The 55,506-nt window shown below is 42.8% G+C and overlaps 3 protein-coding genes across 3 annotated transcripts in view; 2 read left to right on the top strand and 1 right to left on the bottom strand.

The window, feature by feature from the left end:
- Nucleotides 1-3,236: 3,236 nt before the first annotated feature.
- On the bottom strand, nucleotides 3,237-17,364 carry ELOC (elongin C). The gene is made up of 4 exons (XM_049781853.1): nucleotides 17,298-17,364; nucleotides 6,200-6,253; nucleotides 4,107-4,250; nucleotides 3,237-3,667 (listed from the first exon to the last, which is right to left on the bottom strand). The coding sequence occupies exons 2-4, from the start codon at nucleotides 6,201-6,203 to the stop codon at nucleotides 3,477-3,479; spliced, it is 339 nt and encodes a 112-aa protein (XP_049637810.1). The 5' UTR covers nucleotides 6,204-6,253; nucleotides 17,298-17,364; the 3' UTR covers nucleotides 3,237-3,476.
- A 6,740-nt stretch (nucleotides 17,365-24,104) lies between these two features.
- On the top strand, nucleotides 24,105-37,820 carry TMEM70 (transmembrane protein 70). Its single transcript, XM_049781842.1, has 3 exons — nucleotides 24,105-24,330; nucleotides 27,467-27,572; nucleotides 37,304-37,820. The coding sequence occupies exons 1-3, from the start codon at nucleotides 24,130-24,132 to the stop codon at nucleotides 37,756-37,758; spliced, it is 762 nt and encodes a 253-aa protein (XP_049637799.1). The 5' UTR covers nucleotides 24,105-24,129; the 3' UTR covers nucleotides 37,759-37,820.
- Nucleotides 37,821-48,288: 10,468 nt separating this feature from the next.
- LY96 (lymphocyte antigen 96) overlaps nucleotides 48,289-55,506 on the top strand; it is a 27,360-nt gene continuing 20,142 nt past the window's right edge. The window contains exon 1 of the mRNA XM_049781850.1: nucleotides 48,289-48,400. Within this exon, the coding sequence (XP_049637807.1) occupies nucleotides 48,289-48,400 (112 nt within the window). The remainder of the gene's footprint in view (nucleotides 48,401-55,506) is intronic.

The following is a 55,506-nucleotide window of genomic DNA, read 5'->3' as shown; positions in this document are numbered from 1 at the left end:
TAGCACTTCATACGATCCATTGAGCCAGAGTCATCTCTGAGCACAGAGCCAACAATAAGCCTAGAGCAATGTAGGGTAAGGACCCCCAACAAAAATCATAAAAATTATAAAATGGGGGCCGGAGAGATAGCATGGAGGTAAGGCGTTTGCCTTTCATGCAGAAGGTCATTGGTTCAAATCCCGGCGTCCCATATGGTCCCCCGTGCCTGCCAGGAGCAATTTCTGAGCATGGAGCCAGGAGTAACCCCTGAGCACTGCTGGGTGTGACCCAAAAACCACAAAAAAAAAAAATAAATAAAAAAAATTATAAAATGATCTCTTTTTTTTTTTTTTGGTTTTTGGGTCATACCTGGAAGCACTCAGGGGCCACTCCTGGCTCCATGCTCAGAAATCACTTCTGGCGGGCTCGGGGGACCATATGGGATGCCGGGATTTGAACCAATGACCTTCTGCATAAAAGGCAGAGACGCCTTACCTCCATGCTCTCTCCCCGGCCCCATAAAATAATCTCTTAACCAAACAATCCCTATTATTCAACTATATGACAAAATATCCTCGAACTACATGGATCCTCAGCAAAAGGCTAAAAAGATCAAACACGAAGTGTTCCAATCTTTAATCATTTGAGCCTTTATTAACACATGCAGTTCCATTTTCAAGATATACAGGTTTTCCTCATCTTCTAGTCCAATGGTTTAAACCTGTAGTTACTTCTCAATCTAACACAAAGCAACCCTATTAGTTGGCCAAGGTTATATTATTTCTAGATATCACCTTTACAGTTAAGTTGGTAGTTTAGGGTTATAATAATTGGCATGTGGTCAGGTAGCAGGATAGTTTTTAACTTTACAGTCTTTTTATACTAAAATATGTACCTGTCTTATAAAGTTACTAAAATAAACCCATTAACATGAAAGACATTAGGCCTTTATAAGAGCAAAAATCTAATTTTATAAACCTTGGTGTAGGGGGCAGGAGAAATAGTACAGCGTGTAGGGTATTTGTCTTGGATACAGAAGACCTGGGTTCAATCCTCAGCATCCCATATAATCCCCAGGCATTGTCAAGAGTGATTCCTGGGCCCGGAGAGATAGCACAGCAGTGTTTGCCTTGCAAGCAGCCAATCCAGGACCAAAGGTGACTGGTTCGAATCCCGGTGTCCCATATGCCCCCCCCCCCCCCCCCCCCGTGCCTGCCAGGAGCTATTTCTGAGCAGAGAGCCAGGAGTAACCCCTGAGCACTGCCGGGTGTGGCCCAAAAACCAAAAAAAAAAAAAAAAAAAAAAAAAAAAGAGTGATTCCTGAGCTCAGGGCCAGAAGTAAACCCTGAACATTGCTGGGTGTGACCCCCAAAATAAGAAAAAAAAATCTTTTGTGTAATTTTTGAAATTTCTATAACCTTGCTCTGAAACTGTTTCATAAGCAGTAGAGAAATGCACAGGATTGCCCCAGACTCAGGCAGACTTGCAGTGACTAGGTTCTTTATGGTTGCAGTTTCTAGGAAAACTGGTCCATATTAAACGCACATGAAAGAATTAAGCTGAAAGCTTAATTTATAGGCCCTATAAAGATAACACAGCTATCACTTCCGAGATAAAGACAATAATAATAAACCCAAGTCTAGTGCTTCTTTTCCCATCACTTCTAAGCAACGACATTGACAGTTTGTTTTTGTTTTTGTTTTTTTGCCACACCCTATTGACAATCAGGGGTTACTTCTGGCTATGTGCTCAAAAATTGCTCCTGGCTTGAGGGGACCATATAGGACAGCAGGGGAATCAAACTGCAGTTTGTCCTAGGCTAGCGCTTGCAAGGCAGATGCCTTACCTCTAGTGCCACCACTCCGGCCCTGATGTTGGCATAGTTTTTAATATTTTTTGGTATGTTTAATAGGAAAATTTAATGATCTCCTTTTAAGTTTGAGTTGATACTACCTGTGGGTATTAGACCCATCAATGATAGTTATATTTACTGGGATATTTTAATTAACAGGAGAAAATCTACATACCAAAGTATACTGCAAGTTGCATTGCATATCCCAAAAAATGTTTCCCATACATAACTCAAATGGAAGGAGGAAGGCAGAATAGTTCGTGGAGTCTGACTTAAAATCTAAAATCTAATCATTGAAAACATGTACATACAAAAATGTAAACGCCAAGAAGGGACAACGTAAAAATAATAAATACTTCAAAAAGAAGCTTTATAGTAGATAAAAATACATACTGTCAACTGACCAAAATGCACAAAGCGCACTGAATCTGTCATGTAGCTGACCTATAATGCAGTTACTAACTCTAAAAGCTGACTAGTAATCTTCAAAAATTGTTTCTATATAAAGCTCTTAAATCATTGCTATAAGTAAAAGGTCAATAAACATTTAAACAATATTGCAGTTTATCAAAAGACACAAGAAATTTCAACTCATATGTCTTTGACAGCTTTAAAAAAATCAATGTCTTGGCTAAATTATAAACATGTCTATAATGCAATATTTGCATACCTCTAATAATGCTATAACCATGTCTATAAGAACACTAGTTAAAAAAAAAAACATGAAAATACAGAGCCCATTATTTACTTGTAGAACATGTTCCTTTATGCCTAAAATTTAACATTTACTTTATCACCGCTAATTTTAAAAATCACATCCAAAGGATAAGGCAAAAACCACCTACTAATTGGCATATTTATTTATTTATTTATTTATTAAACTATAATCATGTTTGTAATCACGGTGTTTAAATAAAGATAAAAAAAAAAAAAAAAAAAAAAAAAAAGAATATTGTCTAGAGAAAAATAAGAAATGAATAAATATCAAAATTAATAGAAAACACTGGTGAAAGGAAGAATATATGGAAATAGGAAATAATAACCAATAATAATCCATATGATAAAAAGAAAGAATATAAAAAGAAAGTAATATGTGTATTCTTTTAGTTACTATTTATTTCTCTTAATACACAGTTGTGTATTTGTGATATAAATATATACATATAAAGTGAATATGGTAATAATTAATGGATTATACATAAAGCTTTTTATTACTTGTATATTGTGTTATGCTATATGAATTATTAAAATAACTAATGAGAAACAAAAAAAAAAAAAAAAAAAAAAAAAAGAAAATACAGAGCCCATTATTTACTTGTAGAACATGTTCCTTTATGCCTAAAATTTAACATTTACTTTATCACCGCTAATTTTAAAAATCACATCCAAAGGATAAGGCAAAAACCACCTACTAATTGGCATATTTATTTATTATCAGTTTGTAAAATTGTCCTTAACTGATTGATGTAGCAAACAAATGTCAGCTCTGACTGCTATGCAAAAGAACAAAAGATAATCTGCTATGCAACGAACGGTAAAGTTCAGATTGCACACAGGCAACATGCTATATATGAAAAGTTACTAACTGAACTACGGTTATTAAATACTGGAAAAAAGTTAACAGTTTATTATAATTTATTTTATTTAACAATCTAGGAAATTCGCAGCCATCAGCAGTTCCAGTGCAATTTCAGGTGCAATTGGGAATTCAGGAATCTCGGTTGAGCTGTTAGTGTAGCGGACCTTGTAGGTAAAATACATGCATACTTTGGATAGAACATGTGAAGGGATCTCTCTAAAATTGACTTCATTGGTTTCATTTTCAGCAAATTGACCTGTGTAAAAAAAAGGAGTACGTTATGGGCAGAACTGTGTTCTTGAAACAATCCTATCAATATCATTATATTTGGGCTAAATCTTTGTATCATTGGCTTTAGTAAAGGATATTTAGACAACCACATAGTAAACCACGTAGAAACTACTTTCACACCATTAGAACAGAACAAAGAAAATGAAACAGATGTCAGCAAAGCTGTGCAGACATAAATTACTGGTAGGAAATGCAAAATGGTCCAGCCCCCTCTGCAAAGCCTGGCCCAACATCCCCTCCATAAATTAAACACAGAACTCAACTCCCACATTCCAGCAATTCCAATCCTCGAATTTACTTGAGGCAAAGAAGTGCAAACACAATCATCGAATAGAATAGTGTGCCCTGTTTCTGTCAAGGTTTTGAGTCATTTAATTAAACATAAATAAAACAAATTCACCTACCCGGGCCACTCAACATGGCTTTTATTGTTCCCGATGTTAATGCATGTTCTCTTTTTACAATAAACTCGTGGCCATCAGAGGATATTAATTTGACGTACATAGCATCAGGGCCTTCACAGCCACCATAGGTTTTCTCTTCTCCATCTAGAGCAGAAGTTAATGTTGAATCAAACTTTTGGGTTATCAAGATCAATACTTGGGGAATTCAGGTAAGAAATATTCACCAGGGGCCGGTGAGGTGGCGCTATAGGTAAGGTTTCTGCTTTGCCAGTGCTAGCCAAGGAAGGACCGCGGTTGGATCCTCCTGCGTCCCATATGGTCCCCCCAAGCCAGGGGCAATTTCTGAGCACTTAGCCAGGAGTAACCCCCTGAGCATCAAATGGGTGTGGCCCTCCCCCCAAAAAAAAAAACACAAAAAGAAATATTCACCAATATTTTAACAGAGCCTGGGGCAGGAGCTATTATAGTACAGTGGGTAGGGGTTTGCCTAGCACAGGGCTGAGTTGGGTTTGATATCCAGCACCATTTATGGTCCACAAGCCCACTGAGTGCTCCCTGAACATAGAGCCAAGAATAAGTCAAGAGTACCACTGAATAGGGCCCACAAAATAAAAAGATTTTAAAACTCTTTGTTTTATTTTTAATATGTTTCAGTGCTGAGATAAGAGCGGTAACACAGTAGGTAGGGCATCTGCTTTGCATCTGCCTGACCCAAGTTCAATCCCAGTATCCCTCATGGTTCCTCAAACTTCCAGAAATAGCCCCTGAGCATCATGGAGTGTGCACACCCAGCGACACTCAGGGGTCTGTGCTCTGTGCTCTGGCTCTGTACTCAGAAATTGCCCCTGGCAGGCTCGAGGGACCAGACCATATGGGATGCCGAGATTCTAAGTGGTGTCTGTCCTGTGATAGCTGTGTGCAAAGTAAACACCCTACCGTTGTGCTATTGCTCCGTTTCCCCCCACCCCCAGTGTCTGAATAAATTTTACTTATCAAAGATGCTACTTGAGATTAAAAACATCTTATCGGGACTGGAGAGATGGCACAGTGGTGTTTGCCTTGCAAGGAGCCGATCCAGGACCTAAGGTGGTTGGTTCGATGGTCCCCCGTGCCTGCCAGGAGCTATTTCTGAGCGGACAGCCAAGAGTAACCCCTGAGCGCCGCTGGGTGTGGCCCAAAAACCAAAAACCAAAACCAAAACACATCTTATGTATCAAACTTTTATCCCTTTTCCCCCTCCGGTTTTCCGGCTGTAACATGCTTAGGGCTATTTACTTCTGGCCCTGTGCTTAAGAGATCACTGTGGTGGGGCTCTGGGGAACATATAACATAAGGGTACACAGTGTACCAGGGATTGAACCCGCGTCATTTGCGTGCAAGGCAAGTGCCTTATCTGTTGTACTGTTGCTCTATACTATCTGCTGTACTATCCCTCTAGTCCTAATCAGCTGTTTTAACCAATTCTGGTAAACGAAAATAATCATAAATAATTTAAGCGCATACTTGTAGTCTATTTTGCAAACTAAGCCATTTCACCACTGCTCAGAAACTCTCAGACTGCTTCTTTCTTCCGTAGATAATACCAGATGAACACCTAATACTCACGAGACCTCACAGATTCTTTTTTGGAACAGTGAAGTCAGAGATCTACCTTTCAGAAAGATACAGTGAATGTCAGCTGTTAATAACGACCTCAGACTACTCTGACCATTATCCTGCTTACATTCACTGATGTCGAAGGTCCAACTTGAAGAAAACCGAACATCGGGCCAGAGAGATAGCACAATGGGTAGGGTGTTTGTCCCGCATGCAGCTGACCTGGGCTCGATCTCCAGAATCCCAGATGGTCCAAGTGATTCCTGAGCACAGAGCCAGGAATAACCCCTAAGCGCTGTCGGATGTGGCCCCCAAACAACCCCCTCCCAAGAAAACCAAGCATCTACCATAATGCTTGAATACTAGAAAACAGAAAATCACTTCATGAAGTTATGAGATTGTTCAAAGGGCACACTCTGGTTCCAGGAACTGAATGCCCCCAAGATCCAAGCCCACCCTAAGCAAGTCAAATAAAACATTACTTTTATATTACTTACCCATTATGTTCTTAGGAAATTCTACTTCACTTCCAGAGGAAATTCAGTAGTAGCCTGAAATATAACAATGTTGTATTATTTAATATATCCTTGTAATGATGTTTCAGGTCTGTTAGGCAAGTCTCTCAGTCACAATAAAACAGTATCAAGTTTCAGAATAGAATAAAGATGACCTCCAAGACAGGCAAGTTTAAATACAAATTTTTTTTCCCTTTATTTATTTTGGTAAACAATCAGACTATTTTACTCACTATTTTAAAATAGTAGTTCCACAGGAAAGTTATTATTTATGACTCCTACAGACCTAGAGTAGCAGCCAAAAATTTAAAGCTAGGTCTAGGGGCCGGAGAGAATGCATGGAGGTAAGGCATTTGCCTTGCATGCAGAAAGTCAGTGGTTCGAATCCCAGCATCCCCTATGGTTCCCCGAGCCTGCCAGGAGCGATTTCTGAGCATAGAGCCAGGAGTAACCCCTGAGCGCTGCTGGGTGTGACCCCCCCAAAAAAACAAAAAACAAAATTAAAGCTAGGTCTAACTAAAGATTAGGCCTGCCTTACTTAATTTTTATTAATTTTGTAGAACAAAGGATCCAGTCTCACACACTCAAGGAATATCGTGTCATGAGTCACTCTCCTGGCTCAGTGTGACATGATCAGCGCTTGCTTTCCCAACAGTTGACATTGGCATGGCAAAACGGCTCCAGTTGAAATTTCTTTTCCTTTATGCCTGAGAGTTACTAATTGCAATGTAAAGTTACAGTGTGCTGTCATTTTATGGTAAAAGGTGTTTAAAAATGTAGTCAATATTTTCTTCTGTTATGAGGGTTTGTAGTAATTTTTTACTAAAAGAAAAACTGCTAGACTGGTTAGAACAACAAGAACCAAGTGCTCTTTTCTATTTAGAAAACCTCCGAAGCAAAACATCTAGGGTGCTTACTTCACCAGCAGTAGCTAAGCAACCATGCAAAGGCCAGTCTCAGAAACCTTCTGGGGAGCAACACTTGACTCTACAGATTTCTTAATATAGTACATCACTCTCACCATGATACAAAAGGGGAGAAGAACTCAAAGTAAATGGAAGATGAGGTAAAGAATAAATCCCAGGGGCTGGAGTGACAGCACAGTGGGTAGAGTGTTTAACTTGCATATGGCTGACCCCAGTTCAATCCCAGACATCCTGTATGGCCCCCAAATCTGCCAGGAGTAATTCTGAGTGCAAAGCCTGGAGTAACCCAAGTGCTGCTGGGCCTAGCCCAGAAAACAATCCAAACCCAACCCAACCCATCCCACCCATCCAACCAAAAAGAAATCCTAGTGCATAGGTTGAAGTTACAAATATTTCAATTATGATTACACATAGATATAATCCACAAACTATCTACACAAATCTGAGTTTGGAATTACATACAAAAACCTCAGCTGAAACATCTAAGAAAACATTGGGGGCATGAAATGTTTGGGTAATACAGTCCTCTGTACCCAGGAATCACTCCTGGAGGTGCTTGGGAGACCATCTGGGGGTACCAGGATCAAACCAAGGTTAGCTGTATGCAAGGCAAGTGCCCTACCCACTCAAACATTTAAACTTCCATTCCATGTAACCCTGGTTCCAAAAATATGAATTAGGAAGGTCTAAGCAGGCCCAGAAACTAGATTTAGGCAAAAGCTATAGCATAATCAAAGGTCTGGATGTACTTCTGGCTCTTTAGAAGTGTGGTACACTTAAGCAATACTCTTTGTTTTTTTTTTTTTTTTTGGGCCACACCCGGTGATGCTCAGAGGTTACTCCTGGCTATGCGCTCAGAAGTCGCTCCTGGCTTGGGGGACCATATGGGACGCCGGGGGATCGAACCGCGGTCCGTCCTAGGCTAGCGCAGGCAAGGCAGGCACCTTACCTCTAGCGCCACCGCCCGGCCCCACACTTAAGCAATACTCTTAGCCACTAAAAAGATTTCTGCAGAAAGCCTGTTTAGATTTTCTGGTTTTTTGAATGATCTGACATATACTATAGTACCATAGGCAGATTTCTGAACTACTCTGTTCAGGCTGTTTATACCTCGCCAATATTCACAGATCTTAACCCTGGCTCTATGTTGGGATCTCTCTTGGCAGGCACAGGTGACCCACATGATGTTCCAAGGAACAAACATGGGTCAGACTCACGTTCTACAACCTGTACGATCTCCCCAACTCCATTTTCACTGTTTTAGGGGTATGGGAATAGAGATTAATGTGCTTGGCTTGCCTGATCCCTGGCACCACCTGGCCTCCAAGCACCGCCAGGTGTGCTCCAGCCCTTTTCCCTCCCAATTCTATTGTTTTGATTACAACAGTAAATCAATATTTTGCTAAACGATTGGAAAAATTCCCATTTTTTTTTTACTCATTTCTTGTTAGGTCTATTTCTTACAGACTCATAGGCTTGATCCCTACAGTAATCTGGAAAATACAAACAGAACATGAAACTTGCTGATCATGTGTTGGAAGGGAGAGGAGATGAATAATAATAATAATAATAATAATAATAATAATAATAATAATAATAATAGTAAAGGAACCATAGTTTTAGCAGGCAGCAGCAAGATGCTAGCAGTTCTTGGACTCTTACTTTAGTGAAGCATGAGCACTGTGTACAAAGGTAAGTGGGAGGAAATTCGCTGTCATGTGTAGAAACAATCAAGTGAAAATACCTCTATTTCTAGAAGGGTGTGAAATCAAAATAGTAAATATATAGCAGGCCAGAAAGATAATATAGGAGATAAAAAAAAACCTGCACTGCATGCAATGATCCAGGTTGATCCAATGAACCAGGAAACAAAGTAAACTGTTTAGGTCTATTTAATTAGGTCAGAAAGGAAATTTTAGCACTTGTACTGAGGGAAGAAGGGAGCATGCCATGCCAGTGATCAAATCTATGTCTCCTGCACACGAAGTATATGCCTAGCCCTTTGAGTTATCACTCTGGCCCTAACACAGGCAGACTTGATACTTGAACCAAGTAACATCTCTTTTCCATTCATTCTCTCCTTTTCTCCCCCCCCCCCACCCCATTTGGGGGGCTATACCCAGCAGTGCTCAGGGTTAACTCCTGGACCAGCACTCAGAAATTACTCTAGTAGGCTCAGAGGACAACATGAGATTCTGAGGATCAAACCTGGGTCGGCCATATACAAAGGAAGTGCCCTACCCATTGTCCAACCCCCTTTCTTCAAGATTTCCAAGATTCTGTCAGAGAGCTCAAAAGATTGTGTTGTGGGGCCGGAGAGATAGCATGGAGGTAAGGCGTTTGCCTTTCATGCAGGAGGTCATCGGTTCGAATCCCGGCGTCCCATGTGGTCCCCTGTGCCTGCCAGGAGCAATTTCTGAGCCTGGAGCCAGGAATTACCCCTGAGCACTGCCGGGTGTGACCCAAAAACCACAAAAAAAAAAAAAAAAAGATTGTGTTGTATGCTCTGCATGTATGCAGTCCTGGTTTGACCCCTAGCACTGATGCTCCCCCGAGCACAGTGAGGACTGACCCCCAAGCAGAGCCAGGTGCATCCTGAGTACCATGCCTTGGTCAGTAAAGCAGACAGACATAACCATGAAAAAATATGATTGTGACAGTCCCAAATTCAGAATTTTACACCCATTACTATACATCACAAGTAATAAATACATATTCCTATACATGGTAACTCAGGGGTGAGGTGAGGAGACACTTCCCACAGGGTTATAACCTGTGGGACTCAAGAGGTCAAGGGATGCTCCCAGGTACTGTGCATGCCAGGCACCTGTTCCAACCCTTTGGACTATCTCCCTGGTCCCTTGTAGATGACTTTTAGAATCTCATGTTTTCCCAGAATGCAATCAGTTATCTGTAAGAGAAAACACAGTGGTCTGCTAAAGTGCTAAATATTTGATAATATCCTTAGAACTCCTAGGATAAAAGTTGCTTCCAAACATTGAGTGTCAAGAGTTTTTCTCAGTACTATACAGTATCAATCTATAAGTAAGAAAAGAAATTCTCTGCTTCTAGTAAGACTGTTGAAAAACCACCTCTATTTCTAGCACTTTTGATGACTAACAATTTCCTATTGTTTTGTTTTTGGCCTGCACTCAGCAATGCTCAGATTGTTACTCCTGGCTCTGCACTCAAAAACCACTCCTGGTGGTGCTCAGGGAAACGGCTTGCGCCACAGCTCTGGCCCCTGGCTAACATTTTTTTTTTTTTTTTGGTGGATTTTGGGTCACACCCGGCAGTGCTCAGGGGTTATTCCTGGCTCCATGCTCAGAAATTGCTCCTGGCAGGCACGAGGGACCATATGGGACGCTGGGATTCGAACCCATGACCTTCTCTGCATGAAAGGCAAACGACTTACCTCCATGTTATCTCTCTGGCCCCCCTGGCTAACAATTTTTAACTAGAGACTAATTATTGTTCCAAATGGCCATGCTTTCTTGACTACTAAATCTGAGGTAATAATCAATATATTCAAGTACTTCATCAATAAGGTTTTAGCTTTTAGTAACATGTCTTTATGATCTATTTGCACTTGTGGGGCTTTTAGGAATTAAATTAGAAATTAATCTGTTATTTAACCACTCTTACAAATGGCCACAAGTGATTAACAAGAAGTATTACACAGGGTCGTGTGGCTCACAACAGATAACAGAGATGCTAACTACCCAGACACATTGTGGAGAGCAAGTTCTAGGGTGACAGCTGTTCTTTTTCCAACTATAGTCCAAGTGGCAAAGACAACAAACAGGTCTTTCCTCAAAACTCTCACACTGGGAAAGAAAAGTAAGCAATCAAAAAGCACGACAAAAAGGAAAAAAAAATTCTTAACAGAACTCAAAAGATGGGTAACTGGGCTGGAGGGACAGTAGAGTGTAAGGTGCTCACCTTGTATTGCATGCAGCTGACTTAGATCGCATACCCTGCTCTGCCAATGGTACTGCTAGGAATCATTCATTCCTGGGAACAGAGCCGGGAATATGCCCTAAGAGACAAGGTTGTGGTCCCTAACATCACGCTCAGAAAGGTAGGTAAAATAAGAACGCTCCAGAAGAAAACACAAAACATGCCCAAGACATTAGTATAAGCTAATATATCTTAGAAATTTGGCAAAGCCACCAACAACTCAGTTAAATTTGTACAAAAGGACATTAATGTAACTATGCTATTAAACTGCAACAACACTGTACAGACACTATATAAACCTTGCTAAAATTAATAAAAAGAGTTGACAGGTCCAGGGAGGTGGCTCTGTGGGTTAGAGTACATGCTTTGGACGCTGGAGAGTCACACCGAATCCCCTAGCTCCAGAGCACCAACAGGTGTGGTCCAAAACAAAGAACTGGAAAAGAGCATACACCAATATCTGAGAAAATATGAGGTAAATGTATAGTTAACAGGAATGTAAAATAGAATAATCTTTTGGGGAAACTGATGATTGCTTTATTATGAAGCTAAATCTTCTAATTATGACCCAGCAATTCCTTTTGTAAATATTTATACAACACAGGAGAGAAAGAATTCATGGCCTGTGATAAATTGATGGCTCAGAGATAAAACAGGGTTAGTTATGTGCCTACCTGAAATTCTGCAAAATGCTCTCAACAACTTTATTTATTTTTGGTTTTGGGGCCATAACCCATTGTTGCTCGGGGCTTACTCCTGGCTCTGTGCTCAGCGATGACACCTGGCAGGGCTCAGAGAGAACCTTAAGCTACATGAGGATTGAACCCAGGTTAGCTGCATGCCAGGCTAGCATCTTACTGGCTGTACTATCTCTTTTGCCCCAGAGCAGCTTTATTTTTATTTTGGCTTTTGGGCCACACCCAAGAATGCTCAAGGTTACTCTTGGCAGTGCTTGAGGGGCCATCTAGGATACCATAGAGTGAACCTAGGCCAAATCCATCTAAGGCTGTGTACTCGACTAGCTGCAAAATGTTAGGCCCTTATTTTTTTGTTTTGGGCCATACCCGGTGATGCTCAGGGGTTACTCCTGGCTCTGAACTCTCCTGGCAGTCTAGGGGACCATGTGGGGTGCTGGGGATCGAACTGAGGTCCTCCTGGATCAGCTGCATGCAGGGCAAATGCCCTACCCTGCGCTATCCTCCAGCCTTTAATCTTTTTTTTTTTGGGGGGGGGCACACCCCGTGACGCTGAGGGGTTACTCCTGGCTTGGAGAACCATATGGGACGTCGGGGACAGAATCCAGGTCCATCCTAGGTCATCTGCATGCAAGGCAAATGCCCTACCGCTGCGCCACCATTCTGGCTCCCCATATTTAAAATTTTATAAAAGGGAAACTGCCAGATGTTTCTCACAAAAGTACAGAAACATAAAGCCATGCTATATTCCCTCAGAAGCATGCTATTCCCAACAAAGAGAGAAGCAAAAAATATTCTGAGTGGGAAAAGACAAACCAAAAATACTGTAATATTTCAGTTTTAAAAGAAATTCTAGGGGCCAGAGTGGCAGCGCATGTGGTAAGGCATTTGCTCTGCAAGTGCTAACCTAGGATGGACAGTAGTTCGATCCCCTGATGTCCCATATGGTCCCCCAAGCCAGGAGCGATTTCTGAGCACATAGCCAGGAGTAACCCCTGAGCGTCACTGGATATGGCCCAAAACAAAAACAAAATCCTCGAAGGCCAGACATGTGGCTCAGGGTATAGCACTTGCCTTGCATGTGTGAGCACCTGAGTTCAACCCTTAAGCACTACGAGGAGGCCCCACCTGCCACTCTAAAAAAGGCGAAGGAAATTGAGTGATTAGGAAAACAAGGCAACTTTCTAGTGATAAAAAAAATGTTGACATTTGTGAGACCTGATAACTATGAAAAGTGGCAGACAGTATGTAATTTTTACCTCAATTTTAAAAAAATTTAAAAAAATAAGTAAACAAACATGGGGCTGGAGAGATAGCATGGAGGTAAGGCGTTTGCCTTTCATGCAGGAGGTCATCGGTTCGAATCCCGGCGCCCCATATGGTCCCCCGTGCGTGCCAGGAGCAATTTCTGAGCCTGGAGCCAGGAATAACCCCTGAGCACTGCCAGGTGTGACCCAAAAACCAAAAAAAAAAAAAAAAAAAAGTAAACAAACAAAAAAGAGTGCTGTAGGTAAGGTATCCTACTTGTATCCTACTATTTTCACTCCTCAGCACCAAATAAGGTCGTCTGAGCTAAGGTTACTTCTGAACAGAGCCAGAAAACAGCCTCTGTAGTTCTGGATCTGGCCCAATCCATTCATCCCTTCAATCCAAATAAAAATTACTAAGGAAACTAAGACGCTTTAAAAACTGGTGCTAGAGCAATAGTACAGTGGATGCTTTGCATGCAGACAACCCAGGTTCAATGCTTAGCATCCCATATGATCCCCAAGCACCACCAGAAATGATTCATCCTCAGTGCAGAGCCAAAAGTGAGCCCTAAGCATTGCCAGATACTAACATCCAAACAAACAAAACAAAAAACAAAAATCTTATTGAGGGGGTCAGAGATATAGCCTAGTAGTAGAGCACTTCCCATTCTCAGGTAAGGTTCTGAACTCAATGCAGGCATCAGGCGAGGCCCTGAATTAAATGCAGACACTGCAATTTACTGATGGTGGTCCTAGGAAAGAGCAAGGCTTTGACTAAGATATTATCAAAGCCAAAAATTATTTTCTGTAAACTCCAGCTGTGCTTAGGGTTTATTTCTGGCCCTAAACTCAGGTATGTCCAGGGGACCATATTGTATGAGCAAGCAAGCACCATACCCACTCTATTTTTTGTTGTTATTTTTGGCCAAACTCGCTGGCACTCATGGATTCCTTCTGGCTCTGAGCTCAGAAAACACTCTTGGCAGATTCAGGGAACTATACAGATGCTGGGGAACAAACTCGAGCTCCACACCGCACCCTACTCTCAGTGCTATTGCTCCGGGACCCCCACTATACTATTATTACTCCGAGCCCCCTCTGCTTAACATTTGAAATGAAAATGCTGATAATAAAATCAAACCGAATCTCTGAATAGGTAACACCAATTGCGAAATAGGATTTTGGACGTCCCAATATGTAATTCTGAGACTATAAATCAGGGGTCCTCAAACTTTTTAAACAGGGGGCCAGTTCACTGTCCCTCAGACCATTGGAGGGTCTGACTATAGTAAAAACAAAACTTATGAACGAATTCTTATGCACACTGCATATATCTTATTTTGCAATGAAGAAACAAAACAGATACAAATACAATATGTGGCCGGCGGACCATAGTTTGAGGACCACTGCTATAAATCTATCAAACGAGCAATGGTCAAAGGAAAGTAAGTTTTGATCTGGATCTTAATGGATGGAGATTGAATGAAAAGGCTGATCGATAATGAAATCAAACCGAATCTTTGAATAGGCAAACACCACTTGCGAAATAGGATTTTGGACGTCCAATAAGTAATTCTGAAACTAAATCAAACAAAGGAGCAACGGTCAAAGGAAAGTAAGTTTTGATCTGTATCTTTAAGGATGGAGATTGTTTTTACCAGCCAAACTGAGAGGCATCATCCAAAGGTTAAGGCATGGATGCCAAAGAGTTAACCATCAGCTCAACAGATGCCCTCATTGGTGGGAACGTAGGAAAATCTCATGTGATTTCAGGGATGGAATCAGTAAGACAAGACCTTACCAACTGCACCATCTCTTCCTCTAGCTACTTTTAGGGGTGTGGGTTGGGGGATGGAGGTGGTTTGAGCCACACCCAGTGATGCTAAAAGGTTAAACCTGGCTCTGCACTTAACATTCCTGGTGGGCTCAGACCATATGGAATCTCTGGCGTCCTGCCCTACCCACCTTCTTTTGGGCACCATCCCTCTAGCCACATTTTTTCTTTTTTGGTTTTGCCCACATCCAGCAGTGCTCAGGGGTTATGTCTGGCTCTGCATTCAGGAATCACTCCTGGTGGGCTGGGAGATAGAACCCGTGTAGACCTTGTGCAAGGCAAATACTTTGCTAGCTGTACCATCCCGCAGGCCCCCACCTCTAGCCACTCCTGACTTTGAAATGGTCTTGCTATCTTTTCTTTACATTCTCTACTAATCTATCATTATGTTTGTTTACATATATAGCTTCAATCTCTTCTTACAAATTCCAAGAAGTCATCCAAAGCATTAGTATAGTGAGTGCCTGGCTTAAGGCAGATGCTCAATAAATGCTGGGTTTAGAGTATGCAACTTCAAGAACCACTGGATGGGCTTTCCCAAACAAGTAGATCAGATTAGCTTAAATGGCTTATCAGGGCAAAAGCAAAGATTTTCTGGGTTTGTGAGTAGTACAGGAAATTCCTGCCCCCACTCCAAGGCAAGCATTTCATAAAACACAAACAAGGATTACTTCAGAACTTGATATAGAGCTGACTAATCTCTGACGGAAAACGGCTGCCTGATATTACAAAATTGCTATTTAGCAGTGAAATGATGTCCTCCATTTGGAAATAAAGAATGAATGAATCCACGTGTGAAGTCTTAAACTCCAATACCATGAATTCATTGCATTCAATTCATGATATTGGTCTTCTAAACAGAAATAAAAACCCTGTTACTCACCAAAAAAGCCAAAACAAACAAAAAAGCCAAAAAACCCGAGGAGGCAAAGTTGGCTGTTTGAAAGTGAGGCCTCAAAACTCTTAAGGATCTGGGCCAGAGAGAAGCATGGAGGTAAGGCATATGCCTTGCATGCAGAAGGACGGTGGTTCGAATCCGGCATCCCACATGGTCCCCCCATCCTGGCAGGAGCAATTTCTGAGCATAGAGCCAGGAGGAACCCGTGAGTGCTGCAGGGTATGGCCACAAAACAAAACGAAAACTCTTAAGGACCTTGCTTATTTCCTACACTGAAAGCCACGCTGGGTGGAAATGCTGATGACTCGAATCTTGCACCTCCACTACAAAGACATTTTGTGGGGGGGGCGGTTGGATCACACCTAGCAACGCTCAGAAATCATTCCTGGCAGTCTTGGGGAACCATAAGAGATGCCTGGATTGAACCATCGTCCTGCATGTAAGGCAAATGCCATACCTCCATGCTACCTCTCCGGCCTCCCTAAAAGACATTTTATTTTGCACAGGTGAAATTGAACAGTCGGGTGTAAGTGAGATTATATTATATTCCTTTTGGGCCAAAGTGTGAGGCAGGTTGATGTACAGAAGATGCAAAAGTTAAGTCGAGCAGATACCGCCCAACAAACAGGTTACTCCAAGAAAGTAAACCTGTCCAGGTTGAGCAAGTGTGATATCCTAATAAAAAAAGAATAAATCAAAGAGCACACATGGGGGGGGGGGGAAGAGATGGGGGAGAAGATGGGAGGGAATGGAAGAAGATGGGAGGAATTGGGAGATGATGGGAGGGAGTGGGAGAAAATGGGAGGGAGTGGGGGAGAATATGGGGGGGAGAAGGAGAAGATGGGAGAAATTGGGAAAAGATGGGAGGGATTAGGAGAAGATGATGGGAGGGATGGGGAGATGATGGGACAAGATGGGAGGGAATGAAAGAAATTGGGAGGGAATAAGGGAGAATTTGGGAGGAATTGGGAAAAGATGGGAGGGATTGGGAGATGATGCGAGGGAGTGGGAGATGATGGGACAAGATGGGAGGGAGTGGGAGAAGATGATGATGGGAGAGGGTGGGTGGGAATGGGAGAGAAGATGGGAGAAAGTGGGGGAAAAGATGGGGGGAGTGGAAGATGATGATGGGAGGGAGTGGGAGAAGATGGGAGAAAGTTGGGGAGAAAATGGGGGAGTGGGAGATGATAGGAGAAGATGGGAGGGAGTGGGGAAAAGAGGGGGAGATGATGATGGGAGGGAATGGGAGAAAATGGGGGAAAGAAAGAGAGCATCCAGGGGCCCAACCTCCCCCTCCCGTGCCCCCCAGGAGAGGGGGCCCCCCTCCAGCCCCATCCAAGGCCCCTCTGCGGGGGAGGCCTCCCCTCCCCCTCCCCCAGCCCGAGCCCAGCGGCCCGGGCAGCTTCCGTCCTTTCCCCGCCCAAATGGGAAATGGTGGGAAGCGGCCCCGTCCGACCCGCCTCGGGCCTCCGCGCGGGGGCCCGTCTCCCGCTCCACCCCGACCCCCCGAGACTCACTCTGGAGCTCCGCAGCCACGGAACCAGCACCCCGGTGCGCAGCAGCCCCAGCCCCAGCCACAGCCCCAGCTCCTGGGCCGCCCCGCCACCCCCAGCGGCGGCGTCGCGACGACTTCCGGGGTCGCGGCAGAATCACTTCCGCCGGGTCACGACGCGCGGGAAGCTCCAGCCCTGGCTCGTGGGGGGGAAACCGGCGGAAGTCCCACCTCCTCCTCCTTTTCCTAGCCTCGGGCGGAAGTGCGTCACGCTTCCGTGTTTTCTGACCTATCGTCCTCCTGATTCAATAGGGGGCGGGGAAAGACGTAGCCAATCACAGGCTTGGATGTTCAGATTTTTCAGTTTGCAATGCTGGCTCGAAGCGGCTCAAACACAATTGGGAGACGCAGGGGGGGGAAAGGCGGGTCTAAGACCGCACGGTACCTTGGGATTTGTAGTTTTTTTTTATGTATTGGGCGTTTGTAGCTTTTAGAACTCGTTCCTCCCTCTCCTGGCTTTTGGGTATGCTCCAAGGGATCAAATATGGATGAAAACTGGAAGTGGGGTATCTTTGCTATCAGTAATGTGTTCTGTAAGAAGAAGCCTTCGAATGTCTGGTGAAAAGTCGTCATGTACATATTTTTGTTGTTCTTGTTTTCCCTTTATTTCCCCTTTTTTTGAAAGAATTTATTAAAGTTTTTTTTTTTTTTATTAAAATACAATGTGAATTGGCAGCAGCTTTGAAAGACAAGGTGAACCATGAATAGGATAGGGCATAAAACATAGCTTGAAGGAGTATTGCATAAAATTCAAAGTAAGGAACATACATTCTTAGCTGAGGGAGCTATATATTAATATAAAATATTTTCCCTTTTTTTGTTTTTATTTTTATTATTTATTGTCATGTACATTGAGAGGCAATGTTTACTGAAAATTGATCGACCCTGCATCTGGGAACCCTTTTCTCCTCCACATCCCAACCTCTTCCTGGCTGTGGATTGCTCAATTTTGCTCAGTTTTAAACTAGCTCATTGAAATTCCACCCTTCCAGGAAAGTTAGTTGAAACATTTAAATACCCACCCCTGATTCTTGGCTGATCTGTGGCATGAATGGCTAATATAGTCATCACTGCAAGTTACTTTCCCCATAGGGCAAAAACATTTAAAAAAAAAAAATCAAAAACGAAGTTTGTTGAACTAACAATGACATTAGCCTGAAAGGGATTTTAGTTATTTTGGTTGACAGAGTTAAAGAAAAGAAGCAAGGAGTGCAGTTTGAGTAGGGAAGAGTCATGCATGACAGTGACATGTAGAACAGGAGTGCAAACCACTGTGTCAAAAAATGGGAGAGGGAGAGGGAGCCAGCTGTTGACATTGGTGGTGGAAAATGCTCATTGGTGAAGGTTGTACATTGTATGACTGTAAATCATGAACAACTTTATGAAAAACAAAACTATGAACAAGCTTGTAACTATGGTGTTCAAATAAAAAATTTTTTTAAAAAGAAATCACCATGAGGGCTAACTTCTGCAGGTGTTGGTAATAAAATCATTAAAGTAAAAAAGAAGAAAAGGTTTTGAGATTTAAATGCAAGAAGAAAAGAATGTTCTGGGTTGATTTTCCTTTCTTTTGGTGTTGGGGTGGAGGTGGGAATTGGGACACACAGAGACACATCCTACCCCAACCCCCTATCCTAACCTCCCATCTTACCCCATCTCACCCACACCCCTGTGTCAGGAGTTACTCCTTTTTTTTTTTTTTTTTTTTTTTTTTTTTTGGTTTTTGGGCCACACTCAGCGGTGCTCAGGGGTTACTGCTCAGAAATAGCTCCTGGCAGGCACGGGGGACCATACGGGACCCAGGATTTGAACCGACCACCTTGGGCCCTGCATCGGCTGATTACAAGGCAAACGCCACCGGCCCCCAGGAGTTACTCCTGATTGCATTCACTGATCTTTCCTTGAGAGGTTTGGGGGAAGTCAGGGATCAAACCCTGGTTAGCTATGTGTAAGGAAAACAAATGCCTTGCTCACTTGGGTTATTTCTCCAGCCCCAGTTCTCTTCCCAATAACTCTAGCTTGACTTACTACTCTATGACTAATGAGGCTCTGTATTTATCTCTAGTTGCCTGCCAAAGGTAGGCTACCCCAAGGTCTCTAGATTGGATTTTGCTGAGAATTGTCTGATAGGTCATTGGTTTGCAATGCTACTCTGGGCCTAGTTGCTGTTAAAAATCCTTTGAAAGCCAGAAGCTCTGCTAGAGACCTTGGAGGTTGTTGATACATTGTTCGCTCATATAGATTGTTTACCTTTCTTGCCCAGGAAGGTCCCTGAATCTTTATTTTTGTCTGGGAGGAATTATAAACAATATCCTGACTTAGGGAGTCATTGGTGAAGTGCACTAGCTTTTTAAAATATTTTATTGTTTTTTGGACCACATCTAGAGGTACTCAGGAGTTACTCCTGGCTCTGTGCTCAGGAAACACTCGTGGCAGGCTTGGCTGGGGATCGAACCCCGTTAGGCTGAGTGTGCAAGGCAAAAATACCCTGCCTGTTGTGCTATCACTCTGGCTCAGTGGAATAGCTTTTAAAGTAACAGTGATGAGTTTGAAAAGTGGTTTAAGATGGAATTTCTCTTGCTATCTGACAACTAAGGAATTCTTTCTAGGGGCTGTAGAGATAGCATGGAGGTAGGGCATTTGCCTTGCATGCAGAGGGACGGTGGTTCGAATCCAGGCATCCCATATGGTCCCCTGAGCCTGCCAAGAGCGATTTCTGAGCATAGAGCCAGGAATAGCCCCTTAACACTGCCGAGTGTAACCCAAAAACCAAAAACAAACAAAAAAAGAATTCTAAGTATGTACTACAAGTGTGTGTGTGTGTGTGTGTGTGTGTGTGTGTGTTGGCTCACATTCTCCAGTGCTGGGGGGAGGTGACAAAGGAGTCTGCTAGTTGCATGCAAGGCAAATACTCTTAATCCCAGTACACTCTATATTTATAATCCAAGGATTTTTGTTTGTTTATGGGTTCCACTTGGGAATACCTAGGGTTTACTCCTGGCTCTGGCTCAGGGATTGCTCCTGGCAGGCTCAGGGGATCAATTGGGTCACAGGGGATTGAATCCTGGTCTGCCTTGTGCAAGACAAGCATATTACCAGCTATATTATTATTTTGGTCCTGGAATATTACTTTTTGTATCCAAATCAGCCTCCAGGTTGATGATCTTGAACAAGATAAATATATCATATTTTCCAGTCTGCTCTCTTTTCTGTTGCTTCACATTAAGCCAGTGGTTCTCAAATAGTGGGGCGCGCCCCCAGGGGGGGCATGAGGCTCCATAAAGGGGGGCGCGTTTGACCTCAGCAAACACTGTCATAACAAGCTAAGCCCCGTGTTTATGTCTCTGTATGTCTCTGGAGCTGAGAGTTGCTGTGTCCTGCTTCACACCCCTCTTCAAAAAGCTATGCATTGTAAAACGTGTTCATTGGAGCCATTAATCAAGACATCACCTCTGATTAAAAAATCAGCTCAAATTATTTTATATATTTTTGTTTTGCAGGTTAAAGTTGTTTTTAATAAAGATACTATTTACAGTCATGGGTGTGTGTGTGTGTGTGTGTGTGTGTGTGTGTGTGTGAAAAATGTTTTCTTCTTCCTAGGGGGGCATGACAGAAAATAATTGAGAAGCACTGCATTAAGCCCACATTTTCATTATAAGAACTCATTACTCTCTTGTTTATTTTTCCTCCTACAGCCTCAGTCCACTGAGCTCTCTCTCTCTCTCTCTCTCTCTCTCTCTCTCTCTCTCTCTCTCTCTCTCTCTCTCTCTCTCTCTCTCTCATTATCTTTGGGTAAAAACCTTCAGTTTGGGGCCATAGTACGTAGGGTGTTTATCTTGCACATGGCCAATCCCAGTTTAATCCAAGAATCCTATATGGTTCTCTAGAGCCTACCAGGAACAATGTTTTTCCCTTTCTTTTTTTTTTTTTTAATTATTTTGGGGGGGGACACCTGGTGGCACTCAGAGGTTACTCCTGCTCTGTGCTCAGAAATCACTCCTGTTGGGCGGAGGGGGGGGACTATTTGGGCCTTCAGAGATAGAACCTGGGTTGGCCACATCCAAGGCAAACACCCTACCTGCAGTGCTAATTCTCTAGTTCCCAGGATTGGTTTCTAAGTGCAGACCCAAGGAGTAACTAACTCCTCAGCACTGCTGGTTGTGGCCCCAAAACAACAACAACAACCACAACCAAAACATTTCAGTTTATCTTTTATTTATTTATTTTTGGTTTTTGGGCCACACCCGGCAGTGCTCAGGGGTTACTTCTGGCAGTCGCTTCTGGCAGGCAGAGGGACGCTGGATTCGAACCACTGTCCTGGATCAACTGCGTGCAAGGCAAATGCTCTACCACCGTACTATCTCTCCAGGCCCTTTTTAAAACACTATTAAGAAAAACTTTTAGGGGCTGGAATGGTGGTGCAAGTGGTAAGGTGTCTGCCTTGCCCGCACTAGCCTAGGATGGACCATGGTTCAATCCCCCAGTGTCCCATATATTCCACAAGACAAAAGCGAGGTCTGAGCACATAGCCAGGAGTATCTCCTGAGCTTCACAGAGTGTGGCCCAAAAACAAACAAACAAACAAACAAAAAAGAAAGAAAAACTTGGTTTTGGGTTACATCCAGTGGGGCTCAGGACCTCACCGGCCCCAATTACTCCTTGCTATAAACTCAGGGACCACATGTGGTATCAAACAAAGGTATCTGGTTTCAAGAAAAACATTGTTAATTTTTATTGTTTTTGTTTTTGTTTTTGGGTCACACCCAGGAGCGCTCAGGGGTTACTCCTGGCTCTAAGCTCAGAAATTGCTCCTGGCAGGCTCCGGGGACTATATGGGATGCCGGATTTGAGCCACTGTCCTTCTGCATGCAAGGCAAACACCTTACCTCCATCTATCTCTCTGGCCCCTCATTTTTATTGTTAAAACAATCACAAACTGATCAATTGATCTTCATTAACTGATTTATAAATCAAATCACATTATTCTAGCCCTATTGGATCAATGCAAAATGGAAGATACATTTAAGATAAGAGGGTGGGACAAGATTATTAGCAAAAGTCGTGAATCTACCTTCAAGGGAAGTGCAGATTACTACTGTTCCAAGACACCAGATTGGTTTAAAGTCATACCTTTGAGAGATCTGAATTGCAATGAGATATACACAATTCTATTTTGGGTCTAGATGTTGGTGCTCAAGTCCTGACCTTCTGTTTGCAAAGCATGTGCTCTAGTCTGTCTGGCCTCTGAAACCTCAATCTTCATGTACTTGTAATCTTCTGCTCATAACTTCATTCTGGGAAATGGCTTTCATATTTAACAAGCCATGAAAAGAATGAAAGAAATCATGCATGAATGCAAATGATTTTCTGAAGACAAATTGGGCAAATATCAACATAAGAATGAGTGCCTTTCCTAATGCTTAATTACCATTTATTTTTGTTCAACTTGTATAAAGCATTATTTCTTCTGTGCTAAAGTGACTCGTTTTTGGAGAAATGGAGAAGGGGTGCACATCTAAGAGTTTATGGAACTTGCTGAGCTGAGTTCCAGTACCCAAAGTATGTGCTCCAGCCCTTTGATCCCTAATAGATTCAAGAACCAAATAATTTATAAAGAGTAGGAGTTAAAAAAAGACCATAGGGAAATAACTACACTAACAATTATCATGACAGTGTTAATAAGTGAGAGAAGTAGAATGCATCCCTAATACAGGCATAGGGTAGGGGAGGAGGGAGATCAGGAGCATTGGTGGTGGGAATGTTGCACTGGTGAAGGGGCGTATTCTGTTTATGACTGAAACTCAGCTATAATCATGTTTGTAATGTTGGTGCTTAAATATTTTTAAAAAAAGAATAAGATTAAATGACAATCCAATTATTTAAAAAAAACAAAATCATGGAATATCTAAGAACAAATGGAAATAAAAACAAAGTTTACAAAAAAGAAAAAAGAAAAGAAAGAAAGAAAGAAAGAAAGAAAGAAAGAAAGAAAGAAAGAAAGAAAGAAAAGAAAAAGACCCCCAAACCCAGAAAGCTTTCAATCTGGCTTTTAGGTTTGTGCTTTCCTTAAGACTCTTCTCTTGCCGTTTCAGTCTCAGAAAGACTGAAAACCAACTACAATCATGCTTGTAATTATGGTGCTTAAATAAAAAAAATTTAAAAAAGAATAAAATCAAATTAACAATTCGAATGTTCCAAAAAAAAAATAAAATCACGGAATATCTAAGAACAAATGGAACTATAATAATGAGAATGTACGAGGGAAATAGAAAGCCTGTTTAGAGTACAGGCAGGGGTTGGGTGGGGAGGAGGGAGATTTGGGACATTGGTGATGGGAATGTTGCACTGGTGATGGGTGGTGTTCTTTACATGACTGAAACCCAAACACAATCATGTATGTAATAAATTTGTTTAAATAAATAATTAAAAAAAAGAACAAATGGAAATAGAAACAAAGTTTACAAAAAAAGAAAAGAAAAACCCAAATCCAGAAAGCTTTCAATCTGACTTTTAAGTTTATTCTTTCCTTAAGATTCTTCTCTTTGCCCATTCAGTCTCAGAAAGAAAGCAGAACTTAAGAGATCTGGGTATTCCTTGCTAAAGGGGAAAGAGTCCGGAACTTCGAAGACGCGGAACGCATGGCTCTGGGGAAATGCTGCAGGCGAACACAATATTCAGTGCACGGAGGGCGACCAATCGGACTCCGAGAACCTCTAGCGGCGGGGCATAAGACAGAAAGTCCCGCCCCGTCTTCCGGTCCGTAATGCTTATTACTTCCCCCAGCGTGGGCTTCACGTATGGCTCCCGGGATGCTCATGCTGCTGGCGGGGGGCGGCCGGGGAGCGCCGGGACTGCGGCTTTGCTGGACGAGGACCTTGCGGGGGGCAGCCGCCGCCCTCCCGTGCCCCGGGGGGCCAGTCATTGGGCGCTCGACCTCTCGCTCGGGCTGCTGGAGGCCGCTTGGCGGCGGGACCTCCGGAGTGCGCGTGGCCCTGCAGGTCGGGGGTGCTCCAGGGCTGGAGGGAGGAGACTGGGGGTGCATGGGGCGTCAGGATGAGCCCGGGCATGGCTACCCACCTCCTTTTTATTTTCTTATTTATGCATTTGTTTATTTGATCATGCATTTATTTACTCATACATTTGTTTGTACTTATGCATCTGCTTTTTTACTTATGCACTTGTTTATTAACTCATGCATTTATTTACTTATGCACCTGTGTATTTACTCATGCATCTGTTTATGTACTCATGCACTTATTTATTTTTGCACATATGTATTCACTCACGCACTTAAGTTTTTTACTCATGGATTTGTTTATTTACATATGCATTTATTTATGTGTTTATTTCCGTATGCGTTTATTTACCTATGCATTTGTTTACTTACTCGTTTGTTTACTTGTGTTTATTTACTTATGCATCCATTTATTTACTTATGCATTTCTTCATTTACTCACGATTCACTTATGCATTTGTTATTTTGCATTTATTTACACACTTGCTTATTCATTCATGTACTTATTTACTCATGCACACAGTTATGCATTTGTTTTTTATGCATTCATTTATTTGCTTATGCACATATTTACTTCTGCGTTTGTTTGCTTATGCATTTATTTACTTTTGCATTTGTTCATTTACTTGTGCATGTATTTATCTACCTATGCATTTGTTTATTTATTCATGCATTAATTTATTTACTGTGTTGGGTCCTCACCCATTGTTGCCTTTGGCTCTCCCCAGCCCTGAGCTCAGGGATGGGCTGCCAGGGATCTGCTGCTGCAAGCAAGGGCTGAGCCCTTCGGCTGGGCTATATCACCCTGCTCCTCAATCCTCTATTCTGCAGAATTCCACTCCAGTGCAGAAGGGCATTTTGTGAGGTTCACAGACAGGCAGGCAGGCCTGGGATTCTGGCTCAGGCTCGAAATCACTGCATTCACAGCCCCCGCATCTTGGGATACCTTGGGACTGTGGTCCTTTGATGGGTGATGCCAGGACTTTGGAGTTGAAGGACTAATTGCGAATTAGAAGCAGCATCTAGGAAGCCGGTGAAAGAATCCATTGTTTTTTTTTTTTTTTTGTTTGTTTGTTTGTTTGTTTTGTAGTTGGAGCTGAGGTCCCTGCAGCGTTGGGGACGAATTCCAGGCTTCCACATAGGCTCTAGCCATTTGAACTATGTCCCAGGACCAAGAGGGTCTGGCTTAAGGGATTTTTCTCCCTGAAAAATGATATAGACGTTGAACTTCATTTTAACCAGAACAAATTTGTCTTCTAATCTGTTCTGGAATTTTATCAGAAAGAACAAACCTGGTTATTAAAACCTGAAAGAAATGGGAGTTGGAATCTTAATTTAAAAAGTCAGAATAGGGGCTGGAGAGATAGCATGGAGGTAAGGCGTTTGCCTTTCATGCAAGAGGTCATCGGTTCGAATCCCAGCGTCCCATATGGTCCCCCGTGCCTGCCAGGAGCAATTTCTGAGCATGGAGCCAGGAGTAACCCTGAGCACTGCCGGGTGTGACCCAAAAACCACAAAAAAAAAAAAAAAAAAAAAAAAAAAAATAAAAAGTCAGAATAAATGAATTGGGTATGCCTTTGATATTTTGAAGTTTGCATGCATTAAGATTAATTTTCAGGGGCCCGGAGAGATAGCACAGTGGCGTTTGCCTTGCAAGCAGCCAATCCAGGACCAAAGGTGGTTGGTTCGAATCCCGGTGTCCCATATGGTCCCCCGTGCCTGCCAGGAGCTATTTCTGAGCAGACAGCCAGGAGTAACCCCTGAGCACTGCCGGGTGTGGCCCCCCCAAAAACAAACAAACAAACAAAAGAAGATTAATTTTCAGGAACCAGAGCCATAGTACTGAGAGTGGTTTGGGCTCTCTCGCCTTGCAAGCAGCCAAGGTGTGTTTGATTCCCTAGCACTCCCTAAAATCCCTGAGCTCAGCCAGGAGTAAACTCTGAGCAATGTTGTGGCTGCCCCTCCAAAAACAAAACAAACAACAAAATCAATTTTCAGTGAGACTTAGGGACATAGTGGATGGAAACAAGACCTTTATGAAATAATTATATTCTAATACTAGCTACAGTAAGTTTTTTTAATTATTAAAAAATGATCCGAGGTTAGCAATAATACTGCGGGTAGGGAGTGTGCTTTGCACATAGCAAATCCAGGTTCCACGCCCTGCACCTCTTAAGGTCCAGTTTTTACTCCTCAACGATACTAGGAAAGATAGGAATGCAGACAGTGTTGGGGCCGGAGTGGTGACACTAGAGGTAAGGTGTCTACCTTGCCAGCGCTAGCCTAGGACAGACCGCCGTTCGATCCCCCGGCATCCCATATGGTCCCCCAAACCACGAGTGACTTCTGAGCACATAGCCAGGAGTAACCCCTGAGCGACACCCATGTGACCCAAAAACAAAACAAAACAAAAGGAATGCTGACAGTGAAGTAAATCCTGGGTATTGGCAGGTGTGGCCCAAAAACAAGGTTGAAAGTTTCTGTATGTAACAAAAGCACACTTGGGGATTCCCTAGGGCTATTCCTAGGGGATTGAATCCAGATTTTCTGCTTGAAAACATTTGTTGAACGAATACTCTGCAGGTAAAAAGCAATCATAACATAGTGTGTCATTAAAATAAATTTAGATGCTAGTGCATTTTAATCTTTAAGGTAATAAAATGATTGCTGCTCTCCTCCCCCTTTCTAAGAGATTTTTGTTTAATTAAAATGACATTGTGGGGCCAGAGAGATAGCACAGTGGTAGGGTGTTTGCTTTGCACGTGGCCGACCCGGGACAGACTCGGTTTGATTCCTGGCATCCCATATGGTCTCCTGTGTCTGCCAGGAGCGATTTCTGAGCGCAGAGCCAGGAGTAATTCCTGAGCACTGCCGAGTGTCATAAAAAAAAAAAAAAAAAAAAAAAGACTTTCTGGGATAGGGAAGATAATATAGTGGGTAGGGTCCTTTCCTGCATGTGACTGACCCTGGTTCAATCCCTGGCAGTGCTAAGGGGACCCTATGTAGGATTCTAGAGATTGAATCTGGGTCAACTATGCAAGCCCTGAAAAAACAATAATTTTAAAGTTAGTCCAAAATGCAGTTTACTGTGTGCTTACATTACGTTGCTTTCTCAATAGATACCTGTTTCTTGGGAAAGATGTGTTCGATGCTTACATACACAACATAAAAAATCAGAAGATGGAAGGCTGATTTATACTGGGAATCTGGCTCGAACAGTATTTGGTGGGTAATCTGAAGAAAAGGCTATTTATTTTGGTTGTGGAAATATGTTTTTAACTCCTGCTATTTTAGCCCTTATTTGTAAGATATAAGGAAGATATAAAGTTTTTTTATTTTTTTTTAACCTGTAACCTGTTGATACATTTACTGGTTTAGGGGTCAGAGAGGTGACTGAGCGGGAGGCCCAGGTTTGATCCCAGCACTGCCTGGCTCTGGAAGCTCCTCATCCCAGTGGAGGAGACTCAAAAACCAAAGGAAAGAAGAAGATTTAGTGGTTTGTGTTTTTATGAGATTTAATTTTATGTTTTCATTTATTTCTGGAATTTGCGGTTAAATGAGTGCAATATTTCTTTCATTAAAAATATTAAAAACTGGGGCCGGAGAGATAGCATGGAGGTAAGGCCTTTTCCTTTCATGCAGAAGGTCATGATTCTAATCCCAACATCCCATATGGTCCCCTGTGCCTGCCAGGAGCGATTTCTGAACGTGGAGCCAGGAGTGACCACTGAGCACTGCCGGGTGTGACCCAAAAAAAAAAAAAATAAGAGTACTGAAAACTGGGGCCAGAGTGATAGCACTGCGTTAGGGCTTTTGCCTTGTACACTGCAGACCTGGGATCCATCCAGGTTCAATCTCTGGCATCCCATAGCCTGCAAGGAGTGTCTCTGAGCTAGATGTAACTACTGAGGGCCATTGGGTGTAGCCCAAAACACTAGAACAAACATGGCACTTTATATGGTTCCCAATCCCTGCCTTAGTATAACCAGATGTGGCCCTCAAACTAGACCAAAAAAAAAAAAAAACCCCAACCCAATAGCTTCTTAAATTTTAGCTTCATAACTGTAGCCAGTGTTTCTCAACTGGAGAACATTTGGCCCTTAAGAATTCCAAGGGGGCAGGCAGTGCGGTGGCGCAGCCGTAGGACACTTGCCTTGCACTCGCCAATCTAAGACGAATCTGGTTCGATCTCTGGTGTCTCATATGGTCCCCCTAGCCAGTAGAGATTTCTGAGCACATAGCCAGGAGTAATCTCTGAGCATCACCAGGTATCACCCAAGGCCCCCACCCCCCAAAAAAAAGAATTCCAAGGGGGCCACAGGTAATTCTCTAAGTGTGGGGCCATGGCATGATATTAGGAAGCCATTCTTTAGGGTAGGGAGGCCAAAGGAAGGAAACATGATAGGAGAAAGTTATAAACACTGGTTTGAAGTCTGGGAAGATAGTACAGATGTTAAAACACTTGCCTTATGTTCTGCTGATCCTAATTTAATCTATGGTACCAAATATGAATCCCAGACAAATCCTATTATGACCTTTTTTGTTGTTGTTTTTAGGTTATACCCAGTAGTGCTCAGGAGTTACTCCTGACTTTGCATTCAGAAATCGCTCCTGGTAGGCTGGGGGGCCATATGGGATGCTGGGGATTGAACCCAATACTGTCCCAGGTCAGCTGTGTGCAAGGCAAACACTTTACCTGCTCTGCTATCTCTCTGGCCCCTTTTCACCATGGGGAGCCTCCTCTATAGTAGGATTCTTGGGGTTACTTCCATTCATACTGAACCTGAGAGTGCTGGACTTGGATCTATTGGAGCTTCAGGGTCTGATGGTCATAGCTGGTTGATATTTGGGAGACCCTCTGTGATGCTAAGGATTAAATTTAGGACTTTACACTTACATGTTCTATTCCTTTAAGCTGTTTCCCTAATCTCTGATGAGTCTTTTTTGTTTGTTTTTGGGTCACACCCGGCAGCGCTCCGGGGTTACTCCTGGCTCTACGCTCAGAAATTACTCCAGGCAGGCTTGGGGGACCATATGAGATGCTGGGATTCGAACCACCAACCTTCTGCATCAGAGGCATGGAGGCCTTACCTCCATGCTATCTCTCCGGCCCCATGATGAGTCATTTTTAAACAATGTTTATAATCACTAAGTTGGAACCTGTTCTTTTGTCAGCCAGGAAATTATTTACTTTGCATCTTCTAAAATATCTCATATACACATTTTCAAATTTTTTAGTAGAATTCTCTGTTGACTAAAAAGTACATTTGGGCCAGAGCAGTAGAGCAGTGAGTGATAGGGCATTAGTTTTGTATGAGGCCAATCTGGATTCTGTTCCTGGAACTCATATGATACCCTGAGTTGGCCAATAGTAACCCTTGAGCACAGCTGGTGTGGCCCTAAAACCTCCAAACTAAAAATTTATTTAAAAAAAAAAGCAAAACCTGTATTTCTAGGCTAGAAATATAAAATTGAAATAGTTTTTGGGTCACACTTAGTAGTGAGTATGCTCAAGGCTTATTCTTGGCTCTGATCCCCAGGGGTCACTCATGGCAGTGTGCTGTCCTGGGGATGAGTTTTATGGAAGGCAAAAACCTTACTCATTTTCTTGGTGCTTTGGCCCTGACATTGAATTTTTGCCTGGATCGGCTCACTGAAGGCTGAAGGAAGAATTCTGCCTTTCCTCTTCCAGCTTCTGGTGACTTCTGGTGGTCCTTTTTGTTCTTTGCCTTGTGACTTCTTGACTATTTCTTCATTCTTCACACACCTGTCTCTGTCTTGTCATTTTCTGTCTTTATGGTATTCATTGGACTTAGGGTTCACTCTAATCCAGTATGATTTCATCTCAATTCTTTTTTTTTTTTTGGTTTTTGGGCCACACCCGGCAGTGCTCAGGGGTTACTCCTGGCTGTCTGCTCAGAAATAGCTCCTGGCAGGCACGGGGGATCATATGGGACACCGGGATTTGAACCAACCACCTTAGGTCCTGGATCGGCTGCTTGCAAGGCAAACACCACTGTGCTATCTCTCCGGGCCCTCATCTCAATTCTTAATTATCTGCTAAGTACCCTTATTTTATTTATTTTTTTTTTTTGGTTTTTGGGCCACACCCAGTGACGCTCAGGTTACTCCTGGCTATGTGCTCAGAAATTGCTCCTGGCTTGGGGGAACCATACGGGACTCCACGGATCAAACTGAGGTCTGTCCTAGATTAGCACATACAAGGCAAATGTCCTACTGCTTGTGCCACCATTTCGGCCCCCAAAGTGCCTTTATTTTTATGTTACAGCCTGCTTGGTCCAGACACTGAGGAAATTCTTGGGGTCAAGAAGGTACAATGCCGGAGAGATAGCACAGCGGTGTTTGCCTTGCGAGCAGCCAATCCAGGACCAAAGGTGGTTGGTTCGAATCCCGGTGTCCCATATGGTCCCCCGTGCCTGCCAGGAGCTATTTCTGAGCAGACAGTCAGGAGTAACCCCTGAGCATTGCCGGGTGTGGCCCAAAAACCAAAAACCAAAAACCAAAAAAAAAAAAAGAAGGTACAGTGCATGTATTCGGTGGAAATGAAATGAGACACTTAGAAGTAAAGTAGCATCTTGTCTCTCTATTCTTGACTTCTCTGGGTTAGAGCAGAACACTCAAACAAAATTTCTTGGCAAGACATCACAATTGAAGGCATAGACATTAATTCTCTCACTGGACCTTAGACAAAATGCCCAGGACAGGCAGGGAAGGTGGTGCTAGAGGTAAGGTGTCTGCCTTGCAAGCGCTAGCGTAGGACGGACAGCGGTTCGATCCCCCGGCGTCCCATATGGTCCCCCCAAGCCAGGGCGAATTCTGAGCACATAGCCAGGAGTAACCCCTGAGTGTCAAACGGGTGTGGCCCAAAAACCAAAAAAAAAAAAAAAATGCCCAGGACAAGCTGCATGTTTATTTTTACCAACCCAGGGCAAGGCACAGCCCCAGCCTTCGTGCTTGCAGCCTTAAGAGAGGCTCCAAGAAAAGTCCTAAGGATGTTAGTGAAGTTATGTCACAAATAATATATATGCTATGCCCCCTTTCTTTCCTGAGTGCCTTATGGACAGGCGACCAAGGTCTTTTGGCACCCTAATACCCTCCTTTTTGTGGGTACAGGCGACTTTTCAGGAACCCTCCCTTGCGGACTCAAAGGCCCTTTCTTAACGGCTGGAGCAGTAGCACAGCAGTAGGGCATTTGCTTTGCTGGCTGACCCAGGACAGACCTGGATTCGAAAGCCGGCATCCCATATTACCTCGAAGCCTGGAGCAATTTCTGAGCGCATAGCCAGGAGTAATCCCTGAGCACCTGGTGTGCCCCCAACCCCCAAATAAAAAGGGCCCGTTCTTAAAGGTACAGGTGGTGAGGACCGTCTTAAACCTGGTGCCCTGAACCTTACAGATAGCATAGTGGTAGAGTGTTTGCCTTGCACACGGCTAACCTAGGACTGACCTGGGTTCAATCCTCGGCTTTTTCCCGTATGGTCACCCGAGCCTGCAAGGAGTGATTTCTGAGTGCAGAGCTAGGAGTAACCCCTGAGTGTCGCCAGGTGTGGCCCAAAAACAACAACAAAAAAAGCCTCAGAAAACCTGGTGCTGGGGCCGGTGAGATAGCATGGAGGTAGGACATTTGCCTTGCATGCAGAAGGACGATGGTTTGAATCCTGGCATCCCATATGGTCCCCTGACCCTGCCAGAAGCAATTTCTGAGCATAGAGCCAGGAGTAACCCCAAATAAAACCAACCTGGTGCCCTCCTTAGATCTCAGGGTCAAGAGTTTGCAAGGGTGGGTATCCCTCTTTTCATTTTTTATTTTATTAATTTTTTTTTGGGGGGGGGGTCACACCCGGCAGTGCTCAGGGGTTACTCCTGGCTCTATGCTCAGAAATCACTCCTGGCAGGGTCAGGGGACCATATGGGATGCTGGGATTCGAACCACCGAACTTCTGCATGCAAGGCAAATGCCTTACCTCCATGCTATCTCTCCGGCCCCTATTTTATTTTTTTTAAGTGAATGGCTGTCAATTCTCTATGTACATCTTTCATGGTAGACATCAATAAACGAGTCAGCATAATACCAGTTACTAAGACCAAAAGACCAATTCTGGCAGTTGCTGCCCAGTATGGCCAGTTTAAAGGATTTAAAGTTTTAGCATCTGACCATAAATCTGTAACTAACTCATCAATCTCTGTAATGTCTAATTTGGGTTTACTACTTGTTCCAAGGTTTTAATATATGAAGACATACTGTGTTGCCATACGCTCAGCAAATGGGTCTTCCCCTTATCCCAAGGCTGAACTTTTTTACATGGATAAGGGGTGACATATATTTATATTCTGCATGGCAGCAAGTAGACATCTGAAATTTGATGTTCTGTACTTTATTTCCAAGCCAAATGATTGTACTTTCTAAGGAACCAATTTTTGTTTCTTACTTTTGGACTACTTTTCAACTAAGGCAAGAGTTAATTTTATTCTTATGATTTTCTGTTTGTTGAGTCCCTATATATTTTCTGTATCAATTGTTTTACTGCCTGTAATTTTTTTTATAGATAAGGACCACTCCTATACCCAATAGGCTTATTAGTTTCTGCATAATATTGAGCAGCGGTCCCTAGGAAAAGTTTTGCTCGTTTTCAGATGTTTAGTTTTCATAATGGCTAGATCCGTTTCTTTCTGTATATCCCTTCGCCACAGGGAAAATGGTAAGGCAGATAAAATATAAGGCTGGAAAGTACCCTTGTCTTCACTATCTTCCCAGGCTAAGATTTTTGTACTTTTGCCACATTCTTAGCCAATATTTGGCTCATCAAGGAAGAGATGTAAATAGGCCAGGAAGAGGGCTAGTCTTTTTCTGCAATGCAAGAAACATCTCCTGAATTCATAAGCCCCATTATCTTCTTTCCCTAAACTCTTTTTTTTTCTTTATTTTTTTTAATATATTTTTTACTTAAGTAACATGATCATAGTTGGGTTACAGTCACAAACAGAATACCCCCCTTCACCAGTGTAACAATCACCCCTCCCCCTTCCCATCCCCTGCCTGTATTCGAGACAGGCATTCTACTACAGTTATTTGTTTTTAAGTTCAGTAAATTGTATTTTTTTTTTCTTAAAGGATAAGAGTAAAAAAATATAGTGAAGTTGTGATAGTGGCAATCGCTGTTGTTTGCATAGGTCCAGAAAAATGGGGAAAATGGAAAAAAAAAATCGACCTGATTACAAAAAGGGCCCACCCCAGAAGTTTATTGGCATAAGACCGACTCTGGGTTCCAGGCATACCATTCTGTCCAACCCGAGTCATTCTCCGTGGTCCCGGTGAAACTTCTTCACACTTTAGCTATTGTTGGTATCAGATTCTTATATTTAAAGACTGGATTCTGTGCATTTCTTTCATCGATGTCAGGCTGATGTGGAACATCCTCTAGTTTCAGCATACCATTAAATGTGGAGCGATCTGCCTTGCAAGCAGGCTGTTGCTGAGTTGTCTGAGTGTTGAGAGCACTCTTTGGAGTAAGTCAATGCCAAAGCAGTGATAGGTCTTCCCTGTTAGAGGCTTGGATCCTGGTGATGATATACCAGTGGTCCTCAAACTATGGCCCGCGGGCCACATATTGTATTTGTATCTGTTTTGTTTCTTCATTGCAAAATAAGATATATGCAGTGTGCATAAGAATTCGTTCATAAGTTTTGTTTTTACTATAGTCAGACCCTCCAATGGTCTGAGGGACAGTGAACTGACCCCCTGTTTAAAAAGTTTGAGGACCCCTGATATAGACAATTGTGGTTCTTTTCATAGATGGTATCCATTGGTCAGGTGTGTGTGTGCGATGCCCATTCTTCTGAGGCCTAAGCCAAATCATTATGCCTATGTTCAGGGTAAAAGGCCTAATTACATTACCAAATTTGTGTTCCCATCTCTATTAAATAAGAACTTGTTTGCATATGTATTATTTTCCCATTTTAATGTGCCTATGCAAAAGAGAAGCAATGCCACAGGATATTGTTGGTGCATCTGGGGGCCGATGAATAAAGTCCAACATTCCCCGTAACTTGGTTCAAACATGAAATCTATACAGAGATACTCTTCTACCAGTATTGCTTATAAAACAGATCTCAAAGGGGGAAAATCAAACAATCTTTTTGTTTGTTTTTTGTTTTTGGGCCACACCCGGTGACACTCAGGATACTCCTGGCTATGCACTCAGAAATTGCCCCTGGCTTGGGGCACCATATGGGACGCTGGGGAGCTGGGGAGCGAACCTCTGTCTGTCCTAGATGAGTGCATGCAAGGCAGATGCCCTTCCGCTTGCACCACCACTCCAGCCCCTCGCTGAACTCTTAATTGGTATTAAAGGCCTTTTGGAGGCTTCTTCCTCCAAATTTGTCTTCTCCACGTCATCTATCAAATCATTATCATCAGAGAAAATTTGTTTCCTTAGAGCAGCTTTTTCCCATTTTTCTATGTACCTACTCGTCTTCTTAACTCGGTCTTCCTTTATCGAGCAGTCCAGGGCACCCTGACGAGGTCCTATTCATCCACCAAAGGAATAAAAATAAGAACAAAAATGGGCAGAGGAAAATATGTTACCTCTTGCCTATTGGCACCCAATAAGAGGGCACCATGTTCTAAAAGGCCCTCCCTTAGTGATACAGCCGTCAGGGTGTACAGGGTCAGAGTATACACAGGGGTGGACACAGCTTTTTAAAATAATGTTTATGTTCTGAGAGTTTGGAAACATTATTCAATCTATTATATGCCAAAATTATGGGGGAAAGAGGTAGTTGGAAGAAGTCAGGAGGATTTTTTATTGAAGGCAACTTGGCATTGTATTCCCTGTAGACTAATTATATATGAAGGGAGAAATCCCAGCTCACTGCTTAAGGGTCACTCCTGTGATGCTTAGGGGTCCACCTAGTACCAGAGATTGGATTTGGGCCTCCACAGACAATGCATGTATTCTAGTCCTTTAAACTATTGTCCTGGCTTAGGAAGTAATTATCTTTATCTTACTTATGTAAGATAATTAAGCCTCTACTAGGGGTTCGAGGGGAACTTGGGAGCATGGGTGGAGGGAAGTGGACACTGGTGAAGGGGTTAGTGTTGAAGCATCTATACCTAAAACTCAGTCATGATTTTGTAAGTCATGGGTGTGTTATTAAAAAAGAAATTGAGCCTTCAACCATCAACAGTGTATAAGAATGTCTTTTGTTATATAGCCTCACCCACCAAATAACTGTCAGGCTTTCAGTCTTTGTAAATTCAGGGAGACTGAGTGTATAGTTTGAATCTCGTGTTTCTTTTTTTTGTTTTGTTTTTGTTTGTTTTTGGGCCACACCCGTTTGACGCTCAGGGGTTACTCCTGGCTACGTGCTCAGAAATCGCCCCTGGCTTGGGGGGACCATATGGGACGCCGGGGGATCGAACCGCGGTTCGTTCCTTGGCTAGCGCTTGTAAGGCAGACACCTTACCTCTAGCGCCACCTTCCCGGCCCCTCGTGTTTCTTATTACAAACAAAGTTAGCAGGGGCCAGAGTGATACAAGCAGGTAAGGCATTTGTCTTGCACGCAGCCAACCCAGGTTCTATCCTTTGTATCTCATATGGTCACCTGAAACTTCCATGAGTAATTCATGAGCAAAGAGCCAGGAGTAATATTGAGCATCACCAGGTGTCCAAAATCCAGGGGACAACAAAACCAACAACCCTCCCCAAAACAAGGTTAGCATCATCTGTAAGTGCCATGTGCATCTTTGTGCACTGTTTATATTTCTTGCGTGTTTACAGTTTGGTCTTTGTTTTCTCATATTCTAGGATACATTGGTGATATTAATGCTTTCTGATATAAGTTGCAAAAATTTTTGTCATTTGCATGTTCTTTTGGACCATGTTCTTTTTCTGTTGTGAGGGAGCAAACCCAGTGCCTCTTACATCTTAGGGATGTACTATACCACTAAGTTGTATACCTGACACCCCCCACCACCTGGGTACACTTAAACTATGTTTGTATGCATTCATTCATTCATTCATTCATTCACGGATGGTCACATCTGGTGATGTTCAGGAGTTACTCCTGGCTCTGCAGTCAGGAATTACTCCTGCTGGTGCAAGGCACTTGCTCTACCTACTGGCCTATTGCTCTAACCTCTAAAACATTTTAATTTTTAACTCTTTTCTTTTTGTTATCATAATATTCAAATTGTGCACCCTTAGTTGAGGCATTTACTGAGGGCTGCACACTGGCCTGCAGAACCTGAGAATGCCCACATAGGGTTTTTTTTTGGGGGGGGCGGGGTTCACACCTGGCATCGCTCAGGGGTTACTCCTGGCTCTACTACTACTCCTACTCCGGCCCCACATAGGGTTTTTATAGATTTATTTTTTGTTATTTTTGGGCCACTCCTGGCAATGCTCAGAGGTTACTTCTGGTTCTGCATTGAAGAATTACTCCTGGTGATTCAGCTCAGAGGATTATATGGGATGTGGCAGATTGAACCGAGGCTGAGTGCAAGGCAAATGTCCCTACCTGTCGTGCTTTTGCTACAGCCTAGGTTTTGGTAGATTTCACATGTAAAATTTGTCTAGTGCTTAATATAGCTGAAGTATGACAAGCTTTCTCTGTTTTACAGTAAAATATTACTATAATAAACTTTTATTTTGGGCCACACCTGGCTGTACTCAGAACTTACTTTTGGCTCTGAACTCAGGGATCACTCCTGGCAGGCTTGATGACCTTATCGTATAGAGTTCCAGGGGTTCAATCAAGGTTGATACTGCATGCAGTGCAACTGTCCTATCCACTCTATTATCTATCTGGCCATATGTGTTTTGAATGTATCATTTTGATGATGCAGAAAAAAAAAAGAAAAGTAGAAGAATGAATGGGTTGATTTTTTTTATAAGTATGAAAGTATTAACTGTTCACTTTTTTCTTCCATTTAGGTGTGAAGTGTTTTTCTTATTCTTCAAGTCTGCTCAGCCTGGCATGTCTACCTTACATCTTCACCCAAAATAATGTTATATTTGGAAGTCTCCCTTTGCAGATCTTATTTTATGGCATCATAGGAAGCTTTACAGTGATCACCCCAGCGCTGCTTCACTTCCTTACAAAAGGATATGTCATTCGGTTGTACCACGAGGCCACAACAGACACCTACAAAGCTGTCACGTACAGCATTTTACTTACAGAAACAAATACAGTGTTTCACCAGAATGATGTGAAGATTCCAGACAGCGCACATGTGTTCACCACGTTTTATGCTAAAACAAAATCACTGTTGGTTAATCCGTCGCTCTTTGCCAACCCTAAAGACTACGATCATCTAATGGGCTATGACAAACCATTTACTTGGGATGTTGAAGAAGCCAGTGGAGAGCAACTGAAAGATGATAAATGAATGTTCTTATACGTGCTCTTAAGTATGATTATCTAATGTATAATAAAGCTGTCTTTACCTTTGTTTTCTGTGTTAATGATTTGAGTCTCTAAAGTAGAACTTTCAGTTCATTTTTAGAATTGTCTTTCCACAACTTTTTTTTTTGTTTGTTTGTTTTTGGGCCACACCCGGCGTTGCTCAGGGGTTACTCCTGGCTGTCTGCTCAGACATAGCTCCTGGCAGGCACGGGGGACCATGTGGGACACCGGGATTCGAACCAACCACCTTTGGTCCTGGATTGGCTGCTTGCAAGGCAAACGCCGCTGTGCTATCTCACCGGGCCCTCCACAACTTTTTTTAGTGCTGTCAGGTAATGATTCAAGGGTCTCACACCTGCAAGGTAATTGCACTATTGCTGAGTAACCTGCAGAATTATTATTATTTTTATGTATTTATTTCTTGGTTTGGGTCCCACCATCTCTCTTGAATTGGCTGTGTGCAAGGCAAATGCCCTACTGCTGTGCTCTCTCTCCAGCCCCCCTGCCATGTTTGTAAAGCAATGCAAAATATTCATCATTTGTATTAAACTTAATATACATGCATATACATGTAATATATACAAACATGTAGATGTATGTAGTAAATGATGTTGCCTCAGGTGAGGATTGTCTATTAAAAGCAAATCGGAGAAGTTTGTTAAAAATATGCATGGAGGGCAGGGGCCGGGCGGTGGTGCTAGAGGTAAGGTGCCTTCCTTGCCTGCGCTAGCCTTGGACGGACCGCAGTTCGATCCCCCAGCGTCCCATATGGTCCCACAAGCCAGGAGCGATTTCTGAGCGCATAGCCAGGAGTAACCCCTGAGCGTCACCGGGTCTGGCCCTCCCCCCCCAAAATATGCATGGAGGGGCCGGAGATATAGCACAGCAGTGTTTGCCCTGCAAGCAGCCGATGCAGGACCTAAGGTGGTTGGTTCGAATTCCGGTGTCCCATATGGTCCCCCGTGCCTGCCAGGAACTATTTCTGAGCAGATAGCCAGGAGCAACCCCTGAACACAGCTGGGCGTGGCCCATAAACCAAAAAAAAAAAAAAAATTGCATGGATTTCTCTTAAGTGTAGAACTATCTTTCCCCATGTTCAAAAGCTATTTTTTTTTAAAAGGGTAAGAGAGTCTGGAAAGATAGTGCAGGGCATAGAGAAGGTACTTTCTTTATATGTGACTGTCTTTGGTTCCATTCTCAGCACTGCCCTCAACACTATCAGGGTCACTTCTAAGAACAGGGCCAGGAATAGGGTCAGCATAGCTGGGTGTAGCCTTCAAAGAATAAAAACAAACTTCAAAATTCCATTGTTTAGGAACTCCCAAATTAGGGAAGTAGTGAGTCTTTGGTTCAGGTATCGTTCCATAAGAAAGATCTCCAGATCCAGTGAGCATTGTCAGCTGTGGAGGAAAATGGTGACCATAGTCGCATTGTCTTCAGGCAACTCAACCGGACTTCCAGCTGGAGTTTTTTTCTGTATCAGCAAATTGTATGGTGAGACCACTAGAGTGTTCATGGTTTTTTTTTTTTTTCCCTTCTCATTTTTAAAATGTATAATATAAATTGTAGTTTAAAAATAATATAAACTTTTGGTGAGAGCATGGAGGTAGGGCATTTGCTTTGCATGCAGAACAGTGGCTTGAACCCCGGCATCCCATATGGTCCCCCGAGCCTGCAGGAGCCATTTCTGAGCATAGAGCCAGGAGGACCCCCTGAGCACTGCTGGGTGTGATCCCCCCAAAAAAAACCCAAACAAATAAAATTTAGGCCTGGAGTGATAGCACAGTGGTAGGGTGTTTGCCTTGCACGTGGCTGACCCAGGACGGACCTGGGTTCAATCCCTGATATACAATATGGTCCCCCAAGCCAAGAACGATTTCTGAGCGCATAGCCAGGAGAGTTCCAAGGTATGACACAAAAAAAAAAAAATCGTATTTTTTGCACAGTTCAGAGGTACAATGCTTTCCCTGTGATGCAGCAGAATTTTTGCATTAGGCTGAAACTCCTATAACTTGAACTTTTTTCCACCTCTTACAAAAATAGGAGGGTGAGGTTCTGGGAGATAGTGCTGGAGTTAAGGTGCTGTTTTGGAATGTGTCTGACCTTGGTTTGATCCCTGGCAATGCATATTGTTTCCTGCCAGGCATGACCCCTGAGCACAGAGCCAGTAGTTAACACTGAAAGCTGATGGTTGTGGCCTCCAGCCCTTCCCCACCACCCAAATTAAAATAGGTCCATCCCAGGATGTGGTTTAATTGTAGGACAACTTCTTGCATGTTGTGGTGAAACACTGGGTTTGGTTTTCTGTCACTACACTACAAGACGAGGGTAAAATGGGAAATTTATTTTAGCACAAATCTGTAATAAAAAGTTGGATCAATACATTTTTTTCCCCTAAAGCTGTAGAATTTTAGCCTACTCTCCTCCCAGCTATGCTTTTTGGCCTGCTGTTTCTAAACTATGATCTAGTTAAAAAAAATTTTTTTTTATCCCTGTTGTGGGGCCAGACTTTCCCTGTTCAGAAGCAGTGTTCCTCATGAGGACCCACATCCTGACCATCTCTTCCAATTCTCCACTTGCTATGAAGACAGCGTTGGGGAATTTGGTGACCAGATTTTGTGCACACATTCATGGTGCCAGACCCTACTGACTACACAGGCATGTAGGCTCAAGCTGGTCCAGCTGGAGAGTTAGCACCCACATGTACTGAACCTCAAACACTGGACCAGGCCTTTCACACAGGGCAGATCCTTCCCCTCAATGTCATGGAGGGAAGAGAGAGCAGTGTCCCCAAGGCATCTCTTGGCAGCCCCTTTCCTGATCTAGTAAAAATTTTTAATAGGCAAAACATCAAAAGGATTAACTTTCTTCTTTCTTTCTCTTCCTTCTCTTCCTTCTCTTCCTTCTCTCCTTTCTTTCTTCTTCTTTCTTTCTTTCTTTCTTTCTTTTCTTCTTTCTTTCTTTTCTTTCTTTCTTTCTCTTCTTTCTTTCTTTCTTCTTTCTTTTCTTTCTTTCTTCTTTCTTTCTTTCTTTCTTTCTCTTTCTTTCTTTCTTTCTCTTCTTTTCTTTTCCCTCCCCTCCCCTCCCTCCTTTCCTTCCTTTTATTTATTTATTTATTTATTTATTTATTTATTTATTTATTTATTTATTTATTTATTTATTTTTGCTTTTTGGACCATACCTGGTGAGGCTCAGGGGTTATTCCTGGCTATGTGCTCAGAAATCACTTCTGGCTCGGGGGACCATATGGGATGGCGGGGAATCAAACCGAAGTTTGTCCTAGATTGGCCGCATGCGTGACGAACACCCTACTGCTTGTGCCACTGCTGTGGCCCCTGACGGTTTAACTTTACTCAGAACTGAGTGCAGGTTTCATTTTGAAGTGGTAGGAGTATTGGGTCACAGCTGGCAGTGCTCAAGGGATCACTCTTGGTGATGGGTGCACCTGGGATCACTTCTGGTGGTGCTCAGGGCCTCAAGAATCCTATGCAATGCAATGTTGGAGGTAGAACTGGGATCAGCTATGTGCAAGGCAGGCTCCTTACCCTCACAATTAGATCCTCAAGAGTGAAATCTTTTTGTTTGTTTTTGTTGTTTTGGTTTTTGGGTCACACGGGCTGCACTCAGGGGTTACTCCTGGCTCTGTGCATTGCACCTGGCTCGGGTGGACCATATGGGATGCTGGGATTCGAACCACCATCCTTCTGCATGCAAGGCAAATGCCTTACCTCCATGCTATCTCTCTGGGCCCAAGAGTGAAATTTTTTTGTTTGTTTTTGGTTTACACCTGGCAGCACTCAGGGCTTACTCCTGGTTCTACGCTCAAATTGCCCCCAGCAGGCTCTGGGGACCATATGGGATGCCAAGATTCGAACCACTGACGTTCTGCATGAAAGGCAAACACTTTATCTCCATGCTATCTCTTCGGCCCCAAGAGTGAAAATTTTAACATTGTTTTTGTTCCATATTCAGTGGTGTTTGGGAGCTACCCTTCCATAGTATTGGGACCGTCCAGGCATGCATGGTGAGGGCACCACATGATGCTGAGGATTGAACCAGATGTCCTGCATGCAAAGCCTGTACTGTCCTTTGTGCTATCACTTCAGACAACAGAAAATTTACTTTTTTTTTTTTTTTTTTTTTGGGTCACAACCGGTAACGCTCAGGGGTTACTCCTGGCTATGCGCTCAGAAGTTGCTCCTGGCTTGGGGGACCATATGGGATGCCGGGGGATCGAACTGTGGTCCGTCCAAGGCTAGCGCAGGCAAGGCAGGCACCACCCTGCGCCACCGCCCGGCCCCGAAAATTTACTTTTTTATTTAAATACTGTGGTTAAAAGATTGCTTATAATACAAGTTTCCTTTTTCAGGGGTCGAAGCAGTGGCTCAAGCTGTAAGGCATCTGCCTTGCATGCCCTAGTCTAGGACCAACCACGGTTCGATTCCCTGGCGTCCCATATGGTCCCCCAAGCCAGGAGTGATTTCTGAGCACAGAGCCAGGAGTAACCCCTGAGTGTCACCAGGTGTGGCCCAAAGACCGAAGGGGAAAAAAAGTCTTCTTGTTTACATTTAATGTGATTGTTCATGATTGATTTACAGACATACTGTGTACAACAACCTTCACCAGTGCACATTTCCTGCCACCAGTGCCTCCAATTTACCCTCTCACCTTCTCTGATGCTCTCTTTCCTTCCTTTCTCTGAGACATGCCATATTTTTCATACCATTAGTTGCACTTTTCCCCCTCCAAAAGATAGGGATAAATGTTTGTGCTTTTTTTTTTTTTTTTTTTTTTTTTGGTTTTGGGTTTTGGGTCACACCCGGCGGTGCTCAGGGGTTACTCCTGGCTATCTGCTCAGAAATAGCTCCTGGCAGCATATGTCCCATATGGTCCCCCGGGATTGGAAACAACCACCTTTGGTCCTGGATCGGCTGCTTGCAAGGCAAACACTGCTGTGCTATCTCTCCGGTGTTTGTGCGTCTTACGGAGCGAATGCCACCTGGAGCTAAAACCTGAATGCAGGGAGGAGAGCAGACACTAACCACTTGACATCTGCAGTGTTACTTCTTGTTTATTATGTAGACATACCACATAGGACGAGCAATCAGTTAATGCACTTTCACCATCACATGTAGAACTTTCGTTTAAGACTATTTGATCGCTGCTGCGACTTTTATTTTTTTTATATTAATGGAAAAGGATTTAAAAATGTTTCTTTTTGTTTTTGTTTTTAATTTCCTGATGTTAAAAAAAAGTTTGGCAAATGGTTTAACCAGCTGTGGACCGGCATATTATAGATATATACTTCAGCCTCACAGACTGGTTGTTCCCAGCCACCGTCTCCTGACGCCTTTCTCATTGCATCATTTGTTTTAGAATATTTATTTTCTTGTTTTTCTTATCTAAAAATTATTTGCATTTTATGGTCAGGTGCATCTTTCTTTTATCTCGCCCCCCCTTTTTTCCTTTTAGACACTTTAGTTTACAGTACAGTTCACATTTCCAGCCACCAATGTCCCCAGTTTCCCTCCCATCCACCTTTCCTGCCTATCTCTGGGCAGGCCTTTTGTTTGTTTATTTTGTTTTTGTTTTGGGCCCACACCTGGTGATGCTCAGGGGTTACTCCTGGCTTTGTGCTCAGAAATCACTCCTGGCTTGGGAGACTATATGGGACGCTGGGGATCGAACTGCAGTTCATCCTAGGTTACCATGTACAAGGCTACTACTTGTGCCACCATTCAGGCCCCCTGGGGCAGGCATTTTACTAATCCCTCTTACTCGCTCTCTTCTATTTTGATTTTGCACTATTTCCAATTAAGGGTACAATGTTTATCACTTTATCCCCTTTCAGAACCCAGTGCTTGTCCAGAGTGATCAGTTCCAACCATCACTGTCACCATGTCAACTTCTCTACCTTAGCTGCATTTACTACTTTTTTTTTGTTTCTTTTGTTTGTTTGTTTGTTTGTTTTTGGGCCACACCCGGTGACGCTCAGGGGTTACTCCTGGCTATGTGCTCAGAAGTCACTCCTGGCTTGGGGGACCATATGGGACGCCCCAGGGATCGAACCGCGGTCCGTCCTAGGCTAGCGCTGACAAGGCAGACGCCTTACTTCTAGCGCCACTGCGCCGGCCCCATATTTACTACTTTTTTTATGGATTGATCCTCCTGATATTTAACGAGACATCTTGTGGCACAGGAATGACTTGGCCAGACAGAGTTATTTTCTGTGAAAGGACAACACAGGTAAGGTAGGAAGGAGGCCAGGGCCTTACAGCAAATCCGTTCAGAAAAACCAGCAATCACCACTAACTGCCAGTATCAACTGCTGCCACACCAACCAACAACAGTATTCCAGCTGTTCTTATGCCTTGAAGGGCAACTGCTTCTCAGTTTGATACAGGAAACTCTAATTGAGAAGATTCTTTGCTCATAAAGCAACAGACACCTTTTCGGGGATTGATCTCCAAGACTGACAGTTCTATGGATTCTGGGTACTATCATACATCATACTTTTTTTATTTTTTTGGTGTTTAGGTCACACCCAGCAGCGCTCAGGGGTTACTCCTGGCTCTGCACTCAGAAATTGCTCCTGGCATGCTCAAGGGACCATTTGGGGTGCCCGAATTCAAAACACCTTTCTTCTGCATGCAAGGCAAACACTTTACCTCCATGCTATCTCTCCAGCCCTGAGAGCCTTGTTTTTTTTCTACAGTTTTTATTTTATTTTTTTTTAATTTAAAAAAATTTTTAATTGTAATTATGAGAACAAAGATGCAAAGAAAGAGGACAAGGTAAAGTTACAGTGGAAAGACAATCACCCATAAACAGAATTCTCAGAAGTCCCCTTGCTGATATCTTAATTTTTAACTTTCAGCCAAAGAACATTAAGAAAAATAAAACAGAACCCATGTACAATTACTTTGTCCCTCAAGTCCCCAGATTGTAATATTTCTTAGCAGCACATCAAGCAATCTAAAGCCATAAAACTTATGTAACTCCTTAAACATTGAAGGCATAGTATTTTTTTACATTTCCATGCACAAAAGTGTGTTTTTCTTTTTAAGGATAAGAGTCAAAGGAGCACAGTAAAAACGGTGTTTGAGTGGCAATAATTGTTTGCATAGGCCCACCAAAATATGGGTTACAAGGAAATCAAAAGTCTTGGCCTAAATACAAGGTGACCCTACCCCTGAAGTTTCCTGGCATAAGACCAACTCTAGGCTCCAGGCAAACTAGTTTGCCCAATCCAAGTCATTGTCTGTAGTGCCAACACACTTTTATTTTTCACACAGTCTCTGTTGTTGGTATCATGTTTCTGTATTAAAGATTCTGGAATCTGCATATCCTACATTGAAGTCAGGATGTGGAGCGTCCTCTAGTTTCACCTCACAATTAAAGGGTAATGCAGTGTTGTGTATGTAAATATTTTGGGAGATTACTATGTTACTCACCCTAAACTGCTTGGTGATTGTGCCCTACCCTAGGGTGTGACCTGGCATTCTGCCCCCACCCTAGGGTAGGACCTGATTCTGCTTCCACCATTGGTTGGTATCTGATCCCACCATTGGGTGGTACCTGACTCTGGGGGATAAAAACAAGGGTCTGTGGAAGGCCGAGGCTTTTTGGCTGGAACTGAAGCTGAGTCTTTGGACTTCAGTCTTGTCCACTGAATAAAGCGAATATTTCCACGAGCCTGACTGTCTGCGAGCTGTTTACCCACCGTTTCACCTCAGAACCATGGGCTAGACAAGGTGGCAGACGCGTGCTCCGAGCTGGAAGAGAAAGGCCTCATCCTCCATCCCACCATCAGTCAACCTCTTCAGGGGCTGACTTGCTACATATGCTTTAGTACTTGTGTGTAGGGAAGGTTAATAGGAACAAAAAGTTCCCCCAATATAGTTTAAAAGTATAGGAACATGAAAGTTCCGGAATAGTGCTTGGTAAAAAAGCATTAAAAGAATTTTAAGTTACAGGTGTATAGTATATTTTGCAGAAATGTTATGTTTTTGAAAAGGGCTGGTATATTAATTTTCATTTTATTACATTGTTGTATGAAAATATTAACCCACCTTTGGCTAAAGGTGGAGTCAGAATTACAAAAGGGTCTTTATATTTCAGAAAAGGGGGAAATGTAGGTGTACCTATCTGAGACCCGCCCATTTCTGGGAGGGGTCTTGGGAATTGAATATTAGGTGTGACCTTACCTGCAAGACCCCGCCCATTCCTGGGAGGGGTCTTGGAATAGGTAGATAAACCTTTGAGCCAGGGGATTAGGGGTCTGCCCTGCTGGGCCCTCTGGTGTTTGGGTCTTTGCCTCTTTTGGTCTTTGACCAGGATGGAGGTCAAAGGAAGATGGCTGTAAGGAGTTAAGATGCAGGGCCAAGAATAACTAGTGCTTGAAAGGTTATGAGTAGGCCACACACATGTGGTGGATAGGGCATGAATAAAGTTGATGCTTCCTGATGCCTGTCTCTGGATGAGTGATTCCGCAGTTCACCTATACCTGGGACCCGCGGGCTGGATGGGGGTTGCGGAGCCACGTGGCCTGGGGTGGCAGAGAGAAATCCTTCACCATCCACCACCATCCTTAATTATTTGATTCAACAATGCAGAAAGCCCTGTCCAGTATGCAGGTCGTTGATGTTCTTAAGTCTTCTCAATATTAAGGGAAGTCTCTTTTGAGTAGATAGATGTCAGAGCAGCGGTAGGGTCTTCCCTGATAGAGGATTGCTTCCAGGTGATGTTATAGACAACCTTGGATGTTTCGTAGATGAGAACCTTGTTTTTAAAGTTCTATTTTAACCCATTTGTTTTTCAAAAACTGACAAAGATGTTGACAGAAAGGTTTCAAGCATATAATCTTACCATCAGTGATTAACTTTCTACCACTAACCTCAGATTCTTTCCTACCCGAAAACTACATCCTTGACAGACTAGGATGGACATACCTGAATGATCTCATGTTAAGTGAAGTCAGAAGAGCAAGGACAAATACTGCATGTTGCCACTAGCTGTGGTACATAGCATAGTATGTCCAACTAGTGGAAAGTAGCAAGGAAGGGAAAAATTGGGGCTAGAAAGATAGTACAGCTAGTAGGGCGCTTACTTTGCATATGGATGACCTGGGTTTGAAGCCTGGTACCTTTTTGGTTTGTTTGTTTTTGGGCCACACCCAGTGATGCTCAGCGCTTACTCCTGGCTATGAGCTCAGAAATCACTCCTGGCTTGGGGGACTGTATGGGACGCTGGAGATAGAACCGATGTCTATCTTGGGTCAGCTGTGTGCAAGGCAAATGCCCTACCGTTTGTGACATTGCTCTGGCCCAAAAGATGGTATCTTATATAAGAACCTGAGCACTGCCAGGAGTGATTCCTGAGTGCAGAGCTAGGAATAATCATTGCATACTGCCAGAGGTGGCACTGAAACCAAACTAAACCAAAATTAAAAATATCCTAAAGGTGGAAAAAACTGCTGATTCTGTATTACAGAATAGTTATGGGAAGTGAGGATAGGCAGTTTGGAAGTAGCATAGGGCAAGGTCAGGGGACTTAACTCTGACTGTGATGCAGAGAAGAGGTATTTGTATGTATCTGAGTCATTAGACCCAACACTTTATTTTTACTTTTTGGTTTTGGTTTTTGGGTCACACTGAGCGACACTCAGGGGTTACTCCTGGCTCTGCACTCAGAAATTGTTCCTGGCTCAGGGGACCATATGGAAGGAACACTGGGGAACAAACCAGGTCTGTCCTGGATCAGTAACATATAAGGCAAATGCCCTACCACTGTTCTACCACTCCGGCCCCTAGAGCCAGCACTTCTATAAGCATTGTACCCAAACTACAATAAACATATTGTTTTGTTTTATTTATTTATTTTTCTGGGGGGATAGGGGCTAAACCCAGCAGTGTTTAGGGCTTACTCCTAGCTCTGCATTCAGAAATCACTTTTGGTAGGCTTGCATATGGGATGCTGAGGATCAAGTTTGGGTTGGCCATGTGCAAGGCAAGCAACTTATCCACTGTACTATTGTTCCAGCCCAAATATATTGGTTTTAAGTGTTCAATAAAAACCAATTCTGGTACTGGGGAGATAGCTCAGAAGGCTGAAAATACAGGAGCTTCCAGTTTGATCTCTGAGCAACCCTGGGAATAACTTAAAACACTGAGTGAGAGGTATCCTCTGAACATCACCAGGGCTGGTCCCCAAACTAAACCAAACCAAACCAAACCAAACCAAGGCAAACTCCTTACTCTTTGTACTGTCTCTCTGGTCCCTGTAGCAAACCAAAAGAGTATATTCCAATTATTGTTTTTTCACTTCCTCTACAGGAAATCTTCAAGTCACACACAGACATATTCACACACGCACACACACACAGAAAAGAGGAAACAGTTAGGTAAGAACCCAGAAGTCACATGAGACATGACTAAGTGAACTCTTTCTGAAAAGAAAGTAATGGCTAGTTGTGACACTCCTTACATTTTTCAAGATTTGGAGCAACTGGATCATGTTTAATTTTGTGCTTTTTTCCACCCTGATTTCTCCGATATTCACTGAACTGGGGGAAAGATACTGGGCCTGCAACTCCTCTGCTATGAGTGTTTGGTATACCCACTGCGGTAAGTGAAGCAGCCACAAGAAATGGTAGTGTCTGAGGAGGGCAAGTTTCTTCAGGAACCTTCCTTTGCCTGGGTCAGGTGAAATTCCAGCTGGCAGCAGGGAGGGGGCTGGTGGGCAATTGCTGTGAGTAAATTTTCTTGTTTTTTTCACAGACCATCTGAGTCTCCACACTCAATTATAAATGTCCTCCATGTGTTTCTGTTTCTTCTGATCATTTCTGACTTTCTAGAAGCCTGTTTTTTGAGTCCACTGTTTGAGCAAAACTTTTTTCCCTAAACTATTTTTTCCCTCCCATCCCCACCCCTGCCATGTAGAATAGCTTTGAGGGGCTCGTCCCAGCCCCACAAAAGCTACCAAGATGCACTTGCTATCAGCACCTCCTTTTTTTGTTGTTTTTTTTGGGCCACACCCGGTGATGCTCAGGGGCTACTCCTGGCTATGCGCTCAGAAATCACTCGTGGCTTGGGGGACCATCTGGGAAGCTGTGAGATCAAATCACGGTCAGTTCTAGGTTAGAAAGTGCAAGGCAAATACCCTACTGCTTGCGCCACTGCTCCGGCCTCTGTCAGCACCTCCTTTAAGTGTTGCATGAAAGAGCAACAGCCCTTGGTGTTGGATGCTCTGCCTTGAACTTTTTGCTTTTTGTTGTTGTTGTTTTTGGGTCACACCCGGCAGTGCTCAGGGGTTACTCCTAACTCCACGCTCAGAAATCGCTCCTGGCAGGCACAGGGGACCATATGGGATGCCGGGATTTGAACCAATAACCATCTGCATGAAAGGCAAACGATTTACCTCCATGCTATCTCTCCAGCTGCCTTGAACTTTTTACCTCAGCCTTGAGATTTATTGATTCATTCTCAGAAGGTAGAAGCATCTGCATCGCTTCTGGGGACTGAGGATTGCTCCAGGCTGTGACATTTTCTCCAATCCGGCTCTGTAGTAGTGGGCCTATAACACGTACTTTGCAAGAAATCCAGACTAATTTTCTGAAAACTCATTTTTCTAATTGGATATCAGCCTAGTTCTGTTCATAACTAGCTCTGTGACTTTTAGCAAAAAAATTAATCTTTCGACCGACTGTGACTTAGCTATTTTTTTGTAACAATGAAAGTGAAAGTAGACATTTTATAAAGGTTGTTGGGAGGTAAAGTTTTATTTTTTTAGTACAAGGCATGTAAAAATGAAAATACTAATTACTTAAAAACAAGTCAGGGCCAGAGAGATAACCCAGCATGTACTGTCTTGCTTGCCTTGCATGTGGCTGACCTGTGTTTTGATCCTTGGCATTCCATACGGTTCCCTTGAACCCCATAAAGTAATAATTCCGATTGCAGAGCCAGGAGTAACCCTTGAGTATTGCCAGGTGTCACCCAAATCCCAACCCCCAAATTGGTTATACACTAATATTATGAACTGATTTATATTTTTACTGTTTTGTTTTGTTTTTATTTTGCTATTTTTTTGGCCACACATGGTAGGGCTTAAGGGACCATCTGTGATGCTGGAGCCTGGGTCAGCCATATTCAAGACAAATGTATGAACTTTAGACTATCTCCAGCCCCGTTTTATACTTTGTTTTTGGGGCCACATCCAGGAACACACAGGCTTCTCACAGCTTCACCTTGGTGGTCAGAGATTGCTCCCAGAGGCGCACATATGGTGCTGGGAATTGAGCTCAGGTCCTCACACATGCAAAGCAAATATTCTACCACTGAGCCCTGGTGCTGTTCATGTGTTCAGTGGTCTCAAGACCACTTCTGGAGATATTAGCCAACTGGGCCAGCAGTGCAATGCTAGGTTTTGGGCACTGTGGCATGGGGGATACCAGCGCTGCCCTGGCAGTATTCAGGGGTTACCAGGCCCACATCCAGTGATGCTTGGGGAGGGACATGTGGTGTTGCTGATGAAGGTCCTGTCCTAGCACATACATATACACATGATAATGTCCTGGCCTTGATTTTGTACTTTCTACACTATTAGTCATCATGCATTAGCTCAAATTTTCTTTTGTTTTGTGATCACACTCAGCTGTGCTCAGGGGTGACTCTAGGTTCTGCATTACTCCCGATGGGCTTGGGAATCATATGGGATGCCAGAGATTGAAATCAGATCAGCCACATTCAAGGAAAGTGCCCTACCCATTGTATTATTGTTCCAGACCATCTGTGTACTTCCTTTTTTTTGGTTTTTGGGCCACACTTGGTTACTCCTGGCTATGGGTTCAGAAATTGCTCCTGACTTGGGGGACCATATGAAATGCTGGGGGGATTGAATTGTGGTTATGTGTCTTTTTTTTTATGAAATATTTTTTTTATTTAAATATTTTTTTTATTTAAACACCTTGATTACATACATGATTGTGTTTGGGTTTCAGTCATAAAAGGAACACCACCCATCACCAGTGCAACATTCCCATCACCCAAGTCCCAAATCTCCATCCTCCCCACCCAACCCCCGCCTGTACTCTAAACAGGCTCTACATTTCCCTCATACATTCTCAATATTAGGACAGTTCAAAATGTAGTTATTTCTCTAACTAAAATCATCACTCTTTGTGGTGAGCTTCTTGAGGTGAGCTGGAACTTCCAGCTCTTTTCTCTTTTGTGTCTGAAATTTATTATTGCAAGAATGTCTTTCATTTTTCTTAAAACCCATAGATGAGTGAGACCATTCTGCGTTTTTCTCTCTCTCTCTCTGACTTATTTCACTCAGCATAATAGATTCTGTGTACATCCATGTATAGGAAAATTTCATGACTTCATCTCTCCTGACAGCTGCATAATATTCCATTGTGTATATGTACCACAGTTTCTTTAGCCATTCGTCTGTTGAAGAGCATCTTGGTTGTTTCCAGAGTCTTGCTATGGTAAATAGTGCTGCAATGAATATAGGTGTAAGGAAGAAATTTTTGTATTGTATTTTTGTGTTCTTAGGGTATATTCCTAGGAGTGGTATAGCTGGGTCGTATGGGAGTTCGATTTCCAGTTTTTGGAGGAATCTCCATATTGCTTTCCATAAAGGTTGAACTAGACGGCATTCCCACCAGCAGTGGATAAGGGTTCCTTTCTGTCCACATCCCCGCCAGCACTGTTTGTTCTCATTCTTTGTGATGTGTGCCATTCTCCGTGGTGTGAGGTGGTATCTCATTGTTGTTTTGATTTGCATCTCCCTGATGATTAGTGATGTGGAGCATTTCTTCATGTGTCTTTTGGCCATTTCTTCTTTGTCAAAGTGTCTGTTCATTTCTTCTCCCCATTTTTTGATGGGATTAGATGTTTTTTTCTTGTAAATTTCTGTCAGTGCCTTGTATATTTTGGAGATTAGCCCCTTGTCTGATGGGTATTGGGTGAATAGATTCTCCCACTCAGTGGGTGGCTCTTGTATCCTGGGCACTATTTCTTTGAGGTGCAGAAGCTTCTCAACTTAATATATTCCCATCTGTTAATCTCTGTTTTCACTTGCTTGGAGAGTGCAGTTTCCTCCTTGAAGATGCCTGTAGTCTCAATGTCCTGGAGAGTTTTGCCTATGTGTTGTTCTATATATCTTATGGTTTGGGGTCTGATATAGAGGTCTTTAATCCATTTGGATTTTACCTTCTTACATGATGTTAGCTGGGGGTCTAAGTTCAATTTTTTGCAAGTGGCTAGCCAGTTGTGCCAACACCACTTGTTGAAGAGGCTTTCCTTGCTCCATTTAGGATTTCCTGCTCCTTTATCAAAAATTAGGTGATTGTATGTCTGGGGAACATTTTCTGAGTATTCAAGCCTATTCCACTGATCTGAGGGTCTGTCCTTATTCCAATACCATGCTGTTTTGATAACTATTGCTTTGTAGTAAAGTTTAAAGTTGGGGAAAGTAATTTCTCCCATATTCTTTTTCCCAATGATTGCTTTAGCTATTCTAGGGTGTTTATTGTTCCAAACAAATTTCAAAAGTGCCTGATCCACTTCTTTGAAGAATGTCATAGATATCTTTAGAGGGATAGCGTTGAATCTGTATAACGCCTTTGGGAGTATTGCCATTTTGATGATGTTAATCCTGCCAATCCATGAGCAGAGTATGTGTTTCCATTTCCGTGTGTCCTCTCTTATTTCTTGGAGCAGATTTTTATAGTTTTCTTTGTATAGGTCCTTCACATTTTTAGTCAAGTTGATTCCAAGATATTTGAGTTTGTGTGGCACTATTGTGAATGGGGTTGTTTTCTTAATGTCCATTTCTTCCTTATTACTATTGGTGTATAGAAAGGCCATTGATTTTTGTGTGTTAATTTTGTAGCCTGCCACCTTGCTATATGAGTCTATTGTTTCTAGAAGCTTTTTGGTAGAGTCTTTAGGGTTTTCTAAGTAGAGCATCATGTCATCTGCAAACAGTGAGAGCTTGACTTCTTCCTTTCCTATCTGGATTCCCTTGATATCTTTTTCTTGCCTAATCACTATAGCAAGTACTTCCAGTGCTATGTTGAATAGGAGTGGTGAGAGAGGACAGCCTTGTCTTGTGCCAGAATTTAGAGGGAAGGCTTTTAGTTTTTCTCCATTGAGGATAATATTTGCCACTGGCTTGTGGTAGATGGCCTTAACTATATTGAGAAAGGTTCCTTCCATTCCCATCTTGCTGAGAGTTTTGATCAAGAATGGGTGTTGGACCTTGTCAAATGCTTTCTCTGCATCTATTGATATAATGATGTGGTTTTTATTTTTCTTGTTGTTGATGTTGTGTATTATGTTGATAGACTTACGGATGTTAAACCATCCTTGCATTCCTGGGATGAAACCTACTTGATCGTAGTGGATGATCTTCTTAATGAGAATCCTATTTGCCAGGATTTTGTTGAGGATCTTTGCATCTGCATTCATCAGCGATATTGGTCTGTAATTTTCTTTTTTCGTAGCATCTCTGTCTGGTTTAGGTATTAGGGTGATGTTGGCTTCATAAAAGCTGTTTGGGAGTGTTTCCGTTTGTTCAATTTCATGAAAGAGTCTTGCCAGGATTGGTAGTAGTTCCTTTTGGAAAGTTTGAAAGAATTCATTAGTGAATCCATCTGGGCCTGGGCTTTTGTTTTTGGGCAGACTTTTGATTACCATTTTTATTTCATCAATGGTGATGGGGGTGTTTAGATATGCTACATCCTCTTCCTTCAACCGTGGAAGATTATGAGTTCAAGAATTTATCCATTTCTTCCAGGTTCTCATTTTTAGTGGCATAGAGTTTTTCAAAGTAGTTTCTGATTACCCTTTGAATCTCTGTCATATCAGTAGTGATCTCTCCTTTTTCATTCCTAATACGAGTTATCAAGTTTCTCTCTCTCTCTTTCTTTGTTAGGTTTGCCAGTGGTCTATCAATCTTGTTTATTTTTTCAAAGAACCAACTTCTGCTTTCGTTGATCTTTCGGATTGTTTTTTGGGTTTCCACTTCATTGATTTCTGCTCTCAGCTTTGTTATTTCCTTCTGTCTTCCTATTTTTGGGTCCTTTTGTTGAGCACTTTCTAGTTCTATTAGCTGTGTCATTAAGCTACTCAGGTAAGCTCCTTCTTCCTTCCTGATGTGTGCTTGCAAAGCTATAAATTTTCCTCTCAGTACTGCTTTTGCTGTGTCCCATAAGTTCTGAGAGTTTGTGTCTTTATTGTCATTTGTTTCCAGGAACCTTTTGATTTCCTTCTTGATTTCATCTCGGACCCACTGGTTATTGAGTATGAGGCTGTTTAACTTCCAGGTGTTAAAGTTTTTCTTCTGAGTCCCTTTGGAATTCACAAATAATTTCAGAGCCTTGTGGTCAGCGAAGGTAGTCTGCAAAATTTCTATCCTCTTGATATTATGGAGGTATGTTTTATGTGCCAGCATGTAGTCTATCCTGGAGAATGTCCCATGTACATTGGAGAAGAATGTGTATCCAGGTTTCTGGGGATGGAGTGTCCTATATATATCCACTAGGCCTCTTTCTTCCATTTCTCTCCTCAGGTCTAGTATATTCTTGTTGGGTTTCAGTCTGGTTGACCTATCCAGTGTTGACAAAGCAGTGTTGAGGTCCCCCACAATTATTGTGTTGTTATTGATATTGTTTTTCAGATTTGTCAACAGTTGTTTTAAATATTTTGCTGGCCCCTCATTTGGTGCATATATGTTTAGGAGAGTTATTTCTTCCTGCTCTACATACCCCTTGATTAATATAAAATGTCCATCTTTGTCCCTTACAACCTTCCTGAGTATAAAGTTTGCATTATCTGATATTAGTATGGCCACTCCAGCTTTATGGGTGTTGTTTGCTTGGATAACTTTTCTCCAGCCTTTTATTTTGAGTCTATATTTGTTCTGACTATTCAGGTGCGTTTCTTGTAGGCAGCAGAAGGTTGGATTGAGTTTTTTGATCCATTTAGCCACTCTGTGTCTCTTAACTGCTGCATTTAGTCCATTGACGTTGAGAGAAAGAATTGTCCTGAGATTTAATGCCATCTTTATATCGAAATTTGGTGTGTCTTTTGGTTAGTCTTGTTTTAAATTAGGTTTTTCAGTTTTTCTCTTAAGACTGGTTTTGAGTTTGTAAAGTTTCTGAGCTGTTTTTTGTCTTTGAAGCCATGTATTCTTCCGTCAAACCGGAAAGTGAGTTTTGCTGGGTATAGTATTCTAGGTGAAGCATTCATTTCATTCAGTCTTGTCACAATACACCACCACTGCTTTCTGGCATTGAGTGTTTCTGGTGACAGGTCTGCTGTAAATCTCAAGGATGCTTGCTTGAATGTAATTTCCCCTTTTGATCTTGCTGTTTTCAGAATTCTGTCTCTATCTGTGGGATTTGTCATTGTGACTAGGATGTGTCTTGGGGTGGTTTTTCTTGGGTCTCTTTAGGTTGTTACTCTTCGAGCATGCAGGATTTGATCACATATATTCTTTAGCTCTGGGAGTTTCTCTTTTTTTTTTTTTTGTGGTTTTTGGGTCACACCCGGCAGTGCTCAGGGGTTACTCCTGGCTCCATGCTCAGAAATTGCTCCTGGCAGGCACAGGGGACCATATGGGACGCTGGGATTCAAACCGATGACCTCTTGCATGAAAGGCAAACGCTTTACCTCCATGCTATCTCTCCAGCCCCGGGAGTTTCTCTTTAATGATGTTT

This window comes from Suncus etruscus, chromosome 10 (genome assembly GCF_024139225.1).
Source record: "Suncus etruscus isolate mSunEtr1 chromosome 10, mSunEtr1.pri.cur, whole genome shotgun sequence".
In the NCBI taxonomy this organism is placed as follows: domain Eukaryota; kingdom Metazoa; phylum Chordata; class Mammalia; order Eulipotyphla; family Soricidae; genus Suncus; species Suncus etruscus.
This window is presented reverse-complemented; position numbering and strand designations above follow the sequence as displayed.

Bases quoted from the DNA above. Each gene is read 5' to 3' on its own strand.
- TMEM70 (XM_049781842.1), top strand. From the start codon at position 24,130: ATGGCTCCCGGGATGCTCATGCTGCTGGCGGGGGGCGGCCGGGGAGCG. The intron at 24,331-27,466 runs GTCGGGGGTGCT...CTTTCTCAATAG, and splicing joins GAGTGCGCGTGGCCCTGCAG to ATACCTGTTTCTTGGGAAAG. The intron at 27,573-37,303 runs GTGGGTAATCTG...TCTTCCATTTAG, and splicing joins TCTGGCTCGAACAGTATTTG to GTGTGAAGTGTTTTTCTTAT.
- ELOC (XM_049781853.1), bottom strand. The intron at 3,668-4,106 runs GTAGGTGAATTT...TTTTTTACACAG, and splicing joins AGCCATGTTGAGTGGCCCGG to GTCAATTTGCTGAAAATGAA.